Source organism: Phragmites australis, chromosome 3, assembly GCF_958298935.1.
Source record: "Phragmites australis chromosome 3, lpPhrAust1.1, whole genome shotgun sequence".
In the NCBI taxonomy this organism is placed as follows: Eukaryota; Viridiplantae; Streptophyta; class Magnoliopsida; order Poales; family Poaceae; genus Phragmites; species Phragmites australis.
The window spans coordinates 5,740,102-5,811,501 of NC_084923.1; the positions used below are offsets into that span (position 1 = coordinate 5,740,102).

At 44.2% G+C, this 71,400-nt stretch overlaps 5 protein-coding genes across 5 annotated transcripts; 3 read left to right on the top strand and 2 right to left on the bottom strand.

Moving 5' to 3' along the window:
- Positions 1 to 887: 887 nt before the first annotated feature.
- LOC133911775 (protein DETOXIFICATION 27-like) lies at positions 888 to 10,750 on the top strand. The gene is made up of 8 exons (XM_062354175.1): positions 888 to 1,370; positions 7,346 to 7,887; positions 8,387 to 8,473; positions 8,593 to 8,649; positions 9,469 to 9,707; positions 9,843 to 9,961; positions 10,100 to 10,186; positions 10,326 to 10,750. The coding sequence occupies exons 1-8, from the start codon at positions 1,059 to 1,061 to the stop codon at positions 10,371 to 10,373; spliced, it is 1,491 nt and encodes a 496-aa protein (XP_062210159.1). The 5' UTR covers positions 888 to 1,058; the 3' UTR covers positions 10,374 to 10,750.
- A 3,560-nt stretch (positions 10,751 to 14,310) lies between these two features.
- Positions 14,311 to 15,544, bottom strand: LOC133910922 (E3 ubiquitin-protein ligase Os03g0188200-like). Its single transcript, XM_062353158.1, has one exon. It carries the CDS (start codon positions 15,444 to 15,446, stop codon positions 14,403 to 14,405), a length of 1,044 nt encoding a protein of 347 aa, XP_062209142.1. The 5' UTR covers positions 15,447 to 15,544; the 3' UTR covers positions 14,311 to 14,402.
- A 12,756-nt stretch (positions 15,545 to 28,300) lies between these two features.
- Positions 28,301 to 31,754, top strand: LOC133911777 (transcription factor bHLH96-like). The gene is made up of 3 exons (XM_062354176.1): positions 28,301 to 29,053; positions 29,533 to 29,958; positions 30,127 to 31,754. The coding sequence occupies exons 1-3, from the start codon at positions 28,634 to 28,636 to the stop codon at positions 30,205 to 30,207; spliced, it is 927 nt and encodes a 308-aa protein (XP_062210160.1). The 5' UTR covers positions 28,301 to 28,633; the 3' UTR covers positions 30,208 to 31,754.
- Positions 31,755 to 37,003: 5,249 nt separating this feature from the next.
- Positions 37,004 to 37,700, bottom strand: LOC133911778 (arabinogalactan protein 1-like). Its single transcript, XM_062354177.1, has one exon. The coding sequence runs from the start codon at positions 37,578 to 37,580 to the stop codon at positions 37,197 to 37,199; it is 384 nt and encodes a 127-aa protein (XP_062210161.1). The 5' UTR covers positions 37,581 to 37,700; the 3' UTR covers positions 37,004 to 37,196.
- Positions 37,701 to 63,443: 25,743 nt separating this feature from the next.
- On the top strand, positions 63,444 to 65,280 carry LOC133911779 (homeobox-leucine zipper protein HOX13-like). The gene is made up of 3 exons (XM_062354178.1): positions 63,444 to 63,828; positions 64,057 to 64,457; positions 64,550 to 65,280. Exons 1-3 carry the CDS (start codon positions 63,777 to 63,779, stop codon positions 65,033 to 65,035), a joined length of 939 nt encoding a protein of 312 aa, XP_062210162.1. The 5' UTR covers positions 63,444 to 63,776; the 3' UTR covers positions 65,036 to 65,280.
- The last annotated feature ends 6,120 nt before the right edge of the window (positions 65,281 to 71,400 follow it).

Below are 71,400 nucleotides of genomic sequence, written 5' to 3' on the forward strand. Positions count from 1 at the left end.
AGCATAAAAGGATAAAAGGACAAAATATCATGTTTCAATCACAACTACTTGATAGGTAAGGTGGTAAGGCGTTTCACGCGCGAGGGTAGAGGGGAGGGAGGTCACGGTTTCGATTCTCATGAAACGCAAAAACTAAAAACTATGTAAAAATATAGCATGGCCATTGACTTGCAACAGCGCGGTCGCGGGGTTCCTCAAGTAAAAAATGTTTTTTGTTTTTTTACCAAAAACATCGATTCGGAGACCGATTATCACATGCAATTCACTTTGTGAAAATCCATTTCCAGAGTCAGTTTCTTGAGAGAATCACCTGTGAAGACCATTTCTACAGGCGGTTCACTTGAAGAATCGTCTGTGGAAACCGTCTATTTTACGCCTGTGAAAATCGTCTATTTTCACAGGCATTTGATCACAGATGGATACATTAAATATTTGCAAAAATATGTTATAAACCGTCTCTAAAAATAATTTCTATAGTAGTGTCTTTCAAGAAAGTTCATACGGATCCAGCCTCCAAAAACATAGGATATCGAAGACACCATCGTCACCCCGTCCAAAATCCCAGACCTGGGTTTTCACTGAAAAATCCTCTGAATACAGGAGGCACCATGACGACACCTCAAGGGAGAAAAGCGGCATCAATGACGTCACCGTCTTCAGTTAGGAAACCGGACTAGGCTTTCGTCTGGTCTGCAGGTCACACGTCGGGGTTTAGGTTTTGCGCGAGCGTTGGTGCCGGACTCGTTAGGCAAGGCGGCCGCGTCCGTCCGACGTCCCCGGGAGCACGGGAGGTTCCCACCCAACAACCACGTGCCGAAACCCAGGCCCCCGCCCACTCCTGACCGCGCGGCTCGTCTCTTCTTCTACCGCGCGCGCTGGCTGGACTCGCCAACACAGCCACGCAACTCCCGACGCCACGCCTATTAAAGGCTAGCCTGCCACCGCCGTTCCCTCACGCTCGAATTTGGCGAGACAGAGAGATAGAGAGGGAAGAGGCCTTCAGAAAACAGTTGGAGAGGTGGAGAGAGGGGAAGGAAATAAAAGCTTTGATCGATAAGATGGCGACGGATGAGAGCGCGACGCGAGGGAACGAGGAGGAGTGCCGGGTGGCGCTGCTGGACGGCGACGTGAAGGAGGAGTGGCAGGTGGTGGCCAACGGCGAGGGCGATTCTTGCGGTAAGCTCGGGCGGAGGGCATGGGAGGAGTCGAAGAAGTTGTGGGTGATCGTGGCGCCGGCCATCTTCAGCCGCGTCGTCACCTACGGCATGAACGTCATCACGCAGGCCTTCGCCGGCCACCTCGGCGACCTCGAGCTCGCCGCCATCTCCATCGCCAACACCGTCGTCGTCGGCTTCAACTTCGGCCTCATGGTACGCCTCCGCTCATTCATCACTCATCGATCGCTTCCTTCGTTCCGATCTCTCGACTGTCTGCGATCGAACTTTCCGTTGGTTCGTTGCCTGGTGCTATCTTTGGGGGCCGGCGTCCCCAAGGAATATCCGGCTCAGTTTTTTCCCGTCCAAAAAAATACGGTTAAGATTTCTTTTCCTACTCGAATATACTAGTATACCATATAAGTGGACTACATTAGTTGCGATCAAAGAGATAAATAAAGGTTTTTTCCGACCTTTTTTAATGAAGAAAGTATAATTTTCGGCATCTATAGTAACAGGATGTTAAGACCTCAATATATATAAATATTTTATAAATATGAATATTCATATCGTGTTTGAAATTTAAACTAAAGTGAACAGGTTAAAAAAAATCTAACCAACTGAGTTAATACTCGTACCTCCGGAGCAAGCATACGTAGGACATGTGCGGCTTGGAACGTAGTGGCTAGATAGAGCCAAATTATACGGTATACTACCTAATAACTTGATAGACATAACACGGTGCATTTACGTATCCTAGCAAGTGCACGATACTGGCCGCCTGGTCTTTGCCTATCTGGTGCTATCTCATCTGTAGTACACACATGCCGACATGCATGTCGACAATAAAAAGGAGCCCAATTTTTGGATGGCTACAGTACAACAGCTAATTGTAGCACCAGAAAACGTGACTGTTTGCAAAGGCAATGCAGCAACTGAGTACTTGGATAGTTCTTGATACAAATACAATCAATCGTGTAAATGAACATGATGCCAAACCGAAGGATGAGTGTTCAAGTTGATGTGACCTTCTTCGACTGAGATATGGTTGGCCGGTACCTTTCCAGGCAGCGTACTGAAATTCTCGCTTGTCTTTCTCCTCTCCTCGTCTTCTTTTTGTCAAACAGATGGAAAACTACAGTACTAGTATAGAAAGATGTAAAGGCCCGTGACTTCGGATTTCTTATGCAGGAATAGTTAGTTGCAGGCCCAATGTTTAGAAATTGTTCCATTGAGCTTGGTAGTAGATTTAGAACTATGAGGTAGAGTTCTACTCTTCTTCTTCTTTCTCCTTTTCTTCTCTTTTGATTCCTCTTCCATATCCAAAAAGTAAAAGGGACTTCAAGTACTCCCGAGGGGTAGTTGTCATTCATCATATAAGAACCATTGCACCTGTGGTGGATCCGCGGCTGATTGAGGTCACCTGGCATTTGTCTGGGTCCTCGACTTTTTGGTCCACGGACAATTTTTTGTACTTATTCTGTTGGCTACCGTTTGCCCAACTTGCAGCTATTGTCATTCAGTTTCCAAAAAAAGTTTCTATTTATCATATAAAATCGTTAAAGGTCAATTATAGGACTGTCAGCTTAACTCATTCTGAATAATCTGTGGGGGTAGTTGTCATTCATCGGATTGGGCAAGTTCGTGGTCAGTTTAATCATGACGAAACATTACATATTTTTTGCAGTGGATGAATACATCTTTTACAACGGTCACTTTGGTAATTCATAATTCGTAGCTTATGTAGAATTTTTTTAAAGGATGGTATGAGGTTTGCCGATTTTATTAGAGGAGGAGAAAAGTCTAAGAAAGAAAAATAGAAGTCCAAAAACATGAAGCAGTGGAAAACAACAAATATGACTCTTACAACAAAAGGAGTCCCCTTCAACAGATAAGGATCGATCCTGCACCACTACATGACATGACAAAAACAAACAATCAAGCATCACGCTACGGGGAACACAAGAAGCTGCTTGCTCAGCTCCACCCCTGCATGGTTGTGCCTACAACACTTGACCACACAACATTAGGAAGGCAGAGTCACGAAGAAACCTACATGTTCTTGTAGCTTGTAACATCTTCAGCAGCTACCTGGTATTTTTCACATTGCTGCCTTGTGACGATGTTTGCCTGTGAATTGCGTACTCAGAGAGATGCGAAGCCCAGCTTCTAGACTAGAACGTAGAATGACAAAAACTGGCCACTGGAATATGGGACACATTCTGATTGTCCACTACCTTTCTCAGGGATTGAGGTAGCACTTTAATCCCTGTCATTAAACGGCTTCCCAAGTAGCTAGTTCCAATTCGTGTAGGCTCTTATGATTTAAACATAATAACCTCCAAAGACCTTTTTGGCTGGAAACCAAATATTTTTAGCGCACTATTGCCTCAAGAGCACCCAGAACACCAACAACACTGTCATATTTGCCTGAGAATGGAATGGCATCAACATGAAAACCTGTTGCAACTGCTCCTAGTCCACCCTCAGGACCCTCCTAGTGGCCGAATAAGCTGCCAACAACATCTTCTCGAACAGCAAGCCTAAGCTGATTCATTATCCCTTTTATATACCTAGCATAGCCAAGCGGAAGGTGTCTAACTGCTCCTTGATCCGTTCCACAGTACTTTCAGCTCTTTGGAATATTCTACCGTTCTTTTCCTTCCAAATATTCCACCAAAAAGTAATGACCAAACCATCAAAGGATCTTTGAAGTTCTTTGTTGATTCTGCACGAAGCTGACTTCCACCAGCCCATGGTGGTGTAGTAGGACGAAAGGTGAGGAAGGTTGGGCAGATGGAACCAAATAGATAGTTGTGACCAAACCTGTCATGTAAAGATGCAATCTTTGCATAGGTGAGTAGGTGTTTCCTCTTCTTGATCACAAAGATGACATATTTGTTGTCGAGGTTATCCCCTCTTCACAGGAATGTCCGCAGTTAGAATTTTGTTTTGCAGTAGCACCTAGGAAAAAAAATTGCACTTTGGTTCTACTTTGACTTTCCAGACCGGTTGCATGTTGTATTTCTTTATTTGGCCCACAAATTGTATCTTGTACACACTTTTTGTAGTGTAAGTACCACTGTTGGTCCAGTGCCAGCATATTATATCTTTCAAATCCGGTTGGAGCTGTTGATCCTTCAGCAAGTTCCAAAGGTGAGGGATTTGGAGGAGCTCTTGCTCGGTTGCGATTTGGTTTAAATATCGAAGCCATCTATGCTCCAAGAGCCCTTGTTTCGTCATGAAGTTTTTCCTCGAGGACTTTGCAAAAATGAGAGGCGCTATGTTTTTTTTTTGTTATTGCCCATCAAGCCAACTAGAGTGCCAAAAGGATCCTCTCGCTATTGCCGATTGTTACTTTTGTCGAGGCGTCGAAAAGGGAAATATCCATTTGATCGCAAGGTACTGGAAAACCATTTCACAGTCTATCCTCTTGCCATTGGAACTATAGCCACTGAAGTATTAGGGATCTAGCAAAAAACCAAAGATCCATGATGTTGAGGCCACCGAGATCTTTTGGCTTTGTCACTGTTGGCCAATTGACGAGACAATGGCCTCCACATACTTTGTTCGGGTCTTCCCCCTCCAAAGAAAACTTCTCCGATATCTATCAATCTTCTTAAGAAGCCACTTTTGCAAAGAGAGAACTGTTAAGAAGTAAGTAGGCTGGAAGGAAAGAATTGATTTGATAAGAGTATCTTTACCAGCAAGGGAGAAGAGCTTTCCTTGACATCTTGGAAGCATGTCCCCAATTTTGTCTAAGAGGGGCTCGACATCCACTCAACTAACCCATCTTGTGTGTAGTGGGAGACCCAAATACTTGCATGGAAATGAGCAAACCGTGCGAGGAAGCCCTCTAAGATCTAGTCCGTGGTTATTTTGTCGTAACAAATCATGTAGATCTCAGTTTTGGTAGGGTTAGTCACTAGCCCTGAGCGGTCTCCAAAAACCTTTAGTAGAGTTTGTATTACGAGGAGCTCTTCTTTGTTCGAGTTTGCGAAGATCACCGCATCATCCGTATAAAGGGAGCATCTTAATTTTGCGGAACGAGGCAGAAGTGGGTTGAGGATGCCCTGCTGCTCGGCCAACGAGATCATCCTCTGTAGCGGGTCGATTGCAAGAATGGAAATTTGACGTGTTTAAAGCTCGGACCTGACAGTCCATTTAGGAAGACCTGCGAGGATGAAGATAAGTATATGGGAGTATAACTTCTGCCCAACTGAAAAACACTAGTAGTCCGTTCATGTTATGATTTTCTTTTTCATTTGATGTTGATTACTGGAAGCCTCTGGATTCTCGAACTGGAAACCTCCAGAATACATGAGGAAATTGATTCGTCTGATCCTCTCGGAGCCTCCCACTGCCCCAACGCCACACCAGTCCACTCTGATTCACCTGCCTTTATGAGGCCACCAGAAGGAGCTCTCATTTTCAGTCATTTTCTTTCGCCATCGAAAGCGAACGGAGTTCTTGACTTCTGGCTTCCAACCACTATTTTTCTTGCACCTTTGAATCATTTCCACTTGTCGGCGTTCACATCAGCTGCGCACACCTTCGGAAAATACAACTTCCAAATTCACATCTACTTCCACGCATATCTAATCTCGTTCATTGTTCCTCTCGCATGATATTTATTCATTTGTTAATTCTCTTATCTATCTCATATTTTTTTCAACCATTCATATAACATAAATCTTAACATAAATAAATAATCATAATAAAAACATATATGGATCTACTTCCACTTAATCTGCACCTCTGCATTTATGGAGTTATGAACAGCTGAAAAAAAGTTAGATTATCTCTTCCTTACGTGATGGACACCGCAACTTACGAGTTACTTACGAGTTGGACGATAGGAGATCTGTCAATTATTAGGAGGAGTAGAAAAATAAAAATATAGAAATATAAGAGAGCCACAATAACCTCACCTAGAGCTCACCAGATGCAAGCTCAACGCACACACCACCATTAAAGTAACTACAAAGATGTGAATTAGTTATGATTATACGGGAAGAGCTGCTACTGCCCTATCCCTGAAATACCATCTTACTTTCATCAAAATCTTCTTTGATGCCGTGAGCCACGTGCATTGGTGGTTGGGCTTGGTTTTGAAACATTCACCTGTTCAGCTCTTTCTCCACGTTTCACAAGAAATAAGTCACCAGCATATTTTGATCGCGCCACCATGCTGTTCTGCTCACCCTTCTGCTTACTTCTCGCCACTATATTTTGATCACGCGGTAGTCTACTAGGCTTGGCAGGGTGGTTAGGTGCAACCAAGTGGCAACCGATGCCCAAACCTTCTTGGTGTATAAGCAATCTTTGCATAAATGTAGTATTGTTTCATTAGTGCTACCACAAAGTTTGCATGTGGGGTCGTGTGGCCATCCACGATAAGTCAAATTATCCATCGTTATGATCTTTTGCTGCAGAAGTATCTATGCGAAACACTTACATTTCGGTTCCGCATGCACTCTTCAAACATGTTTCATATTATGGTGTTGTATTTATCCTAGTATAAATGATTTTTTAAAGATGAGTGATTAATCTTTTTTTCTTTGGAAAGGGATATGCGATTATTCTATCTGACTGTGTGCACCGCTTACATTGTTGGTGCGATATGGGCTCGTGCAGCTTGGCATGGCGAGCGCGCTGGAGACGCTGTGCGGGCAGGCGTTCGGCGCCAAGAAGTTCCACATGATGGGTGTGTACATGCAGCGGTCGTGGATCGTACTCTTCATGTGCGCGGTGCTGCTGCTACCCATGTACTTCTTCGCGGAGGACGTGCTGCTGCTGACGGGGCAGCCGCCGGAGCTATCGGCGATGGCGGGGAAGGTCTCCGTCTGGTTCATCCCGCTGCACTTCTCCTTCGCCTTCCTCTTCCCGCTGCAGCGCTTCCTGCAGTGCCAGATGAAGAACTTCGTCAACGCCGCCGCCTCCGCGGTCGCGCTCTGCATCCACATCCTCCTCAGCTGGCTCTTGATCTCCAGGTTCCAGTTCGGGCTCGTCGGCATCGCGCTCACCCTCAACTTCTCGTGGTGGGCGACCGCGGCGATGCTCTTCGCCTACGTATAAATGATTTTTTAAAGATGAGTAATTAATCTTTTTTTTCTTTGGAAAGGGATATGCGATTATTCTATCTGACTGTGTGCACCGCTTACATTGTTGGTGCGATATGGCTCGTGCAGCTTGGCATGGCGAGCGCGCTGGAGACGCTGTGCGGGCAGGCGTTCGGCGCCAAGAAGTTCCACATGATGGGTGTGTACATGCAGCGGTCGTGGATCGTGCTCTTCATGTGCGCGGTGCTGCTGCTACCCATGTACTTCTTCGCGGAGGACGTGCTGCTGCTGACGGGGCAGCCGCCGGAGCTATCGGCGATGGCGGGGAAGGTCTCCGTCTGGTTCATCCCGCTGCACTTCTCCTTCGCCTTCCTCTTCCCGCTGCAGCGCTTCCTGCAGTGCCAGATGAAGAACTTCGTCAACGCCGCCGCCTCCGCGGTCGCGCTCTGCATCCACATCCTCCTCAGCTGGCTCTTGATCTCCAGGTTCCAGTTCGGGCTCGTCGGCATCGCGCTCACCCTCAACTTCTCGTGGTGGGCGACCGCGGCGATGCTATTCGCCTACGTATCCTGCGGTGGATGCCCGGAGACGTGGCACGGCTTCTCTGTTGAGGCGTTCGCCGGCATGTGGGAGTTCGTCAAGCTGTCCTCGGCGTCCGGTGTCATGCTATGGTACGTACGTGTGTTCGTTCTCCATTTGATGTGCACGTCTTCTGTTATGCTGCAGTGATTGCTTACTGAAGATGACACAACTGAAACCACATATCCATACTGCTACTAAATCATGAATACTGGTACATTTTTTTATGAAAGATAATTAATAGCTCATTTTTCTATCATACCTTGGTAAAGAACATTTTTTTTATAAGCAGGCATACTGATATGCATTTTTTGACCTCTACAATTGTGGCTTTGTTCATATGAAGTGAGATCTTGATGGCACGTATAGTGGCATGCTGGCTCGCTGCATGCCTGCATGTGATGTGTTGGCTACCGCTGTGCCGACCTGCTTGTTGAAAGCGGTTGGCAATGGGGTTCCCTACCATCATACATGGACAGACAAACACATGTATAGCTACATAACGTTTCAACGCTAGCTACTGAAAGGCTTGCGTTGAAGTTGTTTGGTCAGAAACGCATCAACTGTACTGACAGTTTCTTATGCGTGCAGCTTGGAGAACTGGTACTACAGAATCCTCATCTTGCTGACTGGAAACCTCAAGAACGCGGCTATTGCAGTGGATGCGCTCTCCATCTGGTAACTATTCCATTCTTCGAATAGCTCTCAACAGCCCAAAATGTGTTCATCGAAACAACATAATAGCCGCATTGGTGACTACTGTCTGATGGACAATGTGCTATTTTTCTTCTGTGCAGCATGACAATTAACGGGTGGGAGATGATGATTCCACTGGCATTCTTCGCGGGCACCGGGTAATCTTACTGTTCTACCTTTCGTGTTCTACCCAAAACAAAAAAAGCACAGGCGTATACATTTTCTCATCAAGTATCAACCCGTCGCCTCTTAGAGGCTATGTGTGATCAATTTTCTATGATAAAGCATGCAGTCTTAGCATCATTGGCCACGATGCACGGGGTCCTTATTTTTGCCACAGCAGGCATTAGGGCTACTAGTTAGCTTTCCATTCAGTCAATTCATTCGCCTTTCTTCCCTTTCCTCTTTCTCTCTGAAACGCACACAGTGCCTTCTAGACGAGCCCCTCATTATTGCCTTGTCACCGCTGCACCAGACCCCAGCTGTGCAGCATAGCAATGTGCACTACACTGTGCGCGCTGCGCAGCGCAGGCACGCGTGATCGTTGCTCCCGGGAGGCCGGCGACCATATGGCTCATGTATCGATTTTGGAACTCGAACTTGAGTGGACCGTAAGAACCTTAACCAAATGAGCTATAGTCACTTCACAAATACTAGTATGTAGATTGCTTTCTTCGCTGGCTCAATCCAGGCATACTGTCCCCTTCGGAAGTTTTTATTTCTTGCGAGGATTCAGATTATTGTTCCTTGATCATTTTGATGTGCTTCGCCTTTTCCAGTAAATGGACAGTATGTGCGTGAACGAAGTGTCACATTTGTTTGCAGGAAACAAGAGTGTAAATTCGTGTCTGGACTTAATAACCGTGCATAAAACAAAAGCTGTTCAGCATGAGAACAGTACCTATTTGTACAGCTGCTGTTCACCACCATGGTAAAAAGAATCGCTAATCTTTGGATATGCTGGTCGATTCTTGCAGTGTGCGTGTGGCCAACGAGCTCGGCGCCGGCAACGGGAAGGGCGCTAGGTTCGCGACGATCGTGTCATCGATGACCTCGCTGGTGATCGGGCTCTTCTTCTGGGTGCTTATCATGGGCCTCCATGACAAGTTTGCGCTCATCTTCACCTCCAGCTCCGTAGTGCTGGACGCCGTTGATAATCTCTCCATCTTGCTGGCCTTCACCATCCTCCTCAACAGCATTCAGCCCGTCCTCTCGGGTGAGTACTAGTCAGCACCGATTTTTTCTTTGAAGGCTCAAATACTATCATGGGCCTTTACTATAAAACAGGCCTAATATTATTGACCTAGTAGCTCAAGCTGACCCAACCATGTATGGTCTTCACAAAATGCAGGTGTTGCTGTTGGGTCTGGATGGCAATCCATGGTGGCCTATGTCAACATCGGCTGCTACTACCTCATCGGCATACCCATGGGCATCCTGCTTGGGTGGCTCTTCAAACTTGGTGTCCTGGTACGTACTCAACCGTGCGGTGCATGCCTCTTTCACTTTGAAGTGCGCACTTGTAGCTTAATCGTGAGCGATGCAAGCTCAATTACTTGGTAGTCTCTCTTCGTGCCGCCTAACTTTCTTTGTGCGAAACTTTTGCAGGGAATCTGGGCAGGCATGATCGGCGGAACCGCTGTCCAGACGCTCATCCTGGGCATCATAACTGTTCGCTGCGACTGGGAAAAGGAGGTGAGCCGGGAAGCTTTCCATTCATCTGACCAATTCAATTCTAGCAAACAATTCCATGTAACCTGAAACAAATCGGATATTTCTGTGTGTTGTCTGAGTGCAAATACGCTAACGATTTGGACGTTTGTGCCATTGGCAGGCCCTGATCGCAAGCACGCGCATGGACAAGCTGTCGCAAGTTCGGTGAGAGCGGAATCTGCTGTGTGCATAGGAGCAGCGTTGTATTTGTTTGGATGGTGTGTTGATTTGCGCGTGTTTATCCTCGCTGCTGCGTCCTGATTGATCCCCAAATTTTGCCGTCTGGAAGAACAAGATGCTCCAGAGAAACTAAGTAACAGGACAGCTCGTGTGCAGCTTGATCCAAGACGGATGCTTCGCTTGGCTCTGATAGCTTGGGATTTCGCTTCACGGTACAGTACAAATTTGTAGCCTTCGTCCTCCGGTCACCACAGTGCATTTCTTCTCGTGTCAATGCGATGTAACACGAGCATGGCAAGTTGAGAGCAAATGAAAAACTGAATTATTGGGCTGATACGAAGGAATCGAATCGTGTCTCTTGTTTTCGGCTTGTGGCTTGCATGATTGAAATCACTTTGTTATACTGACTTGCACGGAGCCACGGACCAGCCATGAGCTCAGGCCGGTGATGCCCGATGCGATAGGTCGACATCATGCTACCGCCGATCAGCTTGGGACAACCAATAATGTCGCCAAGGAGCTGACTTTTTGGCGTACTACAATATACAGCAGACGTTGTTTTTGACGGAATACATTCTCCATAGAGTTCTCTTTGACCACAGGCCAAGTCTGCTCCGGCAGCCGCCGGTGTTGTTTTTGACAGTCGTCCTATCTCATGCCTGGTCTCGAATCCAAATTGTGGTACGGCTGGAAACATTCAAAGCCTTCCAAGAAACTGATGTGGTAATCTTTTTGGCCATAATAAACAAAATTGTGAGCAAATTCAACTATGATTTTTAATAGCCTACATATGGATCATAAAATTGTTTGAGAGGCATGGAAAAATTATTATGTACACGGGTACACTCAATCTAGTCATCTTGGTGCAAGTAGCCGGATGAAATAGGGCAATTAGGCCTTCTTTTTTTTTAAGACAATCTAAGATCATCTCCAGTAGATACTCTAAAAATTCATCCTCTATAATACTATTACAGCACCCTCTAACATTATTACAACATCTCATATTTTTTTTCATCTCCAGCAGCTATTCTATTTCCTATCTTTTATTACTCTCCATCTCCCTTCGAACCCACATGCATCCTCCATGAACAGTGTTAGAGTCTCCATTTTCCATCCGTAAATTTGTTGTCGCCGAAAGGAGTCCGCATCACTATGCCGCTCGTTGCCGATCCCACTGGAGCGCTCGCCCTGCCATGCCGATCGACATCCACTGCACCACAGGGATATTGCCGATTCTGCTGAAGACGCCCTAAAACTATTCTTTATTCTACAGTATTGTACTAAACCGATACATACAAATACATGAAAGAAAATGTGACGTCTGTTTTCTCCTCCCATCTCATCTCTCTCTACCACATAGGTCCCACATGTTATCCCCCTCCTCCTACCTCTCCCTTAAGGCCGCCGAGTCTGACGCCACACAATCTCCACACCGTGCCCTCTCTACAACCTCCCTCTTCCCTTCTATTTAAATCGTGATCGAGCCCTCCTATCGATCTCGCACCCCATCTCGACGTCCCTCCAAGCCAAAGCATCATCATCGCCGCCATCTCCGACAGCCGAGCGCCGCCCAGGAGCTCCTGCGCTTAGCTCGAGCCGTTGCAGTAGTCCCTTACCGCTGTCATGTCCCTCTGTCGCTCCCCGATAACCACATGCCACCGAAACGGGTTCGCCAACACTCGAGGATGCTTCTCCGCCGCTCACCGGAGCTCTTCGACCACAGCAGTGCCTTCCCTGCTTTCTCTGACGATCCTCTGCTGCCTTGAGTCATCACCGAGCCGCTCCAAGCCGCCTCGACGCCAACGTGTACCCCAATGAGCCCGTCGTCGCCTGGGGGTGCTCTTCCACCGCTCGTCATCGAAGTCCGGGCCGCGCAACACCGTTCTATGCTCCACCGGCGAAGAGCGCCACCGCAGAAGCTTGTCGTTGACGCTGAGTTGGAGCCAAGGTAAATGCTCATCCACTGCTAGATCAAAAACCAACAACAACGATTAGATCGTAAAATAACTCTTCGTTTTTGCCTAGTCAGCAGTCTTAATACTAGTCAGCACCGTCACGTCAGAGCCACGCAAACTGCCACATCATCGTTTTGTCCTACGTGGCGCTCAATCAAGGCTCGTCACCAGCCCAGTCAGCCTCATGACATCAGGGTGGCACAATAAATCTATTTTCCTATAGAAAAATAATTCCAAAAATCTAATAAATCATGAAAATAGGTTTTTCTTTATGGAAAAAATTATTATGATTAGAAATTTTTTTAATAAATTTAGAAATTTAGAAATAGTTTTATAAAATCTAGATTAATTATGTTGATGTTTAAAAATGTTTTCTTTGATAAAGAAAATATTTTTAATATTTTTTGTTGCATATAAAATAGTTTTTTCTAGAAAAAATGCAAAAAATTCTATAAAACTATTTTAATCATTTTTATGCTATAAAATAATTCAAAAAAATTTAAATAAATGTTTTAGGCTTTTCAAAAATTAAGTTTAATTCCAGAAAAAAAAATATTTTTCATGGTTTTTAGTCGTTGAGAAATTCGTTTAGCTGTAGCTTCCGCGTCATACTTTCGATTTGGACGATTCTTATGCTTAAACTTTTCTAAATTTATAACCTAGCCAATCTTAGCATTTGTTGTTGTGTTAGCTTTGTTTTGCGCTTGTTCTTAGTGTGTTGTTCTATTCGTGTGTAGATGATAATGTCATGGAGCCGTTTAAGGATATTCAAGATCAAGACTTCAGGGACCTTTGAGCAGCACTTCAAGAAAGACAAGTGTCCTTGATCACATTGATTCTATTATAGGAAAATTTGTCTTTTATTTGTAATTGCATGCTTGTCAATACAAATCCCATTGCTAGGGTTTACTAGATACTTTCATAATTATCCTTGTTACTTGTGTTGTAGTTTGTGTGTCAATGATAGAAATACTTAGTCATGCTATTGAGTTGGGTGGTTTAAATATTAATCTGTTAATTGGTCTATACAATATGAACTAGTTTAGGTAATCTTTTGTAGAAATATGGAATATAGGGATCTAGACAGGTTGGTTTGATTGGTATGATTGTTGTGTGCATATTGGGTGATGTACAAGTACCTGCTTTAGATCCTAAGAACTGCTTTAGAGTACCCGATACAATAGTGTGATCATGAAGTTTATATGGATACGACCTGACCAATTAATTAGATGGTATGCTTGTTCTGTACGCACCAATTGGCTGTTGAGTGACATAAGAAGTGACTCTGCAGTGAATAGAATCTCTATTAGCAAACCTTAATGGATGTACACAGATTTGGAGACATTTTTGTAAAGGTCTTGCAGTGAGACCCCTACTCTATACCTCGAAAGTGTGAAACAACACGAGAATCATGACTTAGGTGAAGTGTGCAACCTCTGCAGAGTATAAAATTGATATATCAGCTATGCTCACAATCAAGAACGGGCTTGTACTTCTTCATGATTAAAGGGGGATCTTGGATGGTTGGTTTTGATAATCAGGTGGTGATAATCTGATGAGTTGGTAGTAATATATAGAATATCTGATGAGTTTAGTAGTCGGATGGAATTCGATGAATTGTACCTTATAAAGTCTTGGTGTCACACATAGTAAATTGGAGTGGTAAGTCTTTTTTAGTCTATGATAAGATGGCATAGAAGCAGTAAATCTGAGTTAAATCTTTCTTAACTTAAGCTCGCATGTCATACCTTCCCACACTTACAGAGTATGATATATATTCATACTTACTATTTTTAATAATAAATAATACTCAATTGGAGAAGACCACGAGGAGATCAAGAAAGCTGAGGACTATAATCAAGATAAAGCGTTATAGGTCGCGTTGATCCTAGTCGATTATCTGTGGTGTGCGCTGAAGATTTCATTAGAGTTTCATCTTGATGTTTCGCTATTGTTTAAAAATATAGTATTTATTTCTATAAAATTATTTTTATGTGATATATCTTAATATACATGTAGTTGACATTTGATTGGTTCATTTTAAAAATAGGTATGACAGAAAATCAGACTCTGTTTAACGCGTCAACATCCGGCTTCTCCTTTGCTTCCCCACAGGACCCGGATCCACTGGGTTTTTCGGCCGAGTCTCCGGTGATCGGAACTACCCGTTTGTTGCCACCGTGCTCCTCCACGGCATCCGAATCCGTCCGGCTCTGCCGCTGCCATGACATGGACCGCCAGAACGACGCCAGCCACCTCGGCGTCCTCTCCACGGCGTCGGGGTACCCGGTGAGGCTCGCGGCCCGCCGGTGCCTCCGGACGGCGGCGAGCTCCATCATGACGTGCTCCGGCAGCCTCAGCGTGTGCCGATCCGGCATGTCCATGGCCGACTGCGTCCTTCGGTAGTGGAACTCGTGGGAACGCGTTGCGCCGAAGCTGATGACGGATTCGGGCGTGAAGGCGCCCGCGAGGCACGCCTCGTCTTGCTCCTCCTCCGGCTCTTCCTGCACCGTCTCCTGACGCGCCGTCAGGTCGCAGCTCTCGGTGGACGGGGGAGCCGAGGGCACGGTGAGGTCGGCGCGGCAGAGCGGGCACGTGACGGCGCCGGCGAGCCACGGGCCGATGCAATCCAGGTGGAACACGTGGCAGCACGCGGGGAGCACCCGGAGCTCGTCGTGGTCCTCGAACGCGGTGAGGCACACGGCGCACTCCAGCGGTCCCGACTTCGCCGCCATGCGCGCCTTCACGTCGCCGTACACCGCGGTGGGGAAAGACTCAACGATCTCCTTGTCGAGGCCGCGCGATCGGCAGACCGGGTGGACGGCACCGTCGTCGGCTGTTTGAGGCGCGGTACGAAACGAACGGCGCGGGGGAGGCGGACGGGCCGGCGCGCAGCGGTTGATGTAGACGGAGAAGAGGGTGAGGAGGACGAAGGCGGAGATGAGGACGACGAGCACGATGGCGGTGGTCAGCGTGAACCCGCCGGCGGTTTTGGAGCGGTGATGGCTCGTGCTGTTGTTCAGCTGAGCCAGCGACGGTCCCGCGGTGGATAGGAGCAGGAGCAGGACGAGGAGTTGTGGTGTGACACGGCGCCGAGCCATTGCCATCTCCGTCGAGGGGTGGATCGCCGGTGGCCGGAGAGATCTGGTCGCGTGGTGTGGGGAAAGGCCGGTCGGTGAGAGGTTTTGAAGGAACCGGAAGTGTTAACTACGCGGACGTGCAATGTGCAACGTACGCGAGACCGGGACGCGCGTGGCGAGTGAGCGTGTCGCGCGGCGAGCGGGGCCGCCTGGTCAGCGACCGGTGATGAAACGGGCTGGGCGCCAGATGGGACTCGACGGAGCAGGTTTGGGGCCGCGTGGCCGTGCTGCTGACTCGGTTGGCTTATTGGTTGGTAACTCGTGGATGCATGCCTTAGCGGCAAGAAGAATCTAAACAAACTTATCTCGCTCTTCAATCTTAATGCTGATGCTGACGAATGCCGATGAACTCCAGTTTTTTTTTTTTAAGTATGGCAGGAGCTTTACCAATTTTTTATTAGAAGGAATAAATTAGAGAAAAAACAATTTATACATTATAGAGTAAACACCCCTTTCGGACAAAAGAGAAGAGAGAACGATTGTAAAGAGCTTTCATGCAGCACAACAAGCAAAAAAGATTTCATATCCTCAACAACAAGCTCTTCACCTTATCGATGACTAAACGTCATTCTAGTCTGATCTATATCCTCCTTCATTCTATATGTTACCTGAGTGGGTGTGAGTGATTTCTGCTAAAATGTTCTTCGGTTTCACTCATTTCAAATGCTAAAAAAAATAGATTCCAAATGAACTATAGTTTTCAGCCTACCTAATTTCCTCCATGAATCACCGCCTGGTCGGAACTGCTTGTCTGTACTGTCTCTTGTTTACTGGAGTACAACGAATCAACACGCCAGTAACATACTACTCCTACTAGTCCCACTTTGCACCGTCTCCAGAGTCCAGACCATGCCGCGGCAGCGAGCGATGCAGCCTTTTTTGTAATCGTTTTCCACCGCCTTATCAAAGACGAACTGAACTTTTGACCGAAAGGTTCGGAAAGCAGCGATTGGATGCCAAGATCGCTCTCCGATCAGCCTGCCTCATTCCTGCGTCATGCACGCTGTGTGTTCCTGTCACAGCTTGAAGCCTCGATCGCGGGTCATGCATCCTCTCATTCCCAACCTAAGACTCAAAACTAAAGCAGCACATTTCAGGTTTGGAAGTAGGAATTACTCAACAGTTCGAGCTGGAACCCTGTATGTTTCAGAAGATACGGTTGCGAATACTAGTGAGCCGCATGCATGCATGGAGGTGTTCTTCAACCTCGCACTCTTGCGCGTGCAGTATGAACTCTGAAATCCAGTTTTCTAACTACCGCTCTAAGTGTTGTTGACGTCCTTTTTTAGTGTGATGTAATCACATTGGCTTGAACAGTTCAACGTTCTAGCGACCAAAAATGTGTCTGAAAAATCTCGTCTTTTAAATGTTACGTGATCAGCGTGAATTCTATTACGCACCTGACGCTAGCTAGAGACCAGATCTCCTTTCCTCGCATTATTCTACCGCTGCAACTTGAGAATAACGAATCTATTACATATATTAAAAGGCTAAGAACTGAATGCTACTGTTTATGTAGGTCTCACATATATGTATGTATACATATGTATGTGTATGTATATATATGCATATATATATTTGTCTGTACCTATATACATACACATATTTTTTTCAAAATTTCAGAAAAACAGCGAAAGTCATAATAGTTATATTGATAAATCAGCTGAAATAATCTAAAGTACATAGAAAAATATGAAGAAAAAAAAAGTTAGATTCGTATTACTATCATGTTAAAATTATGTACATGTATGAAAGTATCATTATTTTCCTATAATTAAATAAATATATTAAATATTGATGAATTCATAAATAAATATTAAAATATCTTAAAATAATAATTCTATTTTTTAGTCTTTTTTCTATACTCTATGAAAAAACAAGTATACTATAGACGCACCAATCCGACTAGTTTGATTGGTGAACGCCTGACTTACTCTCGTGTGATAGCTCGTTCCTGCTACAGCTACCGGTTAGAAAGCCATGGCCCATGGACCATCAGTCCATCAGCTCGCTGTCAAACGCCATGAACCATCAGATCATAGTGGCACTCTTCATATGGAGCTCTGGTGCGGAATTAAGGCCGTTCCTTGCAATGAATTCTTGCCCAGGATGGGTTAAGCAGCCTGCTTATAATCATAGCCCAGGACAGATAAAACACCAGTATCCGTCCCTGGACTACATAGCCCATGAGCCCAGCCCTGATCTGTCGGTCGGGAGATATTCAAGGCCCTTTTGGTTTCGAGAGAAATGGTGCCCATAATTTGAGATGATCTCTATGTGTAGGCTTTTATCTTTGCTTCAAGATCTAATTTCTTGCGAGGATTTTCTACACGATCATTCAGATGTTTATTATAGCTTTTACATGATCTCAAATCAACTCTGAATATCATAGAAACGGAAAATACGAAGATTCGAAGTTACTTGTGTCCGTCTCAAAAAGTTTGGTGGATCAAACTGGCCGTCCTAACTCTGAAGCAGTGCGAAGTTTTTTTAGGCAATTGAAGCAATGCGAAGTGAACCGTTCACTGGATAAAAGCGGTCAAAGCATGTACTATCATGTACTCCACACAAGCCTCTAACTTGTGCAAGTGGGAGGACTGGCCAAAGCATCGTATCCTCGAGTAGCCAACGAGCCTCATATTCGCCAATCGCCATGGACGCCTGGACGCCTGGACGATGCGGACTATCTCCATTTGTGCCAGAGAGGCAGAGATGTGTCACGAGCAGCACATCACATATGCAAAACACTACCGTTGCGGACAGGGCCACCTTCTCAGCGCGCATCATGGCCTACATCGAATCATCGATGCGTTACTAGCTACGTGGCCCTGTCGAAGTCAGTTTCGTGATGATCTCGTGGGTGCAAATGTTGGACGCGACGGCTGGCACGAAGACCCTACGCGTAGGAACACCATTGATTGAGACCGAGCTGGCCCTGCCGGCCAGCGTGTTCGTTCGATCCGGTAGTCCATCCGCTCATCCATGGGAACAAGAACGACATTGTCACATCGTTGCTTTTTAAAAATGCGCGCAGGTGGTAGGCCTAGCGTACTGCTGCGCTGCGGTGCGATGCGAAATGCTAGCATGCATGCTACGATGCGAAACATGATTGCGCCAATTGATCTGCAAACCTCATGATCCGGATGGCTCGAATAATTTGACGCTACGTACCCTGATGGTGCCATGACCAGGGAAATTGTGGCGGCGTACGTGCTAGCAGCAGCAGGATCGCGTTGCGCGTCACTTCCTGCCCCCCCGGCCGGGGCTCTAGCACGCTCAGGTCCTCCACGAATCCACGTTACACCTGTCGCGTCGCTTGCTCAGGCGCTCTCAAGACAGCGTGGTCTGGAGTTCTGGACATGCGGTGCCTGCCGCTGCCGGGACGGCATCCGCATCGTACCGTGCCATCCGAACCGGGTTCGCCGGGCGCGTGCAATGGCAACGTATATCTGGCGCGCGCACGGCGTCCAGCCGTCGCCCGTGGGAATCGCATCTGCTGCTCGGTCAGCTCGGGCGCTGCCGCTGGAACAGGAACCCAGCGGCGAGCGCCACGCGCGGCAGACGCGACGCGATTTGGTCGCGCGGTGGGCGGAAAAAGGGTCCCCGGCAAGGCTGCGAACGGTGATTGTTGGCAGTAGGTCTCGGTGGGAAGGAAATTATATTAGATCATTCATCGAAAGATCACTACAAAATCTGAATCTATATTATTTTTCTGATTCAACGACTATTACATGCAATTAAGAGAAAAAAAGAACATGTGATATATACAAGAGAATATCTTTCTGTAAAACCGAGTCCTATAAAATTTCGTTACAACTGTGGTCCGGAAGTGCTCCGTGTACGCCGCTGCCAAACCCGGCAGAACAATTATGTGGGTATTGTACCACTGGTGGTCACGTTAGATCACCAGCTGCTTGATCGTTCCTACGTACCACTTTTACTACGGGAAAGATCGCTTGTCCTTATCTTTTTTTTAAAAAAAAAACGAAGTGCGCATGCACCAACGCAATATGAACGGAATCACGCGAGCCACACAAAACCTAGAGAATGTGGGAGGCAGGGAACATATGTGCGCACACATGCATGAATGAATGAACGCAACTACTTAGCTAGTACATAGGTTCGACTTATTATGCGCTTGGCTAGTTAGGTTCACTGACATAGCAATTAACAACTTGGCAAGACAAAATTCCCTTCTGATTTTTCATGTGTGCAGGCCGGGCTATAGATTATGGCAGATTCTCGTGCCGACATCGGTTTTAGTTATCAAACCAATCTGCCTTAGTTTCTTAGCTGGCTGCAGTCTGTTGGTACACACTGCTCCACTGAAAGTAAGTCGACGAGCTTGTCTGTTGCATGACTTCGTGAGATGAAGGATTGGACCGGTTAGCTGCCATGCGCGCGATGGTGGGTATCTTTCTATCCGTCCGGTTCAAGCACGAAGAGTATCAGCATGGGACATTAGCTGTCTCTGTCTTGTAAGAAAACTCAGGCATGTATGCTTGCCCACAGGCCACAGCTGGACTGCGATCGATCTGTGATTTGATTGCTTCCATGATACTCAACCTTTTTTGGCTTAAACCTTTGCATCTATAAAAGCTTTGGTATTTCATTACTCAAAAAAGTTCAAGTACAACAATAACAGAGGGCATTCATAGTTGGCATACTTTTTGCAGAAATTAATCATGTCAATCTCGCAACTGGGCATAAAACCATACCTGCAGGGGTCATCCTGATGAAGGTTATTGGAAGAATCTTTGAAATGAGCAAGTAAGGGAAATCATTTTTTTCTGACAGACAAGTTGCAATAAACTAGTCAGGAACTGATCGGAATATACAACACCGAGTGCAATTTTTGTTTAGAGCACGTAGGATCCGGGTGTAGGAAACTGACCAGAGACGTCAGAGGTTAGCAATGCTTCCAAACTTGCATTTCACAATTGCAACATTTTCTTAAATCAAATCCCCCCGCTTACCTACCAATCCATCCAAACTAATCCCCACACGAGATCTCCCAAGATCTGCAGTGATCAACAACCTTGTCCGCACACGTCGAACTGCCTCCGGTAATGCGGCGCGCGTATTCGGTTTTCGCCTTAAAATGGAAAAACAATGCTCTCGTTTTGGCATGGTTTGGGTACAGAAGCCATGAAGATGGAACAAGATCGCAGAGAATTGCGTTTAGTATAGAGTAGTGCCTACCTATTTCATAGGAAAGGCACGGTCGAATTGACCTCTTGTACGCGCCAAATCCGCAAGGTGTATGCTCGTCGTCTCGCCTGCTTCCGTGGCCATGTCCATCCTTTCATGATGCTCATGGTTCATGCATAATTGGAGGAAGAAGAACCACCATGGAAAAATCTGCATGTGCTCTTGAAGAAGTATTGACGTCGATTTGCTGGTTTAGTGAACACTACACTGGTCATGTACAAGCATGTATCGACGGCAGTATCTCTCCAAATACGAAACAAGAACACACCAAGTCACCATCACCACACGATTAACGTAATATGCCAAGTGGAGCACTAGGATATTTTTTTAATTTCGTAGCATCATTTTTAAAGTACTTGATTCGTTTTCTTGACGTGGTATGTTAGAGCCAGACAAAAGTACTAACCTTCGTTCTAGATTGTTGTGGGGAAATGCATTTTCTAAGAGAACACACTTGCACGCACCATGCTTCCGTAATTCTTGATTCGTATCTTTTGACGAAATCATACATATAACGAGATCGTTGGCGATTGATGTTAGGAACAAAGACCGCATAAATTCCACATAGCTAGCTTTATCACCGCGTAATAATAAGTCACCGCGTAAATTTCAGAGTTTGTCCTGAATATGTTCAGTTATAACTTATAACTGAGTTTCAGTTAGATCTTACTCTGAATTACCTGGAAACATATGATGTCCAGTTTCACAAACTCAGAGTTGTATTTGGACTCGAGAAAGCTAATCAAATCTTACATAAATGATTGTGGTCTTAAATGAAATGGAAACAAAAATGATTAATTTTAGTTGTATGACCCAGTGCTCCAAGAAAAGAAATTTAGTTTGACCACAGCTCAAAGCATGAAAAGCGACAGCAATACAGTGATGTCATGCATTGCAAAACCGTCCTCTGTCTAAGCAAAGCAATGGTATAAAAAGTAAAAACAAAAACAAACTAGAATTAAGAAGCGATTAGTTATTGTTGTCCGTAAAATTATGGTCATACAAGCATTTCGGTCTCCATCCGTGAAGATTCTCCAAGGCAGAGTATCCAGAGAACACCATGTTATGAAAGATAAAATAATAGTACTTACAAAATCCGATTCCAGGGCTCGTGTGCAACATTTGATGCGAAGGTAATCTGGCGAGCGCACACGGAAAGAAAGCACAATTTTTTCGCCTGGCTCCTAGTGCAGAACAAGATCCTGACGGCAGACAAGCGGACAGCAAGGAATTGGTCTTGCAATCCAATCTGCGCACTTCGCGACCAAGAACAAGAGAGATCGGCACACCTAAAACTTAGCTTTGCCAAAGAGGTTTGGGAGAAAGTCCGACAGTGGGCAGGGAACGCGGGTACCGTACCGGCCAACCAAAACCTCATCTTAGCTGATTGGTGGCACTTGACCTTGAGCGTCATAACAGCTAGGTAAAAAAAAGACCACAGTGGCCATCTTGATGTACACTGCATGGAACCTAAGGAAAGAGCGGAATCAACGAACATTCGAAGGTACCTCGCAGCAACCAGTGCAGATCCTCAAGATGATCAAGGACGAAGCCATGCTAAGGAAGAAGGCTTGCGGAAGCCCGGAGATAGCTTAGTTTTCTCCATGTTTTCCTTTGAGGAGTTCATTCTAGTTTCCTACGTAATACACCTCATGTAATATTTGGATTGCTTCCTTGTTCTTAAATGAAAGAGTCTCCTGCTCATTATTTCAAAAAAAAAAAAAGTACTTCACATTGTTTTAGTTCACAACAAGCCCTGAATTGCCCTGTATCTGCGACGGATCGAGATCCCCTGCCCAAACCGACATCCAGTCCTCCACTACTCAAAGTCTCGAATCAAGGTCATCCAAGCTAATGTTCCAAACTTGTAAGTATCCATGTCGCGCTGCTCGATCACCTCTCCACGAATTCAGAGAGTCCCAACTCTAGCCTGGTGTGCCGCTCATCTCCCTTACCTCATGCTCGTTTTAGGAAAAACGGATGGCTCCTTTCTATTTTTTGTTTCTTCCTATTCCATCATCTTCTTTCCCTGTGGTTTCGTCGTCTTGTCCAGGATCAATCCATAGCGCTCAAGTTTATCGGCACTCAATATTTTTTCCTGAACTACAAATCACAGGGACGATGGCATCGCCTCCCGGTGGCATCCACCGTAGAGTACGGACCTCGCAAGCATCGGTCCACCTCAAAATCGCTCCGTGGCGACGTGGGTCTGGCTCGGGTCGGAGGGGGGGAGGGGGGCACCTTCGTGCAGTTGGAAAGGGTCGTATGGAACTTCAAGTTTCAGAATCGGACGGCTTCTTTTATTAGAATTAGGAATCCTTTACTTAGTACATCAACATGTAAATGATTAGGGGAACTCTAAACTTGTAAGTACCAGATTCCATTTTTAATATGTCAAATTTCATCTTTTAACACTGAATCCATGTATAGCATATGGACTACTGAATCTAACCTTTATAATTTGGTCCCACCGAAATTAACCATTTAGATCTTTCTTTTTTTTCACTGATTAATGTAGTAATTTTGTGATTTTGAGAGTGAATATGAATACTCCTTTTAATACTTAAATATTAAGATAATAGATCTCAACTGTTACTCTGGGTTTTCTAGTTCGTCATACCTGTATCCACAAATGGGTGTGAATAGAAGGATTCTTTAAAAAAACAAATTTGGCAGATCTCATTAGATTTCAAGGGTGCAATGACAGGCCAAAAAGAAAGAATAAAACATGCCAAAAATATTTTCTCCGGCATCTGAAGAACAGAACAAATGCAGTAGGACAATCCGGTGGTCTGCCTGCCCCCGGTTTCACTGTCTTGTGCGAAATATTTCTGGAGAGCGGTTTCAGATTTCTTCTCCCTTGGACTGGATCTATCTAACGTGTGCATATCCATCAATAATTAACAAATTGCAAGGAACATTTGTTCTTATTCCCCAGCATATGTCAGAAACAGTCTCATCCTGTCTTTCCAAGACTAGTAGACAGACTAAATTAGTGTTTGATACACCATGCCAGCAATTTTCTTGGGAGGATTCCAATGGCGCTTGTGTGCCAGCTTTCTACTACCTTTCAGAAACAAGTACACGTTGTTGTATTTTATATGCAGAAAAACGAGGTGTTCAGTCTTCGAACTTGTTTTACCCATGAACTTTCTTCAAAAAGTTCATTTCAGCCATCAAAAAGTGCATGCGTTTTTTAGATTACAGCCCAGGTACAATCAGGGCATTTCACAGAAGTTTTTTCAGGCATCATCTACTCCCCTTAAACCGAAGGGAAAACCAGTGGCAAAATTTCCCCGTTTCCATCAAGCAAAAGGAGAAGAACAGAGTGAAAGTGACCCCCGGATTCGATCAGTCAGAGAAACTTTATGCATGCACCTTTCGCTTTCCCTTTCCTGTTTCTGACACGGCTATTTCTGATCTCTGTACATAGCGGAGTGCAAGTTGAGCCGTGCGTGAAAACGTCTTCGCTGTACATAGCTGTACTCCGTACCGTGTCAAAGTGTCATGAACCAGTATATTTAGGCCATGACAATATCACGCCTGAAATTACGTAACGAACTCGTACGCATAATTAGAGACGACTCAAGTGGAAGATCGATGCGATCATAGTTAAGTCTTTGCAGAAAACAGCGACTGCTTTAGATGGAAAGAGACGCTATAGGACGTTGAACTCAATTAGAAATGCTTGTGCAAGAGGGTAATCGTAAACTTGGGCATGTATGGAAACGTACAATTTAGTAGATCGAGCAAGAGATTGAGCCTGTAGAAGGCCGGTGAAAGACACAACTAAACTATGCGGTGAAGAGGTCACATGATCTCCAGTAGCCACCATCTTGCACTGCGCCGGCCGGCCGGTTGGCCAAGAGGCCGAAGAGAACAAGCTGGACAGACAGAGAGACAGGCGATGGCCTGCTGCGCAGCGCAGATGCAAATCCGGCGTCCCCCTCACGTTTATTGCCACGCCGCTCCGGCCACCGTGCCCCGAGCTGTGCAGAATCTCTAGATCTGCACACCCCGCTTTGACCACCCCCTGTAACTTTTAAAAATCTCGTCCGTACAGCCGCTTTGCAAATAACACGCTCAAAACCATCAAATTTACCGTGCTCCCCCTGCTGTGGTGGCGCGCCTGTGGTTAACCCACCAGCTCAAGTTGCCGCCCCACCCGGGGTCCCCTCCCCTGGTCCAGCAACGAACAAAACCACACGACCGGCGACCGCGCGCAGCATAGCCATCCCAAAGCGAGGGGCGGAGGTTAGAATCTATTTATTTGGGCTTTTACTTTTAGTTTTTTAAAAAAACTATGTTTTTAACCTTTCTAAAAAAACTGTTTTTTATTTTAACTGTTAAATTGTACAAGAAGTTTTTGATTTCTCAGTACAATACTTATCAAAAAATCTACTCTCAACTAACTTCTCAACTTCTATATCATTTCTTTAGAAACAGGCTTCTACCTTCTCCAAATACTATTTTTCAATAAATTTATTTATTTAAATTTCTGAGCTTCTAACAGAAACAGACTAAAACAAATAGATCCTTAGTTACGACCAATAGGAGCCATGGGCCCTTAATATTGAAATCCCTTGTTAAATATAGGGCATACTATTATTTTTTAAAAATTGAACCGACACAAGAGTAGCCTATTATATTAATAACAAATTCGACGGGTTGAAATGCTCCGTTAATTAAGAAAAAACCGATAAAAAATCATGCAATAAAGTGAGCTAAGAACCTAACAAAAGAGCTAGAACTAAGCATAGGGCAAATATATTTTTTAAAACAAATCGGCATAAAAGCTACTAATTATATTAATAAGAAAGAGCTTGACGGGCAAAATTTTACAGGATCAACTGACTTAAACAAGAAATTAAAAAATAGAGAAAGGCAGAATAAGTTAATCTCATGAAATAAGGCAGCCGAGATGTGGTGCACCAGCAAAGACCAAAAAGGCAACCTCTTCCCTGATCTTCTGCGAGATACCTCCCGCTACTAGCTCGGCTTGTCAAAACGTACTGACGTTGCGCTCTTTTCATATCTCCCAGCAAACCAAAATGATAAGAGATTTGAGCCCTCTTTTAGAGGTGTTTGGGTTGTAAGCCATTGCCAACTACTATTAGTGTGAGGGACCGTCCAAATCATGTTCGGATTAATCATTAGTACGATCATTTAAAAAGATAAGGATAGCACACATCCATCTTTCGGTATGCCACGTGTTATCCCACATATCATTATAACGATCGCAACCATCAACGATTAACTCGAATTCAATTTCAATAGTTTATGCATGCGTTTTATGTTCAAGATCAGAACACACGTCTTTACAACAAGTTTCATCACAAACGGTAGGAGGATAAAATACACAATTTCATTTTCTAAATGGTTAGAGTTACTACGCAGTGAAATTAAAGTTCATAAACGGCAAAACATAGGTGGTGCCATTTGCCCTTAGGCACCACTCTAAAATAATATTTACAAAAGAACGTCTAAGCGATTGGGTCAAAAGAGGTTTGAACCTCGTATAGGACAACCTAAAGTTACAGTGTACTAAGTAATTAACAAATCGGATCAGCCCAAGTGACGATCAAACCGTGGGGGTCGATAGAGAAGAAAATGGTACTAAGTAAACCTGACAGTTAGATTGGACCCATGGCGGCCATATTGTCCCTAGTGGCAGTCTGACTTTTGACTATAGAGTTTAACTGGAAGTTTGACCGACCAAGTTACAGCCTGATGGTTAGACCGACCTTAGCAATGATCAGACCATTGGGCCTAGCCGATGCCATCTTAGCAAGGTCATCGGCAAAGGCTCCTATGATGTCTTCAACCATGAAGGGTACCTAAACACTCTACAAAACTAGAGAAGTATTTCTCGAGTGATTTGGGAAACATGCACGGGCCAAACTCAAGGACCCCATGGATGAAGTTTATGCCTAGGGTGGAGCTCGGGTCTAAACGAAATGAGGACCGATTAGAGCTCGGGAACGATGGGTAATTGGTAAGTGAAGTCTCACATCGGCGTGAGAAAGCTTTCTAGGGGGTGGACAACTCCGAGGAAGCTTTGATTCAAAGATCGGGCTACGTGTGTGGTTTAGCCTTGTGGTGGAAGAAATCGCGTGGAAGCGCCTACGGCAAAGAAGACGACGGGAAGGAGCTCGGGGAAGTCCTTTCTATCAATCTCCGACTGTCGAGGTAGTCGAGGTGACCCCCTCTCTCTCTCGGTTTGGTGAAGGGGAGGGAGTGAGGGAGGGAATGAACGAGAGAGAACGAGTGAGAGTTGATTGATGGTTTTAAGTGGAGCCTCTGTGCTCTAGAAGTCTGACCGCTGGCAGGGCGCACATGTTGAAAGTCTTCATTATTTTCTCCGTTTCTTCCTTTTCTTTTTCTTCTCGTTCCTAAATGACTTTGAGGTCTTTCTACCTATCTCTAAATGATTTCCACTATAAAGATACGATGGAAGTGCACATTGATCAAAAGGTGACATTTTCGAAACATGTTTAATTACTTAAATCAAATTCAACAATATAAAGAATGATGTCATGATGTGTATACATGTTTAATGACCAGATTATGGTTTTAAGGTGTGACAATCGATAGACTGAGGAGGTTGTGGGCCATCATGCTGGCGTAATCTCCGGAAGCCCCAATTAATGTGCTTGGTCTTGTCAAATGCGCTTAGTGAATCTACACTCTGCGAGAAGGTGGTGCCCCGTCTCCGGAGCATGCCTACACAAGATACAAGGTGGATTGTGAAGCCATCTCTTGCACGCCAATCTATTCGAGGTCCAGAGCTCGTTTTTGATTAGCTAGCCAGGCGAAAAAATTGCACTTCGGTGAAGCCCACACTTTCCAAAAGAAGAGATGAAATTCGTTTCCGAAGGACCCAAGAATTCTGCCTTGTAAGCCGAGCTCGATCGCAGTGTACTCGCCGTGGTTCAATAGTTTTCAAGCAATATTATCATGGACGTTGTCCTTTAGCTCAATCCGATGTGTTGTAATCCACAAGCTCATGAGAGCTCAACATGATGCTGACTTGTAATTCCATTGTGGTTCTGGAACCAGTGTTATGAAACCATACGTTATGTGTGATGGCCTATTTTAAGGATAGGTGCTTCGTCATTGATGCTTGGAATAAGCAAGGAGCAGGTCGTGTGGCCGCTGCCCTTGGCACCAAGCCGAATGCCAGAACAAAATCTTTTCCTCGTTCCCAATTGTGATGTTGGTTGAAGTCGCAAACAGTAGCCTATCTGTGTCATCGCAGGGCACTTCCACCCCCGCTAAAGGTTTCTGATATGCAATCCATTCTTGCCACAATCAACAAAGCCTAAGAGCTCTAGAGAATCTGTTGAGATCAGGATGTCTAGCACCCCACTGCTTGTAGGATGGCATACTCTATTCTAGCTAACCTTATATTTTCCCCTGTTAGAGCCTCCGAAGGGCAAACATAACAAACATAGCGTATATTATGTCTAACAGCTAAATTAACTTGAAAATGACCGTCTCTTTCTTGTGTTATTTGTCCTCTGTTGAGTGTTGGCACTCACTCTTAATTCGAGCTCAAGCTCCGCCACTGTCCAAAGCCCCTCTTGCTCGCCTGATTCCTGTTTATCGCTGCGAAATCATTGCCTCGTCCATCCCCCGAAGCACAAAAGCCCGCCTCGCGGCAGGGCCCGGCCCTCGGTGCCGCGTACGTGTCCCGCTCGCTCCCCTCACCTCACCCGACCCGCCCTATAAAACGCGCCTTCGCACGCCTCCCTCCCCACATCGCACCCCGACCAGGTCCCGTAATCCCGTTCCTGTGTCGTGTGACCCATATTTGTGTGTGCCACCCACCTAGCCGTTTGCATTTAGCTTGCAGTGCCCCGTCCATCGGTTGGTCATCCATCACACGCACAGCTGCACGAGCACGAGCGAAGAAAGGCTGTGCGTGCGTCCAGTAGTTTGCCATGCCGTTGGAGGCCGTGGTGTTCTCGCAAGTAGGCCATTTCGGCTACGGTCGCGGGGAGTCGCCCTACGCACTGCCATGGTGCGACCTGGGCGGCGCCGGCGCCGGGTTCGGTGAGCTCTGCGCGGGGGATTGGGACCACGAGCTGTTCGCGTCGGTTGCGCCCGACGTGGACGAGTGGGAGGCAGTGTCGAAGGATCAGTCCTCGGATGCTTCGACGGAGGTCAGCAAGGCTGCGGCCCAGCCGACGGTGGCCGGGGGGATGAGGAAGAAGCGGAGGCGCACCAAGGTCGTCAAGAACAAGGAGGAGATCGAGAGCCAGCGGATGACCCACATTGCCGTGGAGCGCAACCGCCGGCGCCAGATGAACGAGTACCTCGCCGTGCTCCGCTCACTCATGCCACCGTCCTACGCACACAGGGTATGTTAATCTTTCGTTAATCATCGGGTACTACATTTGGCGATATAATGACAGTTGTGTGTTATGCTTTTCATATACACGCTTCCTACATTTCAGCCGTCTGAAATCTCAAAGAGATTTCAGGCGCCTGTAAACAGCGGGCGCCGATGAGGTTCTCAGCGGGGGATTGATTCGCGGGGTTCCTTCGTCGCTGGTTTTAGAGAAAGCTCAGGAGAGGCAGGTCGGCCCGGCGAAGAAGGCGGGCGCAGGGGCAGGGCACCGCCGGCCACCGATAGCGAAGGACTGCCGGTGGAGTGGGGGAGCGCGAATCGGCCGGGTTAGCACGGCGGGGGTGGTGGGCGCGGACGGTAGGAATGCTGTCGGAGAAGGCTGAAGGCGGGGCGCGACAAGCGAGACGGGCACGAGTGGGAGCTAGAAGACTGCTGTGAAACATTTTGCTAAAATAGCCGGCTGAAATTTAGCATTTACCTTTGATATAGGGTGATCAAGCATCGATCGTTGGCGGCGCAATCAACTACGTGAGGGAGCTCGAGCAACTCCTCCAATCGCTCCAAGTGCGAAGGAGCATCAAAAACCAGGCCGGCTGCACGGACGCCGGCCACTCCCCATTCACCGGCTTCTTCAGCTTCCCGCAGTACTCCACCTCGTCTCATAGTGGCTGTGGCGCCGCCAGCTCTAGCAATACTAGCGATGCCTCAGAATCTGCAGAGAGCGGGCGTCCGGCGTCGATCGCCGACATCGAGGTGACGATGGTGGAAGGCCACGCGAGCCTCAAGGTGCTCGCACGGCGGCGGCCGAAGCAGCTCCTGAAGCTGGTGGCCGGGTTGCAGCAGCTGCGCATCCCGCCGCTGCACCTCAACGTGACCACCGTCGACGCCATGGTCTTGTACACCTTCAGCCTAAAGGTAACCAACTTCACCTCTCTCGTACTACGCCTAGTTAGTTTAAACTGATAGCGACAAATCAAGTGATTAGAAGTAGAACGCCGTCGCGGCGTCGCACACAACGATGATTCCTTTTCCATTTCTATATAACAAAGCCGGTGGCGACATCGCTTTCCGTTTGGATGGTAGGTGGAGGACGATTCCAAGATGGGCTCTGTTGAAGATATTGCACCCGCGGTGCATGAGATTCTGAGCAGCATACAACGGTAGGAGACCGCCGTCATGTGAAGCTCTGCACTACACTTGCACCTCCATCTGCATGCCCTGTGGGTGTGGGGTCGCCTGATATCGATATCACGGTGACTTCATCGCTGACGCGTGAATCTAGTCTCATATGTCAGCGACGACACGTGATTGTTATGCCCATCCTGCATGCCAATGGAATCCATAGCTTGTAGGAGTATATGTGATTGTGATCACACCCTGGCCACCAGAGTCACGCAACATTGTCCAGGTCCAGGGCTAGAGAGGTTTATCAAAATGTGCGCTGTTCTCACCTCCTTTGGAATATTGTAGATTCAGAGATACAGATTTGCGTGCAGGTACCAAAATTGAATTCACGCATTCCTGTTTCACCGTGGAATCTGTCGAGAGAAACGTTTGGACGAACAGAGGATGATTGCCCGATGATGTGATGGGTTCCTTCTTTTCTCACTTAGGTTCTGAATTAAATACTCCTGATTCTACAATTGGACGTCGGTGAATAATGTTCTGCAACTAAATTAGCAATCGGGTGCGATAGCGTGTAGAGACAGCATGAGTAGTTTGTGCTAGAGACTAGAGATTCCATTGACCGCCAAAGAGTTACTGCTTGCAATTGTAAATCGGGGTCTGTCTAGATGTCCAGAGGACGCCGGTCCCATGTCCTAAGACGTGTATTTCTGAAGAAAAAAAATCGTTTTCATATATACTGCTTCAGTTAGCAAATGCACTATCTAAAAAATCGTTAGCAGATGCATGCAAGATTGCCGAAAAGGATATACGGCTAAGGATTACTGCTAATCTATTATATTAGTATAATAAAGTTAAAAAACATAAAAAGCCACAACGATTCGTTCTTTTTTAAAAAGATGGATAAGGTTTACTGAATTTATTAGAGAATGAGTAAAGTCTGTGACAAAACAAAACCAAAAGGCCCAAGGGCAAACAGCAGGGGGGATAACAGAGAGCGTTCGCTACAACAACTGAGCTCTCAGGGTAAAGCTAAACCCATGGACCAACATGAGCTACAACAGAGTAAATCAAACAAGCATAGCACTACGGAAGAGATCCGCTCAGTAACCTGCATCACATCGCATACAACATTTTGGAACATTATGTTGTTCCTTTCTTTTCAAACGTTCCACCAAAAGGTGATTACCAAACCATCAAAAGATCTTTGAAACTGAGCATCGAATCGGTGAGATGCCGCAGTCCATAAGCCCTTAGTGGTTCGGAAGGCAGAGAATTGAGCCAAATTTGGTAGCTGCAACCAGAGAGCCAATTGAGGCCAAACCTGTCGAGTAAACACACAGTATTTGTATAAGTGTGTGGGTGTTTCGTCCTCTTGATCGCAGAGGCGGCATGTTTGAAGCCTTGGCTAACCCCTTTTCGCGAGGTTATCTGCGGTTAAGATCTTATTTAGCAAAAACACCTAGGAGAAGATTTTGCATTTTGGTTCAACTCTAGCCTTCCAAACCGGTCTCATGTTGAATTTGTTTATTTGGCCGACAAATTGGACTTTTGTATGCACTCTTTGCCTTGTAGATACCGTTACTTGTCCAACGCCAGACTATGCGGTCTTGATAGTACGGTTGTAGCTGTTTACCTTGCAACAATCTCCATAAATGTGAGATTTGTAGAAGTTCCTGCTCAATTACAAATTGGCCGGTGTAGCCAGCCATTTGTGCTCCAATACCTGTTTAACAGTTATTTTTTTTTCCTGAGGAGGTGCAATATTCATAGGAGCTTGCCCATTTAGTCAACTCAAATACTAGAATGAGGCCTTTTCCCCATTACCAATTGTGACCACTATCTAGGCGTTGAAAAGGTCTATGTCCACTCGATCACAAGGCACCGGGAAGACAATCCATGGTCGCGAAGCAATGTAACTCCAAGGTACCAAGATCGCCTAGGTCTTTGGGCTTTGCCACGGTTGGCCAATTGACGAGGCAATGTCCCCCCTGAGACTTTGTTAGGGTCTTCCCCTCTCCACAGAAAGGCTCTACGAATCCTGTCAATTCGCTTGAGAAGACATTTTGCAGGGGAAGGATAGTTAGATGATAAGCTGGCTGGGAGGATAACACCGGTTTGACAAGCGTTTCTCTGCCAGCTAAGGAGAAGAAGCTTCCCTCCCAACCTAGAAGCCTATCACCAATCTTGTCGATGAGCAGCTAGATGTCCACTCTTCTTACCCGTCTGGTGTGTAGTGGGAGACCCAAGTATTTGCATGGTAAGGAGACCAAGCCTATCCTATTAGAGAGAACATGTGAATATAATTAGAGAAGGGAACAATCACATATCAAAATCCCATTTATATACTACTAGGCTTAATATGGAAATAAATCGGATTCCAGTTCAACCGTGATCAAACTGATTGGCCGGTCATCAAGCCGGAAAAGATTGATTGGTCTACGAAGGAGTAGGATTTAGCCTCGCCGCTTTGCTTCTCTTCGGTCTATTTCGCACGCCACGGAGGGAGCACCACCGTGAAACGCCAATGTGCCGGCCACGGCTCCGCAGTGACCGTGTTCGCTTCGGCGGCCAACCGCGGCAGGAAGCACGCGGCGGCATGAACCGCGTCAGCGCCACCACAACCGTGACCGCGGAGGGGGGCGACATGAACGCCAACATGGGTGTTGCCACCGCGTTCGCGCCGGCGACCGAGAGACACGTCAAGAAGCCATCAACAACGTCTCCCTAGCTATCTACTACCCCACACCTCACTGAGATAAAGCAAGGATTCAGCCTGGCAGGGGCGGATCCAGGGGTTGTTCCAGGGTGCACATGCACACCCAATATTTGGGGAAGTTGGTGGGGACTAGATTAGCGGTGGTGAACTGGTGGCTGCCCGTGTTTGGCCGGAGCTCACCTCGGAGATGCTTGTTGTCCAAAAAACGATGTTTGCGATACTTAACAGACAAATCGACCATTTTTCATTTCGGACAGATCATTTGAACGGGTAAGGATAAAGGAATCGTGTGGATGTGGCTTGATTGCTTAGACCACATGATGTATGTTTTCCGACGTGGGGACTGGGAAACAACCGCGCAGAGTAAGCACTCAATCGTTGTGATGCCCCACTTAGGCCAGGTGTCGATAGAATGTGGAATATAATGGTGATGTGTAATTGAAGGAGGCCAAGTTTGGATGATTGGACTTGCAGATAAGTTTTGTAGAACTGAATAAGCCCTTCTTAAAAATAAAGTACTGCTACACGCAAGTGTTAGATCGATATCATGCAATGCATGACTCGATCCATTTGCCCCGTAGACCCATAGCGGCAGCGCTCTGCAATGCACACTGCGCCTGACACCACAAAGAGAACGAGGTCCTTACTTCTTCCAAGGCATCGATGCCTTGAAAGCTAACGTTTTCTCACTTCCATCGATCAGACAAAGGAGGCAGATAGCTTTCTTGTGCAGGTTACCAACTTAGCTTTTGCAAATTGCTGCGATGGGGTCCAAGGGCTTGGCAAAACTCCAAAGTTCGACACCGTGGTTCATGCCGTCTGTGAACACGTCGACTAGACCACCGATTGATTGTAGGCGTACGTGTAATGTGGGGGCATGATCAATTTCTTTTGCATTTTTAAGGAATATTCTGTCTTTGCTTTATTGGTCAAGCTGGACATTGAGTGAATGTAGAACGAAAAGGAACATATTTGGGCTGCTTCTGAGCTTACAATGATAAGAGGCCTACGCCTTCAGATACCGACACTCCCTTTCCAAGGCCCGCCTTTGCTTCAGTTTGTCACTGGGCCTTGCGAAATTTGAAGAACTTTGTTCAGCCCATCTTATTGCGACGCAGGCCGTTCCTCCGTGGAAAAAATATTCAGAGTTCCTCCGCTAGAAACACACACGTTCAGAGACATGCCTCCTGCAGTAAGGAGGAAGAACTACCCACGGCACCTGATCATACAACGATCGACGGTCTGCTGCACTGCGCTTGCCGCTGCACTGCTATAACATAATTCCCCACGCCATTGTCGAGCTATGCGTGGTTGTTAGTGCAAATTCAGAGAAACTTGCGCTCTTCAGTTCAGGGTTTTCACTGTTAATTGCGGAATTTCTCTGCAGAATTGGAAGCGAAAATCACACTCGAATGGCTGGTATCTGAGCATCTGGCTGTGACGGGCATCACTGCCAGTAGTGAACAACCGGCAGTAACGAGTATCTAGCTGTGATGAACTGGCAGTGACGATAGGGCGACAACGGAAAAAAGGAAAAGAAAGAAAGCAACAGTACAAAACAAGATGCCTCCACCACTTTACAGGCACAGGAAAAGAACACAGCCAACCACGTGACTCTTTCCCGTGGCCATAGTATCCGTGGGAACGGCCAGCCTATAATAACATAAAATAAAATTTTCTGTACCACCTTCGATCAAGAAATCATACGAATAACGGATCATAGATTATTATTATAAGATACGTAGGCTAATAAAAGAAGAGTTAGAGCACATAGATTTAACATTGTGTATATTAATATAGATGTAGAATCGAGAACGGTGACTAGAGATATGGTGAATAGATGTCTCAACAAATTTCTTACGAAATCAATGACCTACACTTACTTGGATCACCCAACACAACTCAAAACTTAAACGGGGGCAAAATAGAGAAAGTTTTAACAAAAAAAATCGATGCAACATAACTCCACGGATGATATATGAACCATAGATTTAATTTAAGATAAATCTACATGTCTTAGTACTCGAATTATCACAAATTGCAAAGAAAAAAAATGAACACCGAGCAACGAAACTCTTCAAGTTGATTATCTAGATGCAAGAGAATTTAAGATCCTATCACATAAGCATGTATATGCGAATTTTATGACTCTAATAACAAGAAGAATAACCTTGAAAGGTGCTAAAATTTTAGCCAAAAAATCAAAACGAAAATCAAATTCGGAAAAAAAAACTTACAAACTTGCAAAGAAATCAATAGAGAGAAACTAAAATGAGGTGAGAACAGTAACATGGAAAAAATAAACTTCATTGCATCAGAGATCAACTCTATTTTAAAAATATTACAAAGATTTTTTTCTCACAAAACTATCACCTAAACTATCACCTAATACATAGACTAAGCATTCATCATCCTCTAGTCTAAAACCATAACTCCAAGCTCTTAAATGGGTAGTATAAGGGGACTAAAATAACTGGTTCAAACTCTCTTATAACCCTACCTCTCTATTTACAGGCCAAGAAAATTCGATCCTAATTTTTTTAGATTTTTCTCAAAATACCATCTTGTAGTACACTTCTACCTATCACCGAGAACATTTTGTTATATTTTTTTTTCCATTCATCGGACTGCCGTGATGCCTTCACGACTTAGTTTTATTTCGACGCAAGCTTCGTGATGTTGTCATGTACTCCTCCAATCCTCCCATAATTTTGAGATCAAACCGCGAAATCGTCTGCACGCTTATCAAAACGTGACTTGTCGTCTTGTTTACACCTTAAGTAAGCGCTTTGATATCGACGTGTGTACTCCGTCATGCGATCTTGACCGCTGGTAAGTCTCTTCCACTCCCGATCTCTCGGACTACATTGTCACTTGCACCAGCATCCCCTTCGCTCGACTTTGTTAACATATCTTCTTTATCCATTTTTCATGCTTTGTTTGACCTTCACGTGTTCAGCTAGAATCACTCTTGACTCCACTTGACTTCCTTGATCGTCTAGCACCAAGCACTTCGCTTGACCCAGATCATCCCGTTGTCGACCGTCAAGTTGCTTTCATCACCTGCACACTAGGAGATAAATAAATACATATATCTAAATCTAATTCTAGTTAGTCTATAATTAATATGCTCAAATGAAATCTAAAATCAATTCAAATCACATCAAAACTCATACAAAATCGAAGATCATCAAACCACATAAATATCAATATCAATTACTCATTGCAAGTAAAATAATATATATTTCAATTTAGTTTCTCAGTAGAAGATGTAGCTCTCCGACCAACTCTAAGCAGATGTGTCGTGCTCCTTCACCAGGTAAGTCGCTCCTTGACCACCTCCGCAATCACAAAGTTGAAATAGTCGATCACCACCGCGACCACGAAGCATCAACAGTAGCACCTCCACAGTATCCACATGTACATAAATAAAATATCGTACTTCGGTGTGTTAGCATCACGACTAGCTAAGATTTCGTAGGGACTTAGAAGAAATGACAGCCAAAGTTTTAGCGATCACATTCATACACCCACAACCTTTAATAACATTGATAAACCTTTAACCATATAAATCTTCTCTTATAAAAAAACATGCTAATAAATCTTTAATCACATTAAAACCTATAATAACTCTAAATCTTAATAAACCTATTATCATATTAAATCCGCCCAACCGCTAGAGCATATCATCACCACGACACCACCAATCCGTCCCAGCCTTTGCCCTCACTCCAGACTGAACAGCTGTCGAAATCACATGCCTCAAGCGACCAATTCACATGGTGCTTATTGGCAGGCTGGCAGATCGGCAGCGAGTTCCAACGTCGCCCAGCACCACAGCACTTTACTCACTCCAACCTGAACAGCTGTCGAAGTATCACATGCCTCAACCGACCAATTCACATGGTGCTTACTGACAGGCGGGCCCAGATCGGCGGCGAATTCCAACGTCGCACAGTACCACAGCACTTTACTGCACAGACTCCAGATTCGTAGAGAGGAAGAAGACACACTGATTAGAGCTTGGGAGTGCGCCCAAATCAAACAAGAGAAGAAATTTGGGGTGCCCAAATCAAAACGAGGCTCAGATACAACATATGAATGGTCATGGAGGAGTAGTAACAAATGAAAGAATTCCATTAATAATCATCTCATCATGATGTGTAACATCAGACACTGCAATAATCCCTCACATCACGTCTGCTCTCGGTATCTAAAAAAGAATCTCAAAAAGAATATCACAGTAGTACTATAAACACAAGTACTCCAGCTAGCAACCGCAAATCACGGTGCGGCCATACGATCAACTCTAGAACACGACGGCGGCGGCGACCGCGGCGGCGACGGCGACGAAGCTGGCGGCGGAGGCGTACGCGGCGGCGCTGTTCGCGGCTGGGGCGCCGGTCGGGGCGCCGGACGGGGCGGAGACGGAGGAGGTCGGGGTGAGCGCGGACGGGGCGGAGGCGGTGGGGGCATCAGTGGGCGGGGCCGGGGGAGAGGCCAGCGGGGACGGCTCCGCGGCGGTGGGCGGGGTGGCGACCGGCGCGGGCGCAGTGGCCGGGGACCTCGCTGGGGGAGGCGGCAGCGGTGCCATCTTGGGGGGCGCCTGGGTGGGGGCGGCGGCCGGGGCCTGCGCCGCGGCGGCGACAGCCAGGAGGGCGACGATGGCGGCGACCACGGCGAAGCGAGCCATCAGGATTGTGGTAGCGGTGGTGGAGACTGAGCTAACGCTGTGGCGGAGGAGACCGTGTTGCGTAAGCAGCGAGTGCTTGAACTCTCTGGAGAAGCTGAGGACTGGCTGAGCTGCGAGTGATGAAGCTGAAGCGAGGGACGGGGCAGGTATTTATAGCGGTACTCAAGTCGGTTCGGCAACAGCTGTAACGTTCAACTCTCCTGGACTCTATGGCAGCCACGTCAAGGAAGCTGCCACTGACGCGTGGGCTCAACTAGCGTGGGACCGCACAGTCATTGACAGGGCTGGCCTTCTCGCGGGGCGGCGCCGGTCATGTTGACCCTTCGGGCAGCGGCACCGCGTCGCGGGGGAGTGGGAAGGTGTCTAACGACTAGTTCCGTGTGCAGGTGCTGCGACCTGCGCCGTTGGATCGAGAACAGACGGGTCGGCGCCTTTCTCGGCTAGATTAGTGCGGGTCTTTGGGTTGGTTGGCCTGCCACAGCCGAAGGCCAGCTAGCCGTTGTGGTCGGTTTGAATTGATTAACGGGCAAGAGATGCGCCCCCGGACAGGTGGCACAGTATTATACGCTCCGTGTCAGCGCATAGGGACGCGGGGAATTGTCAGCTTAACTACCATGTGATCGTTGGCCCAACTACGCGTAGAAAAAAGCAAACTTGTACAGCTGCTGCTCGGTCATGGCTACGTGCTCGCACGGACGCGCGTAGCTGGGAGTAAGTAAACTCGTTCACGGTAAGGATTGTTGCATGGATGTGGCGTTCTGCGTTATCTCCACCAACCGAGGCGATGGGAAGGCCGACAGAGGTCATAGGAGACGAGAACAAAGCATGAACGGCCTCGAAGCTTTCACTGTAATTTCTTTATTTTTTTAAATTATACATGTATTCAGGAATGTACTGTACTTGATCTTTAATATAACTCTTCCATTGGCAAAAAGAAAAAGTGAACTGCACAAGTAAAGGCTGCTTCTGCCGTACCCCTGCGTTACCGTTGCTAGGCAACAAACATTCAGGAAGACGAACAAGGAAAGCAAGTTTTGGGGCACTTCGCGTGCCCAGGGCTTTCCCAGCTGGTAAGGTAAGCAACGGCGAAGGGAGGAAGACCAACAAGGAAAGCAAGTTTTGGCAGGGCCTTCCTGGAAAAGGTGGGCGGGCATGAGCTCTGTGTGAAACCTCGCAGATCCGGTGAGGCGGTGCCCAACTGCCGATACACCAGAGAAGCAACCGCGTACCATTTTGTACGTGTCTCCGTGCACAACAGCAGGGTTGAAAAATACGACGGTTACCGTTGAAATACGCAGTAACCGATCTTACCGGTTCGACTCAGTTTTATAATACGCTCAGTAACCAAATTTGATTTTAAAAATTCAAGTTGATTTTAAAAAAACTCAAAAAATTTATAATTTTTTTTTTATAAAAAACTAGAGGTAATTCTAAGACTATATGTGAAAGTAATTTAAAAAAAAATGTTGTTTGTATTACCAAATAGGTGCTCAAAGATTGGGAGCTCATAAAAAGACCGAAAATGATTAAAAGGTCCAAACTAGCCAAACGCACAGTGCAATCGACCCGTTTCGGCCCAGCTCAAATGGATAAAGGCAGTCGGAGTTCAGCTCGCGCCGGTGCACATCTCACTTTCCCCTTGCGTTAGACCACAGCAAAAATCGAAGAATTGTCGCCGACCGACCAAATCCGCAACAATCCGGCGGAAATCCGGCATTGAAGCTTCGGTTATCGAGCGATTAGCGTCAATAACCGATCGCATTTGAGGGGTTTCCGTCCGGTAACTGCCTATTTACTAGTGATTTTTCATGTAATTCGTTCGGTAATCGTTCTTAGGAGGTCGGCAGTTCGTTGTGTGGTCGATTATGATAATTTAGTGGTTGATTCGCTCGGTTACCGACCATTTACTAGTATTTTTTTATGTAATTCGTTCGGTAATCGTTCTTACAAGTTCGACAGTTCGTTGTGTGATCGATTATGACGATTTAGTGGTTGATTCGCTCGGTTATTGACCCTATTACGTCAATTTTAGCCCGATGCACACGGTTGTTACCTTGTACTAGGAAGGGTTGCTAATGTTGGTCAAGTTAATTATTTCTCGATACATTTACGCATGACTAGCAACATGACAACACATATTTATCAATTTAACATGCATGAACATAATTATTAGTAGGTTAACCATTGAGGTTTTTTTCTTCCAACAGAGACAATACAAACTAATCGATGACGGATAGAGATATGATGTGGCAATATGGGAATAATTTGGCCCTAGGGTTTAGGTGCAATTACTGTAATAAGTAAAAGAAAGGCGGTGGTGCCACAAGATTGAAATAACATTAGGCAGGGCGCGGATCAAATGTAATACATTGTGATATGGTGCCTCGAGATGTGCGTGATTATTTCAGACGTGAGCTAGATGGGGCAAGAGATAAGAGGAAGGGAAAGACTGAGGAGATCTTTTGGAGGCAAGAGTAAGCAAGAGTTCAGGTTGATTTGACAAGTGATAATGAGGAGATGGAAGAGGAACAGATGCATCGGTGTCATGGCTCGGTCTAGGGATGAAGAAGAGTTCATGAGGAGGGCAGGTAAGTACTACGAGTATGGAGATAGCAGTGGAAGTGACGAATGAGGCACTGGGTTAAAGAGGATGCCTAGGAGAGCACAAATAGTGTCCCAAGAAGCCCAACTTATTAATAATCGAATAACAACAGCTCAAAAACAGATAGCGTTGATGAAGACGGTCAGGGAGACGATGTTCCTCCATGCCCATCGTCTATCGTTGCTCCCGTGTAATTCACTATCGAGAGTCAGTTTTCGCATGCCACACAGGACCAGGACCACGATACCTCATCCCTACAAAGGCATAGAAGATAGTAGGAGCTATTTCAACAACTATGGCATGGAGAATGGTTCTGGATCATATCCGTACAACTATCTTATCCACGATGCTCAGTCATAACCTCTTATTTAGTGGGTATATGAGTGGTAAGACACTAAATTTTATGCTATATTACAAGGACAATGATCAACCACTTCTGTATAGATGGAGCAAACTTGGGCAGAGTTTAAGGCAGAGTTGCTATCTACATGACGAATAATGCTCATGTCCACCGAGGAGTATAATACAGTCGAATTTAATCGTCCCCCAAACTAGTGGTTTTGAAGGTGATGATAATTTACTTTCTGCAACTACTTTATTTCTATGCCATGCTATTATACTATTTTTTCCCATCTCGTAGGTTGCACATGACGTGGATACTATGCAAACTATATTTTAAACATCAACCATCACTTTGGTAAGAGTAATGGATAACATGTGATTGCGTTTTTAACTTTTGTATGAACAATTCGACATATTTATTAATTTGAGGTGCTACATAAGTAATGTATGCATATATTCAATGAAATAATCATATGGTCGTGCTCGTATTGCTATTAAGTATCTATTTGTATGAATAATTCGACATATTTATTAATTTGAGGTGCTACATATGTAGTGTATGCATATATTCGATGAAACAATTATATGGTCATACTCGTATTGCTATTAGTATCTATTAGTTTTTTTTTAAATATCCAAAATATAGCAAAGGTCATGTCAAAAAAATTTCTGATTAAACAAAACATAGAAAATCTCATGGCATATTTGTTTTTTTTATTTTGGGGTGATTTTTTGTGGTTTTTTATTTTCCTAGAAATTCATAGATTAGGAGTTAATCCGGTCGGTTACCGCTTCAAATCGCTCAGTTTTTTTTATCAAAATCGCTCAGTTATTGAACACACGATTATCTTAAAAAACCGTTCGATTTATCATAAAATCGCTCGGTAACCGGTCTAATTCGATCGGTTACTGAATGACGAATCTGACGATTTTTTTTTTCAAATATCAAATTTGACCGAATAAATTTTGAGCGATTTTTTTTGATTGTTTGTGATTTTTTTATTTTCCTAGAGATTCATAGATTAAGTTAATTCGGTCGGTTACCGCTTTAAATCACTCGATTTTCGATCAAAATCACTTTATTATTAAGCGTACGATTATCTTAAAAAACCATTCGGTGGGATTTTAGTGCGTATTCGTACTCACTACATGAACTCAAACTTCAAACATCGCAAGGCTCGAAGAAGTCTGAGTGTCTGTTTGGATCGTCAGGCAAGACTTGCCTCTTTTAGCTGAACAAGAAATTAGAGCTGACTGAGTGTTTGGATCTCTGATGAGTTTTTCTCAAGCTTCTTCCTTGCTACCTCGAGATAGTAAATTTGACTCCACTCCCCTAACAAGGTAAGACTTGCTCGTGATAGCCTGGCAGGGCCGGGCTTGCTTGGTTACCAAACTGACCGTGAGTATGTCTTTGGGATCATACTACTTTTTTTTTCTCTAATTGTTGCAATGTCAAATCGTACACACGAGACTCCACGCGGATCCAAATCGTACACGAGCTTGGCTGGGGCCTACCAACATGTCGTAAATCCTTTCAAACGTCGTGGGGTCATTTCTATATGTATGACGGTATTTTGTCGCATAGATTTGCTAACCCCGTATTCATTCACATATACAAAATAAAAAAAAAAGAGAGCAAGAGAGTGGCCCGACCGGCCCCTCTCCTTTTGGGCCGGCCCGGCTCTCTTCTTTTCTCCCGGACCGAGCCGGCTCGGCCCACTCCGGGTCACTTATCCCCTTGCCTCGGCCGAGAGCCCTAGGGCCGGGCGTTGTTCCTCTTCTCCCCGACGCCTCCCTCGCCTCTCTCCCTCGCTCGCGCCGCCGCACTCGCGCCACATCTCCCCGGCCGGCTCAGCCGACTGAGCCGCGCCCGCTCCCCCCTCCCTTCTCTCTGCTGCTTGGGCCGGAGCGCCGGAGCGCGTGCCGCGCCGTGCTCGCGCTGCGAGCCGCGCCACCTCTCCCCCGGCCCGCTCCCCCTCACCTGCTCTCCCTTCTCCTTTCTCCCCTCCCCCGGCAGCGGTCGGGTCATACCGAGTCGCGCCACGCCGCCAGTTCATGCTTATCTCCTCCCCGTGCTTATCCCTTTCCAAAACCGATTTGATCCGATTTCCCCGCGATGGGTGCCCTCCGCCGCCACTATATAGTCGGGAAGGGGTGCCCCGTGAGAAAAAAGGGGGGCAGATCGGAGAGCTAGAGAGAGAGAGAGAGAGAAGAGAGAAAGAGGGAGAAAGAGAGCACGAGAGCACCACCGCCGTTCCCATCCATCCCCTTGTCGTCGCCGTCCTACTGACTGGAGCGCCATGGCCGTTGTTTTCAGTGCCGGTGAGTCTCGGCTTTGATCTATCTCCCTCCTCCCTCCACCTATGCTACAGGCCAATCCTGCCGGCCTCCGTGCCGCGCCGTGCTCGCAGGTACTTTGAGTTGTGCTTTTGCCGAGGTGTTTGTAATTGAACCCATCATTTTGCTTTGTGGTTCGGCGATGGTGTAGTTTGTGCCGTGTTTTGGCCGACGATGATGATGGTGATGTGGCTGTGTTTTGGCCGGCGGTGGTGATGGTGGAGTTTGTGCTGTGTTCGTGCTTGCAAGTGAAGCCAGCCGGCGCTTCGCGCCCAGGTCCGTGCTCGCGGTGCTTTGATGGATTTGGCCGGCCAGCCAAGCGTCGTGCAGTGCATACAGGTGTGGTGGCTGGTGATGTGTTGTTATGTTCCTTGCCCGGCCGGCTGTCGCCGCGTCCGTGGTCGATGTGGTGTTGAGCTGTTGTCAATGAGATGCTTATGTTATGTGGATTCCAGCCGTAGCATTCGTGCCCGTGTTCGTGGTGGTGCCAAGTTGTGCTTCTTGTTCTGTGATGGCATTTTGGCCGGTTTTGCACCATTGCTGTGATATGTCGCGTTGGCTGGGAGTCGGTGCCGCCGTGTTTGTTGTCGGCTGGGGACTGAGTGCCGCCACGCGTGTGCCGATATGATTGTTGGATGCTTTTGTGTGAAAGATGGCGAGGTTGGCAGTGTTGTGACCGGCTGGTTGTGAGCTTTTGGTCATATGCCGCCCTATGGTTTGATAATCGATGTGGCCGACCACTGATGTTGCTTGATGGGCTGTTGATCTGATATATCCTTAGTAGTCCATTCTTTGCTGTTAAGGGATGATGTTCAGGTTCTTAGTTGATTTAGAACTAGATACTGTTTCTTGATAGCATGATTGTCATTATTAATGCGCATGTCATCATTTGTTGAGTACACTCTTGGCCTAGCTGCTTTCTGTACATATGCTCAAGTTAGTATACACGGCTGCCGGTGAGATTATTGATTTGCGGTGAGTCCTGAACTCACCCTGTTATTTGGTGCTGTTATTTTGGGCTGGATCATATGGTTATACTCTTGATCACTTGAGGATGATTAGTAGCTGTAGGTATGCTGTGCCCTGGACACGGCCTGCTGATATCTTCCTGCTGTTATTAAGCTTACTGAGCTATCCTTGATTATATGTGATGCTCGGTCTTTGTTTGGCTAAGTTAATGGTGGTAATGCGGCTTCATCATAGTCTTGCCCTTTTCTGATATCTTGCTTTGTGGCCTTTTTGTTACCTGCTGCTGTGATACCTCCCCCCCCCCTGTTGCTTAGTACTTTGGCTGCATTCCTAGTTCTAGCAGTACTATGGCCTTGCTAGTGCCGGATCGATGAATATAGCTGTGTGTTAATATGAGGCCCTTTGTAGTTCCTGTTGGCAGTATGATGATCATGTTTAAAGGGCGATGATGATCAATGAGTTGAGTCTTGTACCATGGCCAATGACATGCGGCGAGGCCCAGCAGTGCAGTTGCCTTTTCGGATGCAGTTGTGGTGTTTGCCTTCGTGGCTGAGTTGTTGTGGGTTGAGTTTAGAGGTTGTAGATAGGAGCCTAGAGGCATGCGTCGTTTGCCGGGCTCCCGACAGGTTGTAGCTGGTAAACGGACATGTAGCTAGACTCTCTCTCCCTCTATCTCTTTGTAACACCTGAGGTTACGGCCGATGAGGAGGGGCTGCCATATCTGAGGCATGTGTGGCCGATGATGACCCGGAATGTATAAACAGTCCATAAAGCTCACGCTAGACTGTTTGTTCGTCTTCTACTTTTATTTATTTTCTAACGCTCACTTTGTTTTATCTGTGATGCGTGTGACTACAGCTTTGCAGACTCGGATATGACCTTTACATGATGACCAGCAGTGCAGCTTAATCGGAGGTATTCTGCAATCCGGCACTGCAGATGTAATTAACCGGAGGCTTCACGAGGCCACGGGAACCAGGAGACACAGTCGTAGGAAGTTTAGTCAGATAGCGCGTGTGTTTGTACTAGGGTATGACATTGTAATCATATGAAACTGTACTTTATGTTTTCGGCAATGAATGAATAAAGTTATGTGTTTCAATTACAGTTGTCTCTTGTTCTTTCGTATACGACAATATACTAGCACACCCGCAATACAGATACAATTACAATATACAGCAATTTGAGTATATGAAGCAGAGTGTATTTCGAATCGGCGAAACACTATAATTTTTATTTTTACATTTTCTAACATAAATAATTAAATAAATATACTCAAAATAAAAAGATTTACAGAATTAGACACATACCGCTCTCAGAGGGTGTTAAGTGCCATTGCGCTAGATACACCCTTACCCCTCTCTGATGAGTCGGTTAGGATCGAATGAACAATAGCCATCCTTTTTTCTAATTTTTCTTCTTTTCTATTTCTCTATTTGTATAGTAGAGTTGTCGTACTCTAAAATTCACAATTGTTTTTCCTTTTGTCCTATAATTGATGATGAATCCATTTTAAAAGAATTCACCTCATTATCCGTGTAGATTTCAAAATAAAAAACTCCAAATATGGTTGCTTTTAAAATTTCTAGAAATTTTTAAGGCATCAAAACAATTCCCAAAAATATGGGAAAATTGACTAATATTCCCCTCATGTGTCTTAACAAAATCTAAAATTATTTCCAACCCTAGGTTACTTGGTGAAAAAGTGAGTTTCTTTGCAATGCTACATTTATATGCATTTTTATCATTTCATGTGATATTCTCTTTTTTATTCAATTTGAATTTAAACAAATTCAAACATGTAAAAATTCATCCAAACTCTTATGGAATACATACAAATATGAAAGTGTTCAATTTGGGGTGTGACATAAAATAAAAAAGAAATATCGGCAATCAGACAGGTACATGCGTAAAATCATCCAAACTCTTATGTAATTTTGTGCGCATTCATCAGGTTGTGAGGTGGTCAGACACCATCAACCAAGAAGATTGTCCTAATAACTTTGTACTGCCAGACCGCTTCCTAATAGCAGTCAAACCTATGATAAATAACAGCAGGATTACCCATTATACTCATGTACTCATGTACCTTGTATATGTATTTCATAAGAATTCGGATGAATTTATGCATGTTTGAATTTATTTGAATACAAATTGAATTAAAAAGATAATATAACTGAAATGATAAAATTGCATATAAATGTAGCATTGCACAGGAACTCACTTTTTCACCAAGTAACCTAGGTTTGGAAATAATTTTAGATATTATTAAGACACGTGAGAGGAATATTAGTAAATTTTGCTAGATTTTTAGGAATTTGTTTACGCCTTAAAAATTGCTATAAGTTCTAAAAGTAGTCCTTTTAGAGTTTTTTCTATTTTGAAACATACATATGGTATTGATGTGAATCATTTTAAAATATATTCATCATGAATTATAGGTCATAAAAAAGTTTCATTAATTTTAGACTCCATTGCCCAAATAGAAAAATAGGAATGAAGAAAAATTATGGAAAAGGACGGTGCTGTGTAACCACCTCATGAGAGAGGGGTAGGGTTGAACTTGCCATAGTGGCACCTTACCTTCCTGTGAGGGGCGGTAAGCACCTTACCATCATGTGAGAGGCTAGTAGGCATCTTACCGTTTTATGAAAAGTCGGTAGACGTTAATTTATGGAATTTTTTTACTCCGGAGTATATTTATTTAATTATTTATGTTAAAAAATATAAAAATAAAAACTCATCATTTCAGACCGACACTATAGCAAGGCCTGTTCCAGACAGTACAACCTTAAGGCCCGTTACAGGTTCACTCAGCGGAGCATTTTTTATTTTTATATTTTTTCGATTAAAAATTTAAATAAATAGAATCCTCGTGAAAAAAATTACAAAACTAGACACCTACCGCCCTCTAAATGTTCGGTAAGCAGTCTCGAAGTCTCTGCTTACCGCACTCTCAGGGCGGGCAGCCTTACAGCCGGACGGGCAGCTACAGTACGTGAACAGTAAACCTCAATGACTAGTACTTGGAAGTTTAATTTTGCTACTATCTTCTATATTCAAAATAGTGATGTTCTGTTGCTCAAAAATCTTAAAACTTTTTGTACATGTTACATAATACATGTGCAACCCATTTTAATTGAATTCACCCAAAAATCCTGTGTAGAATTTAAACTAAAATTGTCCAAAAAAGACTACTTTTATAACTTCTAGCAATTGTTAGCGCCGCAAATAAATTTCTAAAAACCTGTTAAAATTCACTAATATTCTTCTTATGTGATGTGATAATTTCTAAAATTATTTTTATCCTGATTATATGGTAAAAATGTGGATTCCTTTGTGATGCACCATTTATATGTATTTTTATAATTTCATGTGATATTCTTCTTTTAACTTAATTTGAATTCAAACATATATAAAGCTAGAGCTAAAAATAATTTTTGAAATTATCACATTACGTAAGAAGAATATTAGTGAATTTTAACAGATTTTTAGAAATTTATTTGAGGCGCTAACAATTGCTAGAGTTTATAGAAGTAGTCTTATTTGGAGAATTTTAGTTTAAATTTTACATAGGATTTTTGGATGAATTCAATTAAAATGGGTTGCACATGTATTATGTAACACGTACAAAAAAATTTAGGATTTTTTGAGTAACATAACATCACTATTTTGAATAGAGAAGGTACTACCTAAATTAAACTTTGATGTACTGTTCATTTAGGTTTACTGTTCACGTAATGTTGCTACAAGCTCCGTCGGAGGTCTGTAAGGCTACCCGCCCCCTGAGAGGGCGGTAAGAACCTTCGGGACTGTCTACCGCCCACTTGTACTTATCATCGCCCAGAAGACGGTAGGCGTCTAGTTTTACAATTTTTTTCACGAGGAATATATTTATTTAAATTTTTAATTGAAAAAATATTTTTAAAAAAAACTCCTCTCAGCGTATCTTCCATTGGAGAGAGTTTTTAGAGCCCAATTCCATTCCGCCAACGACGTAGGCTAGCCCATGCCAGGAGGCCCATTTACGATCCGGCGAAAGTTTTTTCTTCTCCCTCTTTGTTTTCTTCATCCTCTCCCTCGTATTGGCTGCGAAGCGGTAGCGGGCTGACCCCCTTGATTCGCCCTTGTTGGCTGTACAGGAGAAGGGTCAGAGATTCTACTGTGTAAGACTGTTACATTTGCTCTGGTTACCTGTAACTGACAAAGCCACAAAGGACCACGGATTGTGCAACGCCTACCAGAACCGATTAAATGGTCAACGTTGGTCGTACATCTGGACAGGGGTGAAAACGGAACGTAAAGTTTCCGCCCATCCGTCTGTTTGAAGATTTGCGATGTAAATATAGAATGATTAGTATTTGTATCTGATTCTTAATTTTTTTTAAAAATATTTAAATGTTAGGTGTTATAAAAAGCATATTACAATTTTATTTAAAAATATGATAATATACAGATATATTATCATATATTCGTAGACAGATAATATTTAATGTTCTTGTTTTTATATCTTAGCGATCACTCTTTCTGTGTTCATTTTGATGGCACTCATATACTATTTAATGTGTTGTTTGGGGATGTAAATGATGTAAAAAATTTCATCTATCTGACTAAACTTAAGCTTACGGTATTATCCGTTTCGACTCCGACTACAAGAAAAAATGTAAGATAAAATATATAATGAAAAATAATTATCCTGCACTATCAGTGTCAACTCCGATTTCGAGAAAAATGTGAGATATAATACATGATAAGTATATCTGTTTGTATCCAATCTGATTCCACCTCTAATCGAGGGTAATGTGTAGAGTGGGCCAATTTCAAATATAGAAGTAATAGAACTGAATATCTCTATGGTGTAATCGGATCGGATACGAATGAATATATCTTATTATGTATCGTATCTCATATTTTTTTCTTAGAGTTGGGCACGGGTAATACCGCATAATTATTTTTATGTCCTGTATCTTATTCAATATTTTTTTCTTCATCAGAGTTGGAACGGATAGTGACTTAAGCTTTCGATTAATCAGATAGATGAAATATTTCACTTCATTTGTATTCTCATACAACATATTAAATAATATAGCGGTGCGATAAATACGAGCACAAAGAGAGTAATCGTTGAGATATGAAAATAAGAGCATTCAGTATTATCTGTATACAGATATATGACAATACATATATATTATCATATTTTTAAGTAAAATTATAGTATTATTTCTTATAGCACCTAACATTCGGATATTTCAGACAAATACCGGTTATCATGTTTTTAAATTTTTTTCTTAAATATGAAATCGGACATGAATAATATTATATATCCATTGTTATATCCAATATTTATTTGATAAACCTTTGATCGGTCGGAAAATATCGATGCTATTTTCACCCCCTACCTCTCTAGTCTCTGCTCCCTACTCTACACGAGGCAAGCTTCACTTCACTCCAAAGCTTTCCCTGATTGAGAGAGATGTCACGTAGTCTATAGTCACTCACTGTCATAGAGCAGTCGTTGCGCTAGTACATAGGCTATCGGGCAAGACAATGTAGATCCACGGCGGGTGCTACTCTACCCTGTTGCTAGCTCCGGGTCTATCCAACACGTACACGCTAAAGTTGAAAGAAAACACGGTGTGGTTGCTCGGTGTTACCAAGATCGATCCGACTGTTCGTGAATAATGACGGCGCAATGTACGACAGTACAAGTGACCGGACAGTGATCAGTGCCGTTAGTTATTACATAACTCAGCGAAAGATATGCTACGCGCGGTATGGCCATGGCATTTTCCTCCGGTCTGGACGTCGTGAACCATGGTTCCATGAAGCGTTTCCTGCTACAGCGCTACTTGTACTGTCTGCCTCCACCCAAAAGCATGCACGTGTTGCAACTGTGTCAGGCTACCAAACATACGTGGTCGGCCCGCGATTTAGCCAGAATCTCAGATCAGTCACGGCACCAGAGAGTGTTTATGGCATGCGAAAAACACGTCCAAAACTTTTACCGTGATATGCCACGCAGGGCAGGTAAATTTTGTCCTTGGAAGACGACGACAACGAGACTCGTCCCTCAACCGCTCAAGAACTGAAAGCAGTGGGCCTCGCCGTGTGTGGTACACCGCGAGTGATCACCAAACACAACACCGCCATTCGTACGACTCCTGCAGCCATGACCGAAAGTAGCCAGGACTTGCACAGAATTGCACGTCGTCCTGTCAGTGTCAGCGCAGAGGATGATGCCAAAATCGACCCCGATACGTCAGCTCCACGGCTCAGGCTAAAATACTTTCGCGGCCGAGCGCCCGTGGTCTGCGGTCCCCGCCTCGACCAGTTGCGAGAGCCGCCACTGTTGACGTCTTCCCGGGTTCGGCCCGCACGGCGCCATCCGGCGTTGCGGTCACGTCGCCCGGCTGACACGCTTGCTTGTAGTTGGAGTGCGCGGGCCGTAGTCCGAAATCGACACAACCATAGCGTCAATGGTTAGAACCCACAAGGCCGCACCGTGTCAGGCGTCACCAAACTGTTGCCTTGGATTCGAAGACCGGGACGCTCATCTTTTCCCCTTCTCTTGGTCCCGCGAAAAGGGAGACGAAAAAGGCGGTGGTTAGGGTTTTACCTTGACCCCGCTGATTCCTACCCTTCGGTGTCATCTTTGATGCTGGGACGGGAGGAGATAAGCTCAAGCTCGGGTTTGAGCGTGTTTTTCGATGGTGATCTTGTGGTGACCGTTGTGGATTTTAGTGCTCTAAGGTGGTTCGGTTGAAGCCATTGTTGACGGTGACGGCATCGACGACTTTCCAGGGAGATCACTTGGAGATTTGGGTTGTGTTCTGACGACGAGGTTGAGGTGGAGACGATGTCACAGCTTTGGAATAACGTAATCCGGCCCTTTCCCTACCTTACTGGCGTTGGCTTCGATGCCGGCAATGGGCTAGTGAGGTCATGTCTAGGGATTGACTGCTCGATGCTTCGATCAGGTAGGGTTGTGGTGGCGACAACCCATTTCTACGTGGAACGAGAGGCGGTAGTGGGCTTGGTGGCGTTGAGGAGAGTGAATCTGGATTTCTTTGCCACCTTTAGGCGACATGCTCAGATCCATGACCAGAAAAGCATGAGGTGTGTCCCAGGCTAATGGACCACAACGACGACCTTATTCCCGTCCTTAGGGACAGGTTTCTATTGCGTCTCTTCTAAAAGCTTTCATGAAATGATGTTTCCCCGAGTCTTGGAGTGTCCTAGACTTCCTCTGTCTGGATCTAGCGTCGTCTTCAGGGGCAATGGACTATGGAAACGACGGTGGCCGACGAGTTCGGTAAGCACATGAATCTCTAGGGGCCTATTTGTAATTTTCTTTTTTTTCTAAGGACCTTTAAGCGAATTGGCTGGGACAATTGTTCCATCTGTGTCCTTCTAGTTGGAGTTGTACTTGTACGTGTCTTTGTACGTTTTTCTTATCCCTTAATACAAGAACATTTTGATAAAAAAAATGACAATGCTTCGTCTCATATGTCCGATAGCAAACACGACGGTTAGATGCTCCAATAGACCCATAACAATAGAAAAACTAGCTGAACTTAAAACGTTTATCCGCTCAACTTAGGCTCCCTACTTTTCACATCTATCACTCATCTCCCTAGCTTCAAATCCCCAACCACTCGTTCTTATCCATCTACATTGATTCACTTGCTCTCGCTTGCCTCGTGCACCCATGGCCGCTTGCATGCATCTCGATTTGCTCGCGTCCACTTGCTCACTCCTACCAAAGGGAGGATGGGAGCAAAGCTCACTAACTAAAGGGAGGCTACGAGCAGAGCTCATTAGGGCTACTCGTCACTCTGCGCATATGCAGGGTAGCTCGCTAGTAGCGGAGAAAGATATAGGGTACCTCGAGCACCTTGGGCTGCCTCTGATTTTGGTGTTAGATAGCTCGATCTAATGGCTTTCGATGAGGATGTCGAACTCCCTCTCCCTACTCTTTTGCTAGCGGTCCCATAACTGACTGGAGAAGGCAATCACCATGGCTGACGCACCTCACTGGAGATTGACAGAGGGCAACCGTAGATTTGTGATGTTGCAATAGGTAATTTATGATGTTGCAATAGGTTATTTATGATGTTTTCATTTTTATTTGAGATGTTGCAATATATGATTTGGGATGTTGCAGTTATTGATTTGGGATGTTACATTATCTTATTTTGGTTTTGTGCAATAGCCGTTTCATTATGAGATGTTGTATTTTTTTTTTTGATGTTGCAATAATTTGTTCGATCTGTTTCACCAATGTTTTATGGTTGTTGCAATAGTGGTGTGGATACGTGGTACAAATATTTATTGCTTATTGCAGTAATGGTATCGATTTGTTGCACTAGTTGCATTAGGTCAATCAAGATGTTGTGATAGATATTTTTAGATGTCACAGTTGTTCTTTGTTGATTATTTAGAATAAATTTTTAGGACACATTGTATTATGCTATTCTAGTTGTTGTGGTAGACGGTTTTAGAAGTCGTAAATGTTAGTTTTGATTTGTTACACTAAAAGATCAAGTTTTTTTAAATTTTTTTTTGTTGCATTCCATTTTTGTAAATATTGCTTTTGTTCCTTCTTAACGTTGCAATGAGATCTTCAAGATTTTAATTGCCCCATTATAATGTTTGTTTGTGATTTATGTAATTTTTGTTGAGCACATTCTTTCATATTGGTTAAGATCTCGAATTTATCTATTTTTTTGCTATGGGTAATATTCGATTTCTTCTGTTGAGATGTTCATGAATTGAGCTCGTGGTTCAGCGTGTGGTAAGTGAGTAGAGTTGTGAGGAAAATTTAAGTCGCATGACGCAAGTTGTATTATGAATAACAAATTGTTTTATTGTAGTGTGATTTTTTATTTGCAATGAATACAACGGTAATAAATTATCGATCATCTTGAATTGAGTAGGGACAGGACGACCGACGGTAGTGTCTAGACGCTCGGGCGTTAGTATTGCCCTAAAAAAACTGATGCCTCGGCGGCACAGGGAGCTTGAATGTTTGGTCACGGCGTGCTTGCAGGAGCGCGCGATTGCTGCTGACCGAGACTAGCTGCCAGTGCCAGAGCGCTAGGCGCTGCCCAACAAAGGTCCGTGCCGATCGAAAGCTGCATGTCGTCGTTGATCCAGTAGCACTTGTCGACTCAATAGTTGGTTCTTTGTTGTTACATGGCATGTCCCTTTCCCGTTTCTATCGTTTGATTAAGGCGGAGCCAGGACCATATTTGACCCTAACAGTGCTTACTACTGCACAATATGCATCACCCCAGCCATCGGATCACCAAACGCCGCCCTCCAACGTTAAATGGCCAACCGAACACGATCGGATCGACACCTCCAAACTAATGAACGCAATGGATTCCGCGTCGTCCTTCCCAGTTGGTACTTCAGACCGTGCAGAGTGCGCTGCTGCGCGTTCTCTGCCACGGGCACGGCCATTGCTCACTCAATCACCGTGCTGGCGTTCTCGTCGTGAAGCAAGCCTACGATATCTCCAATGGTTATAACTAACTAATCTCTTAATTTAGAGATTATTTTTTTTAAAAATTAAATGAATATTATCATTTACAATTCTTCATATTTTACAGAAAAGAAATGTGCCGAGAAAAATCATACTAATTATAATATTAAAAAATATAAAATACTAATTATAATATTAAAAAATTGTACTCTAAGTTAACAGATATCTCCAATCTGGTTCTCTTTGTGGGAACAGAAGCAGCGGCCAGTGCACGAGATCGAGAGGCCGTCCTTTTTCCTGCGAAGGCTGGCAGGCAGGCGCGTCACTTTCTGTCACTCGCACCCGTCGCCTCACCTTTTCCTGCCATGCACACACCTCGCTTTCCAATTATTCTACTCCCGGCAGATGGAAAACTGTGAACGGATTGGATGGCACGGCGGAACGGGATTCCTTCCGCCGCGACCAATGGGGCGCGGTGGGCTTCAGAGTTCAGAGACGTGGGAAAAACCACGCAGCATCTGTGGTCCTCGCGCTAGTGAGCGAGTGTGTTGGCACTATTGTTGTTTGATGCATCCATCAATCAATCAATCGCCTGCGTCGGCGACTTTTTGTGCCAAAAGAGGTTGCTTCTCCGCCCTGCTTTTCAGAGGTCTAGAATAGATTCCCGGTTCCCCCCAATTCGGGGGGCTGGAAACTCTGCGGAGTGGGTAGGTTTGCTCTTGCTTTGCTTGCTTGCTTCAGCGGTTTGTTTTCTACCTTTATTACTAGTACTGTCGAGTAAACATACTTACTACTCCGACTCTGTTTGATGCTTTCTCATTTGTTCAGATGTTTGTTGGTTTCTCTGGAAGCATATATATGTTTGATGCTTTCTGATTTGCTCAGATGTTCAGTAACTGGACAATCTCAACAACTTCTTTTATAGGATGGTTTGGCAGATGTTTAGTTCGATATCTAAGATCCGAAGGTATCGAAATTTTGACGTCGTTTAGATTGGGACACTGTATAAGATCAGGTGATGGACAATGCATTGGTATCTCGTTGAGTATTGACAACTCACTAGTGCGCATGCACCATCCGGCGAATCAAAAGCGCTCTTGACTACACGGCACTCATGGATCGGAGAGAAGCAGACATGATCTGCGTAGGGAAAGTTGCAAGGATGAAAGGCACAGAGCTACGGCGCAGCACACCGGAAAGAGTTTTTGTCGTGCGTGGTCCAGCGTTCGTGCGCACCTGGGAATTTCCCTTCCCGTTTAGCTGGTGAGCGATCGTTGATCGATCCGTAAGATTGCTTCCTAGTTCCTAGCCAAGGCCTAAGCTACCGACTGTCACAAACTCAGTCTCTCGTTTACGTTCCACACAAACACGTATGTAAGTTGTGTCAACACAAGCGCGCGTCGTCGGCACGACGTTGATCTAACCTGAATTACGGAGTCGACGACAGGTAACGTTCGAATCGATCAGCACAAAGTACGGGCATGAGGACAAACATTGCCAAATGCAAAATCACCAACGACGTGACTCGTCGCTAGCTCTTAATCTCCGACAGGGGCGGATTTAACCTAGAAATTAAGCTAGCTACAGTAATATTAGAGTTACAGAAAAAACGTCTGCAGTCTACTTAAATCAACAAATTGAGTACGAACCCGTGCTCTCGCTCCTATAACAAAATTGAGTACGAACCCGTGCTCTCGCTCCTATAACACTGGATTTGTCCTTCTTAGACGATATTTTTGACTGCTCTAGTAAAAATGAACACGACAGGATAGCATCTAGAAAAACGTCTACAGTCCACTAAATAAAAAAAATAAGTAAAAGCCGGTGCTCTCGCTCCTGTAACGCTGGGTCCGTCCTTCTAGAACGATATTTTTGCCTCCTCCAGCAAACTGAACACGATTGGAGAGCATCTAGAACGTCCATTTAACACATGCCGTTGCACGAACATGTGTAGTTACCTAGGCTTTGAAGCTTTAGGAGTAGCCTTCGGGCGAAGCTACAACCGCAGCATCGCTAGCTAGCCGCACTTTAGGACCTCATCTTCGCAGCTATCCTTCTTTAGTCTGTCTGTGGGCCCCGGACGGTTCCTAAAGCGCGGTCCTGAGCTGGAGTGCCCGCTCGCCGGCGGTATTTTCGCCGCACAGTAGCTGCCACGTTTCGCCACCATGTTAATCAGACACAGAAACAGAAGCAACGCTGAGCATGGTTCCAGTTCCTCGAGAAGATGCACCTCACACACGTATACAAGTATACAACTGTATCTGATTTAAGGCCAACGCTACACTTCCGATGCTTGTTTTTTCTCTATCTTTTTTCATCGACGCCCTCCGACGTCCGATCGGTTTCCGATGACAACGCGCTCTCACCGCGTTCACTTTCTGCCCTCCTCGTGCACACCCTCGCCATCCGCCCTTTTTCACCCGTCTTCAACGACGTTTTCATTGCCATTTGTTATCATACTAATCCAGTTCTACCGAGATATCTTCACTCATCTTCGTCTCTATATCACTCACCCATCCGGTCATACTTTGCTGCCCCCCAGCCGCGTCGCTCTATCCCTGTAGTTGTCTACCTCTATCATGCTACCCTATTACCTATAGATATTTCTTAAAACCTAGCAATTGACAGATCTCTATTACAAAGTTATCGCTATCAACTTTAGAGCCACAACTATAATGAGAGTCATGTGTTTATAAATATTCACGCAATTATCTAATTACATATTTTAAATTTCATACATCTGAATTTTAGTAAGTATGCTGATTTAATGATAAGATTAGGAGAGATTGAACGGATGGTGGTTCAGATGTCATGAACAAGACATCCTTACGGCACTGCAATTTTCATGGGATTCGGGAGCATCATTGGTCCGTCAGAATCTTACGCGTTCGTGAAGAGCGGCTTGGTCCATTTCCTGGATTATTTTTTTTGCGTGATGTGCACAAACAGCTCTCGAACCTAGACTAAGGTACCTTCAGTTCACATTTATGTCTTCATTTCATATACTATCATACTACGTGCAATTTGGCGTAGTTGACGGGCTCTAGCGCGACATTTCTTGCTTGAAAGGGCAACATACCTGGATGAAAAATTAACTCTTGGGAAGAAAAGTCGAATAGTTGAGACAAAATTTAAAATAATTGGCTTGGTTCAATTGCATGTTAGCTAAACTATGGTAGTTTTAACCATGGTTAGATTATTTAATTTGGCCCTTATAGATACTATGAGGCTGTGCGTTTTGCATGCGCGTGTGAGGACAAGTAAAATGGACATCCTTTTTCCCGGCGGTGTGACGTCGTTGAAATGTTGTTTATCTAATTATGGAGAACAAATTCAATCGATTTTTTACATTGAGAAAAACGACAGAATGCTTGCCACTGCATCTGAATTTTGCTGGTCATCGCCCAGGTTCTCCTCTTCTTTTTCATCAAAAACTCTTTGAACCTTCTACACATGTTGACATGTCAACTTTGGTATGTGATCCAGTTTATGTTTCTGTGATGTCAGGGTGGTTAGTACACAGTAGCATGAGCATCTCGTGCTCTAGGTCGTCCTGTTTCAGAAATGTTTTGGCTGTAATAGGTTAGCTTTGCGGTTATCTTAGACCATCTTCAGTAGCTACCTCAAATTTTATCCTCAAAAATACTATTACAGCATCCTCTATCACTATTAAAGCGTCCCTCATTTTTTCATCTCCAGCAGCTACCCCATTTCCTATCTTCTACTCCTCTTTTTCTCTCTCTGGACCCGTCTGGCAGCCTCTACAAACAGTGTTGCTACAGTACCCGACGCGTTTTCCTGCATCCGGGCCCACTGGCAGTCCCTGGGGAGCAGTGTTGCTACAGACTGCTACAGTGATATGCGCTGCTACAGTAGTCCGCAAAAATACAGACCCCTGCTCCCTCTCCGCAACACTGTAGCGTCACTGTTTGGCACTGTAGCACTGGATACGGTATCTGCTGGAGTGTATTTTTCAGTGCTACAGTACTTTGCGGAGTACCGTAGCACTGGATACTACCTTTGCTGGAGTTGGTCTTAATGCTAGAACTTTTGTTGCCTTTTACGGGAGCGAAAGCTCTGTTTCTAAAAATAATATCGGCATGTGATTATAAGAAACTAAGTTGAAATATATTTTAGTTATATATGAAGAGTGATTGATAAAGTTGTCGATTTGTTTTGTCGAGTTTTGAATTGTTTAAAATTAGTTTCAATATTTTGATATATTACTAGTGTTGCGATGAAGACTTGTTAGGATTGAACAACTTCGTAGAACATTAAACTACACTCATTCACAATTTGAATAATGGACTATATCTTGAATTAAAAGTTTGTACAAATAAGTTTCACTTCAAGTTATAACTGATACTTAGCTACCAGTAGGCTACCCCACGGGTGAAGCATATAAGTCGTACTCTATGGTCTTTTCATAAGTTTACTAGAGATCACCCAAGTCTCACAGATTACGATCAACAGTCAGGCTCATATTGGTGTGTTTTTTGAAGAATGCCATATAGGTTAGCATATTCGCTAAATAAAGCCAATATAACACGTTAAGGCAATAGTCAACATACCATACAGATTTTGAGAGTATCGTATTTTCACTCGAGTGGATTGTGTGGTACTTTCTTTCGGTTAACCAATAGTTTGTTCTTCCTAAATCCTAATTCGCGGGATCTTCAATCAGATAGGTTGGATTAACACTATGATATAACTCACATGATTCTCATATCCATCTCCTTCGATGCATTATCTATCACATTCCGTGATAGTATCTTTGTAAATTGATCACCAGATTTTTAACCGTTTGTATATAATCCAATGATATTACTCCAGAGTTCGTCAATTTTATGATATAATTTGATCGCCTCTTTACATATCTTGAGGATTTCATTTTATCTTAGAATTGTTCATTTTGATAATAACTATTTAATTATCACAATTCATAAAGATAACTGGTATCGATTTTTCAACCACTAGCAAAACCATCAAGAGCTCATGCAACTATTCTTCCTCAATAGTAGCTGTGTCTAATGCTGTGAGTTCTGTTTCCATAGTTGACCTCGTAACTACGGTTTGTTTGCAAAACCTCCATGAGACAGCATCATCGCCAAGAGTGAATACATATCCACTTATAACATTGATCCCATCAATATCAGATATACAATTTGAATCACTATAATCCTCTGGTACTGATGGGTACCTAGTATAGTAAAGTCTATAATTTACTGTGCCTAGTAAGTAGCGCATGACTCGATCAAGTGCATAATAATGGTTATCATCTAGGTTAAAAGTAAATCAGCTCAATTTATTCATAGCAAATGAGATATCATGGTTTGTAGTATTAGTTAGGTACATGAGTGATCTGATTATCTAGAGTATCTCATTTGATCCTTAATAATCCTTTTATTTTTTGAAGTATTAAGCTATGATCATAAGATATCAGAGCGATCTTACTGTTCATGTAGCCAAAGTGGCTCTAGATCTTTTTCACATAATGGGATTGTGAAAGTGTAATTTCATTCTCACATTTGATGAACTTAATGTTTAAAATCACATCAGCCTCTCCTAGATATTTCATATCAAAATTTTATGATAAAATGACTTAACCTCATCAATCATATCAAGATTTGACAAAAATTAGTATGTCATCAATATACAAGCACATAATAACTCCCTCACCCCCACTATGGTGATAATACATACATCTATCAGCGTAATTAACTACAAAGCTTGCATATGTTAAAATTTTATAGAACATTTCATATCATTGATTAGAAGTTTGTTTGAGACCATACAAAGATTTTAGCAACTTACATAACTTGTCATCCTGATCTTCTAATACAAACCCATCAGTCTTGATTCATATAGATTTACTCATCTAACTCTCCAGCCAAAAAAGTAATACTCTTATCATGGTTAGTCTAGCGACAGGTGAATAAGTATCAAAGAAATTCTTAACTTCTTTTTTAGTATAACCCTTGGCCACAAGCTGAGCTTTATACTTTTTGATAGTTCCTTTAGTCCTTGGTATAGTTTTGAACACCCACTTACATCCTACAGGTTAATAACCATAAGGTCGATTTGTGACTTCCCAAGTCCCATTGACGAGAATGTAATCCATCTCGCTACAAACTGCCTCCTTCCAGTAGTCTGCATCTAGATATACATATGCTTTTAAAATAGATTTGGAAGTATCATCCATAAAGTATATAGTGAAATCATTACCAAAGAATTTTATTGTCTTCTGTCTCTTACTCATTCTTGGATATTCACTATCATTCTCACAAATTAGCTCATGCATATGTTCATAATACTCAAGTGGTACGATAGGATTAAGAATTATCTCAGTGGTTTGACTACAAGTGTTATGTATATTCTTTATGGGATAAAATTCTTAAAGAAATGTAGCATTTCTAAACTCCATAATTGTAATAGATAAGAATGTCAGTTACGTCTGATTTTACTACTAAAAACCTATAGGTAATGCTTCAATGAGCATATCCTAGAAAGACAATCTACTATTTTAGGTCATAACTTGCGCTTTTTAGTTATTGAAACATTGACTTTCGCCAAGCATCCTTAAATGCGCAAATAAGACAGTGATATGCGCAAATAAGACAGTGATATGCGCAAATAAGACAGTGATAGTTTTCTCCCGTCCCATTCTTCATATGTGGTTCTCTCATTATTCTTAATAGGACTCTACCAAGAACACGACACGAAGTCAACAAGACCTCCTCCACCATACCTTAGATAAACCCGTAGTATCTAATAAGATATTAACCAAGTCAGTCAGGATGCGTTTCTTCCTTTCGGCTACCCCGTTTGATTACGGTGAATAGGAAGGTGTTGTCTCAAAAATAATTCCATATTCCTTACAAAATAAGTCAAAATCATTAGTGAAATACTCTCCGCCAGAATTTGACCTAAGTCTTTTGATTTTCAACTTCTCCCTTATAGATTTTAAAGTAGCATATAGCCTCATCTTTCGATTTCAATAAGTACACATAATAAAATCTAGATGCATCATCAAATCAAAGTTATGAAATATCTTTTTCCACAATTCATTAACACATCATTCATCTCGTATATGTCTGAATGTATGAGTTTTAATGGTGTCGAGTTTCTCTCATCGGCTGCCTTATGAGGCTTACGAGGTTGTTTAGATTGCATACAACTTTAGCACTTAAAACCTTTGACAATGGAAATATTCGGAATTAAATTCAAGATGGAAAGCCAAGTCATATGTTAGGGGAAATATCCCAGTCCACAGATAATACTAAGGGGATGCTATCAATAGCTTCTCTGGAGCTCTTGGGCTTTGAACTCCTTGCAAAAGCTAAGGCTTCTGGAGGTCATGAACCCATCTGGCCACCGCCTCTCGAGGCTGGGGAAGAAGCTGCCCTTCGGAAGTCATATCAACAAAAGGAGAACACCAAAGGCAAATGGCCTGACACGAAGTGACCGATAGTTAATGCCGGTGCAAGTGGTGGTCGCCCTGACATCCTAGAGCAAGTGGGAGCCAGACTGACGCCTTGGATAGTGTGGCGTCACTATAGGCAACCGATTGAGTGCCACGCTCTTAGGGCTAATTGCACCATTGTATTATCATAGTAGATAATATCTTTTGATTATGGGTAAATGCATCCTACCTAGAGCCATGCTATGCGATTCGACTGGCCCTAGGCCCCATCGACCCCTGTGGTATATTAATAGGTTGTATCGCTATCTCTGTAAGGGTATGCTTGCACATTTACATCCTGAACGACACTATAAATATAGGATCCATGGTCATCAGACCAGGGGACCAATCTTTTGGATGATGAACTCGTTTTTGGTTTTTTTTCTCCTAACTACTTCTTCTACAAGCTTTAATTTCATCTCTAGAAGAGACTCTCGCCACACCATGTCTTCTCTTCCCACAACATTATACAACCAAAAGTTATGTGACATAACTGTGAGTGTCAAACACTAGCCTCATCTCTCTTAATATTGCCACAAATATGGTTCACAAATTTATTGCAAAAATCAAAAAGGTAAAAATAGAATAAGCCTCCACACTGATAGCCTTTACTAATAAAAAGTATATGCTTAGACACAACTACTTTATTAGATTCTAATACCAACTTAAACCCGTCTCAACAGAGAAGGGAAACGATAGCTAGATGCTTGTTTATTGAAGGGAGATGATGCACGTTCCTCACCTGCATTGATCTTTCTCGAAGTAAACTTCAGATCTATCATGCTAACACCATGAACAAAAGCATAATACTCATTCCTCACTAAGACGAAAGAATTTTGAGCGACCTGATAAGAAGAGAACATTGAATTATCACCACAAACGTGTATATTAGCCCTAGTATCAACCCACCAACTGATAGATTGATTCACTGAAAGAACAATAGGTAAATTACAATACCCATTAGCTCCATCTCCAGTGCTGCCAATGGTCACGTTGATAGACTTGGTGTTCTTTACTTGATTAACCTTTTTTCCTTTACGGTCTTGGCAATCTTTAGCCCAACGGCCAACCTTGCCGCAGACGAAATTAGGTTTATCATCTTTGTTCACAATCTTTGTCTTGAAGCTAGTTTTTTTTTTGCCTTGTTATTTTTCCCCTTTGAACTAGCCGTTAGAGGACTGTTGCATCACATTGCGCTAGACTGTCCATCACCTCCTTTGTTATATATATCCTTTGCTTGAGTTTTCTCTTCAATATCACGAGACGCGATCAGACTCTCAACAAAGATATCTTGTCTCTTGTGTTTTATAGCAGTGGTAAAATTCCTTCATGAGGAAGGTAATTTGGTAATGGTACCTCCAACCACAAATTTATCGGGTAAGGCACACTTTAGGCCTTAGTGCATATCGGTAATCTTTTAAAGTACATGATATGTGGAAACTTTACGGTCTCGGTAATCTTTGCTGTTCTCATGAGACTGCTCGAATATGGATCGATTATCGACCATCTTGTAGTTATGGTACTGCTCCATAAAATACAGTTTACTGTCTGTATCTGACACACCAAATTTTACATTCAGTGCATCCCACAACAACGTCATGTCCTTTATGTTTATGTACACATCATAGAGACGAACGAAAAGAACGCTAAGAACATATCCTGCAAAAAATGTGTTGTCTTCCTCGAACTTCTTCTCCTCATCAAAGGAAAGAGGTCCTTCAGGCCTGCCAGTAGCAACTCAGTAGCCGTTCATAGCCGTAAACCACATAGTAGCTTTGAGCGGTCATCTCTTAAATTACATATTGGTAAACTTGTTCGATCTTAGTGTGTTAGGAAAATCAGCCATCGTTAAATCAAAATGTCTACAATAAGATTTTTAGATTGTTAGAAAAAACAAACATTAAGATTTAATTTAATTTAATTTTTTATAATAACATGAACAAGAACAGATGCAGATAACCAATATCGATTAAGTTTCGACTAGCTCCGATTAGATTCGACTATCACTCGAGTAGGATTCGACTAGTTCCGATGAATCTCGACTAGATAGTCGAGTGAGATTTTGACTAACCCCAATGAGCCTCGACTAGATACTCAAATAAAATTTTGACTAACCCAAAAGAACCTTAACTAGATACTCAAACAGGATTCGACTAAATGTATAAAGTATGCTGCACTACACAGGGATATATCATGCTTACAGTTAGGTATGCCACTTCTTTTTTTTTTCTTTTAAAAAAACTATTACTATCGCAGAAACATAGTGGTATGCATGTCTTACTTGAAAGAGTTGGCTTTTAAAGATTTAGGAGCCATAAATTCGTATAAACTACGCCACAATTCCCATAGAAACACACTCAAACCTTTGTACCTCGTGAAGATCTATGATCAGCAGCATAAACCATCTTCATTCTCCAACGAGGCTGGCCAACCAACTTATCTGCACTAGCACTGCCTGAGCTCTGGGGGTCTAAACGACACTTTTGCACGATGGAAGTTTCAAGGAAAAAGATTGTTTTTCTCTTGAATTTAGTATAACCTTGCCCTGTAAATGATCAAATTCGCTTCTGAAACCGAGGAACCGGCATTGGCCCCGACTGGAAATGCCAACACATGCATCCTACAAAAATATCTGGCACATGACATCGTGGCACTGGCCAACCGGGGTACTCTGGCCCGAGAAGCCGCTTGCCTTTATTTATACGAGCCCCATGGCCTCTTGCATCAACCGTTTGCCCCTGAGAGACCTCTCTCCTTCTCACATCCGTCCTGCACTCCTGCAGGGACGAAGAGGAAGTCCACTCATCCATCTTCACGAACACGACTTACGAAGAGGGAGTCGCCATCGCCGCCGACCAGCAAAAGGGCCGGGAAGGGCCTCTTGCTTGTGCGTGCAACTCGGCGCCCTGCTCTTCCTTTCCAAGAATCTGCCCCTGCCCCCATCTCACAATTAGAATCTCTGCCATTTCCAAATCCTAGCTGAGCTGCCGACTGCAAATGAAGAGGCAATTGAAGAGGTTGACCAGCAGCCATGAATCGACAGAACCAGGTACAATTGCTGCCAGATCTTCTCTGTTTTTTGTACTAGCAGTGTTGGACTAGAAAGTATGTGCCCTTTTGACATTGGAGTATTGCTCCTGTCTGCATTCTATTTCTGCATTTGATAAACTTGAAGTCAGAAAGCTACAAGGGAATGTTCTTTGCGTTTTTAGGAATTTGAGCATGATTAGAGAAATACTCCACGAAATTGAACCGTGTAGGCATGCCCATATTGCAGGGGAGAAGATGGAGTTCGCGGAGGAAGGGACCTTAACTGCGCCGAGCATTGAGCACGACGAGGCGGAGCTCCACGGCGTGGACGACGAGCTGGGTGGCGGGCGCGTGGCGCAGTCGTCGTGCGAGTTGGGCGAGAAGAAGCGGCGGCTGGCGCTGGAGCAGGTGCGCGCGCTGGAGCGGAGCTTCGAGACGGACAACAAGCTGGACCCGGACCGCAAGGCCCGGATCGCGCGCGATCTCGGCCTGGAGCCGCGCCAGGTCGCCGTCTGGTTCCAGAACCGCCGCGCCCGCTGGAAGACCAAGCAGCTCGAGCGCGACTTCGCCGCACTGCGCGCCCGCCACGACGCCCTCCGAGCCGACTGCGACGCGCTCCGCCGCGACAAGGACGCCCTCGCCGCCGAGGTAAGCATTTGCTGTAACGCGTCGCTCCCTCAATTGTGTATCATGCTGAGGTCTCCTTGACAGTCACTGATGTCTTTTCCCCGCGTGCTCAGATACGGGAGCTGAGGCAAAAGCTGTCCAAGCCGGAGACAGCGGTGAAGCTGGAGGCGGCCGGCAATGACGCCGCGGAGGAGCCCCAAGCGACGGCCGGCGCGTCGGCCGTGGCGGTCAACAAGGACGGCTCTTCGGACAGCGACTCGAGCGTGGTGTTCAACGACGTCGACGCGTCGCCATACTCCGGCGCGGTCTTAGAGCAGCCGCAGCCGGGCCTGGTCGGGTTCGGTGCATCGTTCTTGGACTTGTCGGCCGCGACGGTAGGCTGCTCGTCTCTGCCAATGTTCGAGACGAAGTGGCACCACGGGTCGACGCACCCATCATACGACTCGTACAAGGGTGGCGGCGGCGGCGGCGGCTATGGCTTCACGGAGGAATGGCTGGCCGGCTCGAACGTGATCGGCAACGACGGCTTCTTCTCCGAGGAGCAGGCCTCCAGCCTCAACTTCGGCTGGTGTGGGAGTGGCACCGAGGGTTGGGACTGAGCGCAGTTTTGATCTCCACGGTTAGTGTAAAAACCAGAAAGTAAATGGTGGCGTTGTCCATGTCCATGCATGGACGTTAATCTCCAACTAGCAGTACGGGTACTTCCTAGTGGCTAAGCTAGAGGACATGCAAGGCGGGACAGTGAGCAGCAGCCAGTAGCCAGTATGGCAGTATGGATAAATTTGAGACAGGTTAATGGAGGATGTAAATGTAAAATATAAGAAGTCGCCATCCTGCTCCTGTCCTCCTACAGCCCTCCTGCCGGTCCTTTTGGGGTGTAGTGTATCAATTGGATGCAACGAATCGGCGACGAGAGCACAGAAAGGGCCAAAGGGGGGTGATAAGCAGGTTGCAGTTTAGGATTTTATGATATCGGATGAAATAAAATAGTTCTCTAATCAAAATAAGAGTTCTCTATCGTTTCCACTTTCAACAACCAGCCGGAGCCACGCAGCTTTCATTAGAGTAGAATGGTAGTACACTCTTGCTGTATCGCGAGATATGGTGAAGAGTTTCGTATTTATCGAAGCATCCAATTTCCCCACTTTCAGATCCTCGTAGAAAGTTGCGATCCTAGTAGCGGCGGTCTTCTCCGGCTCTGGCGATGACATCCTCTTTTTTGGGCAAATTGAGGCTTTGGGTTAAGGCTGGGGGATAGCTATATAAGATCATCTCTAATCATAGCTATAAGATGATATAATTATATATTTTTTGTTTTGTTATCTTTCCGAGTCTCATTTTTTTAATCGTGAAAGTAAAATAGATAGAATCTTGTTCTGAAGTGGATGATCTTATGAATCCTTTTGTGATAGAAATTATAAAGAAAAATTATTAAAATATTAAAATTAACAAAAATTTCATCGTGAAAAAATTTTAGACACTGAAAAGAAACTTTGAAGAGGTCTAAAGCAAGAGGCGGTATCATGGACATGGCAGTGAGGATGGAGTAGGGTGCGGTCTAAGAGGTGTGATGAAGGAGAGCACTGTACATATCTGGATGACGAGTGAAGGATATGAAAAGGATAGGAACAATACTATGTGCGTAAGATAGAAAAGTACTATATTTATAAAAATATAATTTCCAATATAAACAAAGACTATTTTATTAGTATTAATATAACCAACTGTGTTTAAATAAATACATTACCTTTTGCTTAAAAACCTATGCCAATGTAATTGAAAAAATTCTATATTTTTTATAAACAAATTCTCTGATCACCCCATCATACATGACTGACTCTATACGGGGAGGTGGTGGCACATCCGGAGGCTACGTTGATACAAGGGAGAGCAACTGCGTGCGCGACAACATGACAGAAATGAAGGACATCAGCGTCTAGAGGATCGATCTCCTACCGTTGGCTGATGGCCACTCTTTCGCAAGAGGGAAAATATGGCCCTATTTTATATCATGTCCCATTAAATAACTAGAGATTCTGGAACATTTAAGTGGGCACATTCTTGCTTGTTTATTGAAGGATATAACAACTTTGGTTCCCAAAAGACGAATATGTCTTGAAAAAATAATCAAAATTGTCAATCTAGACCTAGTGGTGCCAAAGTTAGTGGAAGATTCATGGCATGTGAGGCAGCTTGGAGCTTGAAAGTTGAAACTACTGGCTGGCTAACATGGTGGCATGTTCCCCTTCCACCGCACAGAAGACATGTAACGTATCATGTTAAAAATACTCAAGAAATAAAGGAAACGTTATAACTAAAGGAAAAAAAGGACGATCAAAAGTTAGCCGCAAAAAGGCAAAAATTTCGTGCAGAATTAGAATATGGCCAAAGAAGAACATTGAAGGCCAAAGTGAAACCACGGATGATTTATTTCCAGATTTGGAAAAATCGAGAAAATTTCCCCATTGCAGGTGACATTTGCAACGAAGAAAATCCTGGGTTTAATTTTTTTTTTTTTAAAGTGTTATGGTGGTTTTCAATCGTGTCGACCCACCGTCTTAAAAAAAATCGTGTCGATCCACCTCCAAGACGACGATCAAAAGGAAAGTTGTGCCAAAGGTTTGGTACGCGTCCTTTTCGCTTGTAGGGCACAAGCAGGAAAAGGAATCAAACAAGTCGCAGTAGTGATATTTCATACGGTGAGACGTCACGAAATAAAGAAGAAAGGGACAGGTCACCCCCCCCCCGGGCGGGGGCCATGTGGGCAATTTTATATGGTTCTTGTTCTTGATGACACCTGGTACAGTTCGATAGTAAAGTATGGGTATCTTTGTCACGAACGGCCTCGTTTTCGAACCATTAGCTGTGTTCTTGTACAAATTATGGTCTGCAAATTGGCTGAATTACACTTGCAGTATGTCAAGGTACTGTACATTGTCTGCCTCGAGAACCATTAAAAGACCGACGATTTCCACAGATAAGCAGATCCTGCAGCAACTCGCTTTTCCCATTTCTTCCAGGATTTTTTTTTGCCTCAAGTGTTCTTTCGGTTGGGCGTTTGTCTCTGTATTTTGATGTCCTTACTTGTACCGGTTTAATTTTTATTCTCGAGGGTCTTGTTTCCGGTGTATTTTCCGTGCGTTGGTTGTCCAAATATATCATTCGTTTGTGTGCTTCTGTAATAAGCATGGAGATGACTTGGCTTAAACCGTTTTCCTCACCTAGTGTTGAAAGTACTGGCGCCGAGAAGACTAGATCATGTACGTCTCATTTCATTGATCATTCCGTCCCATTGCGTGTTCCGTTCATGTTCGTGCTATGAGTGATGACCATGGCCATGCGCAACTGTTGGATGGTTCTTACGCCAAACCACGTCTCCATCTTTGTTGCGGTCAGATTCATTGTGCTGTATTTTTCTCATAACGATATCATGCCTGTGCCACCACGGCACGATGAGACCGTCATTTTTTTTTGCCGTGCCTGGATCTAGTTAGAGGCAACTCGTGCCAGGCCGACACGGCACGACTAGCTCCTCCTGCTGTTTGGCATGGCCCGAAGGGCTTTAAGGTCTTAAGGCACAACTTAAATGAGAAAATAAGTTAAAATATGTATTGGTTTATATGTGATAAATAATTGATAAGGTTGTAGATTTGATTTATCGAGTGTTGGATTGTTTTGAGTTTGATTTGAGTATTTTGATTACGGACTACCTGTAGTTGGAGTTAGAGAAATGTATTTACTTATCTTATAGTGTGTAGGTGACGGACGTAACTTGACGGTCGACGGTGAGTGATCAGAGCTAAGTGTGTGTTTGGTACCGGACAATAAAAGAGGTTGGACGAAGTTAAGGGTGATCTTAACTGTACATGTGGAGGTCAAGCAAAGTATTAAATAGAAGATGGAGATGTCATGTTGATAAAATCAAACGAAAGGAATGCCGGTATAAATGACAAGGCGGCCTGAGATATCGAGAGCGAGAGAGACTTATCGGTGGTCAGAATTACAAGATGGAGTACACGTGACGACATCGGAACGCTTGTTTAAGGTGTAAGCAAGTAAAAGTCACGCTTTGAGGAAGTGTGCAGAGGGTTTCATGGTTGGGTCTCAAAATCGTACGATAATTGGAGGAATATGTGGTACCCTATCGCGAAGCTTATGTCAAGATGAAGCTAAGTTATGGAGGTGCCGTAACTGTTCGATGAATGGAGTAAGAAATATACTAAAATACCCTCGATGGTGTGTAGGAGTGTACTACAAGAGAGATATTTTGATAATAAGTTAGAAAACTTAGAGATCAAATTTTTAGTCATATAAATAGAGGGGTGTGAGAGAGTTTAAATCAACCACTAAAACCCCTTGTGCCACCTATTTAAGAGCCTAGTGAAAGGATCGAATAGCCCAAGAGGAGGGTGAATTGGGATATAATTTTTTTTTAAAATTAACTACCGCTTGACCAAATAAAACTTATAAGAAACACAAGTAAGGAATTTTAACTAGCACAAGATAGCTAACCAAGCAAGAATTAACTAAGAAAGACAATTCCTAAGAAGAACTTGCAATAATAACAAAGCTTAAAATAAGATGCAAGAAAGTAAAGAGTTGGAGAAGACAACACCGATTTTTTCCTGAGGTTTCGAGAAGTTGGCACTTCCCTCTAGTCCTCGTTGGAGCATCCACCAAGGATGTCGCTCCCCCTTGAGTCACCACCAAGGCTCAAGTGCTCCCTCTTGATTACCCCTTCTCCATCTCCGGATTGGCGGGTATCAAACCAAGTACATCCTCTTTTTCCGGGGCTCTCACAATTCCTCCAAGAGCTCACCGAGAAATCCTCCGATCACCAAGACCGTCTAGGTGTTGCCAACCACCAAGAGTAACAAGCCTCAAACTTCACTTGACAAAGACCAAGCCTATACAACAGCTAGATGCACACTTGTTACTCTTCAAGCACTCAAAGAAGTCCTTAATCCTCAACTTAAGAACTTAGAATGGACACAAGTGCTCTCTCTCTTGCTTCTAAATGACACACCAAGTGTATGAGCTGCTACAGAGTCGCAAGAGCACGAGAGAGGTCCAAATGGTTGGGTATTTATAGGCTATGGATCGAAAATTAGTCGTTGCCTAACAACCCAGAATTTTTCTTAACGCCGGAAGGTCCGGTGTGAATAACACGCTTCACACCGGAATATCCGATGCTAATAATTCTGACAAAATAGCCGTTAACTGTTCCATTAGCCGTTAAAACTCTGGTGATTAATCCTGGCCTACAGCGGATCATCCGGTGCATTAAAATGGGCCAGATGATAGTTTACAACCTCTGTGTAAAAATTCATCCGGTGATCATCTTTGCTACGCCGGACTATCCGGTGTATAGAAATTGTTCTGGACTTCAAGGCTTTCTATTTATTCGGTGATTTCACCTATCGAACGCCGGACTATCCGCGCGTGGTCTTCAACAATTTTTCAAGTCAGAACTCTTAGGAATTTACTCCGGCGAACTCACTCTGACATCAGAGGATCATCCGGTGAACTGAAATTTTGCTGACTTTATCTTTTTCAGAGCAATTTTGAGTTCTACCTTCGAAATTCGGAACCAATGATTTTCTGAGGTTAACTTAGTAATGGAAAGTCACAAGTGTGCATCGACTATGTCTAGACTCTCCTAAGTCAAGCTACAACTCTTAGCCCCTCTTTATAGTACGGTCAAAAGACTAAGAATAAAAAAATATATACTACTCTAAGTGTCCTTCATCTCCTTGTGACACTTAGATCTGGAAGATCCTTATCCTTCACGTTCCGGTCCTTTGATTATCACATAACTCTTTTAATGGGCAAGAGTGTAAAGTCATCATTGACAATTAAGTTTTTCTTTGTTTCTTAAAAGCTGAAATGTTAGTCACAATGATATGGTTGTCATTAATCACCGAAACCCTTACATTTTTCTTAGGGACCTAGATGCTACACCTAGTACTAGGGTTTTAGAGATGAGCAATATGAATACTTATCCTATGTAATAGATGATATGTTTTGAGAGAATTTTTTGAATTCGCTTAAAGTAGGATTGACATATTTGAGTAATGAAGTCTATATTTTTGCATATGCTTGAATTCTCCTACTTCTAGTCTATTTATTGGTTCCTTAGTAAGTTTTCATATTTTCTTTTTTTGGTTATGATTTTCTTGTTGATTTTCGTTTTTGTCTTTGAGTCACGATTTTTCAATCTTAGGAAGTTCTTCTTTTATTGCTATATGTATAAACGTTCATCTACTCATGTATTTGAGAGGGTCTTGAATCTCTTTATCTCTAGATCATCAATTTAGAGAGTTGCTTCTTTCGGTGACTATTTTTTTCTTCGTTATTCGTTTAAATTTCAAATTTTTTGCGCTTAAAGACATATAAAATGGTTTTTAATAGAGCTTATAGTTTATATTTCCTCCGTAAAATTATGTTGCATTGAAACCTTCTTTTTCGATTTGTCAATCTGAAGTTTATATTTTTGTATATACATTTTGTTGGACATTAGATGAATAAAAAGTAGACTCAATATTTTAAAAAATTAATAAAATGTCTATTCAACCCATTTAATTGCCGTTATCGGTCCTACATAAGTCCCAACTCTAGCACGAGGCATTGTTGTTGTCGGTCCTACACAAGTCCGAACTTTAGCACGAGGCATGGACGACACATATGCACACAGAGTTATCGCGTACCTCCAACGCAACGACCGGTCGATTCGCCGTCGAGATCGCAGTGAGAGTGTTTGCGGGCATGGAGCGTGGCAGCGGCTGAGTCTGATCACTTCGACGTGTCTGGCCCTCACGGTTTCTCCATCTACCGCTGTCGTGGAGGGATTGGGGAGCAATCGCGACGCGGTACGGCGGTAGCACGTCGAGGGTGGATTGGGAGCACGGCGATGGGAGTTCCTTGCCGGGCCATTTGGAACCGGTGAACGGCACCAGCGCGGTGA

Excerpts from the sequence above, each read along its gene's own strand:
- LOC133910922 (XM_062353158.1), bottom strand. The coding sequence starts at position 15,446 with ATGGCAATGGCTCGGCGCCGTGTCACACCACAACTCCTCGTCCTGCTC.
- LOC133911777 (XM_062354176.1), top strand. The coding sequence starts at position 28,634 with ATGCCGTTGGAGGCCGTGGTGTTCTCGCAAGTAGGCCATTTCGGCTAC. Across the intron at positions 29,054-29,532 it reads CACCGTCCTACGCACACAGG|GGTGATCAAGCATCGATCGT; the intron begins GTATGTTAATCT and ends CCTTTGATATAG. Across the intron at positions 29,959-30,126 it reads TGTACACCTTCAGCCTAAAG|GTGGAGGACGATTCCAAGAT; the intron begins GTAACCAACTTC and ends TTTGGATGGTAG.
- LOC133911778 (XM_062354177.1), bottom strand. The coding sequence starts at position 37,580 with ATGGCTCGCTTCGCCGTGGTCGCCGCCATCGTCGCCCTCCTGGCTGTC.
- LOC133911775 (XM_062354175.1), top strand. The coding sequence starts at position 1,059 with ATGGCGACGGATGAGAGCGCGACGCGAGGGAACGAGGAGGAGTGCCGG. Across the intron at positions 9,708-9,842 it reads CATTCAGCCCGTCCTCTCGG|GTGTTGCTGTTGGGTCTGGA; the intron begins GTGAGTACTAGT and ends CACAAAATGCAG. Across the intron at positions 10,187-10,325 it reads GCTGCGACTGGGAAAAGGAG|GCCCTGATCGCAAGCACGCG; the intron begins GTGAGCCGGGAA and ends TGCCATTGGCAG.
- LOC133911779 (XM_062354178.1), top strand. The coding sequence starts at position 63,777 with ATGAAGAGGCAATTGAAGAGGTTGACCAGCAGCCATGAATCGACAGAA. Across the intron at positions 63,829-64,056 it reads CCATGAATCGACAGAACCAG|GGGAGAAGATGGAGTTCGCG; the intron begins GTACAATTGCTG and ends CCCATATTGCAG. Across the intron at positions 64,458-64,549 it reads AGGACGCCCTCGCCGCCGAG|ATACGGGAGCTGAGGCAAAA; the intron begins GTAAGCATTTGC and ends CCGCGTGCTCAG.